We start from the raw sequence: 60,948 nt of genomic DNA, 5'->3' as shown, positions 1-60,948 counted from the left end.
TAGTGGATTGCCTTAAACCACAAGGTTAGTGGATTGCCTTAAACCACACGGTTAGTGGGACTGCCTTAAATCGCACGGTTAGTGGAACTGCCTTAAACCACAAGGTTTGTGGGACTGCCTTAAACCACAAGGTTAGTGGGACTGCCTTAAACCACACGGTTAGTCGGTTAGTGGGATTGCCTTAAACCACACGGTTAGTGGGACTGCCTTAAACCACAAGGTTTGTGGGACTACCTCAAACCACACGGTTAGTGGGATTGCCTTAAACCACAAGGTTCGTGGGTATATCCTTAAACCACACTTTTCAAATTGTTCACAAGTACATCCCTAGATCATGCTCTTTACATTAAGTTCACTTGCATTTTCATTTTGATATTTAAAAAAAAAAAAAAAAAAAAAAAAAAAAAAAAAAAACAAAACAAAACATTAGGTGTCACCTTATCTTTGAAAGAAATCTCTTTCAGCTTCCTTCCAAAGAGGGGCAGCTGTTGACACCTAATTTTTGCCCAAATTATTGCATATAGATTATCTAGGTATTTAAAATGGAAGATGTTTTCCCTAAAAAAAAAAAAAAAAAAAAAAATTAATTAAAAAAAAAAAAGATAAAAGATAAAAAAAAAAAATTAAAATTAAAAAAAGATTAAAAAGAAAAGAAAAGAAAAAAAGTTGGGGTCAATGATCTAAATGTGACTAGCCAAGCCCAGGAGGTCAGATTGGAATTCAAATGGCAAGTTGGGGCCAAAATGCAATTTCCAAAAGTCGAGGGACCAATTCGTAAATTTTGCAAAATTTGCGCCCGAGCCCTTAAATCATCATCTTGGTCATCAATTAAGTTGAAATTGAATTTGGGCCAAGCAGAATCAATCAAATTGAGCCAAAAAGGACCTAATTGCATTGAATTTGGCATTTTCGGGCAAGAAAATGGCCAACTTTGAGGTACTTTCTTGTAAAATTGGGTGGAGATAATTGCGAAAAATGGTCAAGATCTTAAACTACTATACATGAGCTTTCTAATTGATCAAAAACACAGCCAAATTAGTGGATTAAAGCACTCAAATCAGCAGCCAAAACTCAGTCCACGAGTTGGTCTTAATCCGGAGTTGCTGAGTAAGCAATTTGGTGGCCCCACCATATCCTCCTCAGCTGCCCAACCAGCCCGATCTTTGCACGTGATGGAAGACCGTATATATTAGTGCAAGTGGACGAAAATTGGCCAGAGATAAGCTTCTGACAGCACCGGAAAATCGCAGCAAAACCTGCACACTCAACAGCTGCAGAAGTTAAAAAATTGGCTAAGTCAGAAGAGTAGGTGAAGTAGCCCTGTTGACAGGCTTGGTAGGTGGGCAAAAGGCTGACCAAAAATCCCTTAATTCGGGGGATAAGGTCACGGAAGCAAGGTCTTTCGAGAGAGAAGAGAGAGATACGAGGGGGAGAGGAGAGAACTCGGGATCGTTCCCCCAAAACACACCTTCAGAAGCAACTCCAGAAGAGAGACCCAGAAATTCCAGACCGACCTGGAGAGAGAAAAGTGAGATTTTCACACACCTACGGCCAAAATTAGCCAAAACCTTCAACTAGAGAGTGAAAATTCATTCAAAGATCTTTCCAACCATAGGTCGCACGTCCCAAATGGAGATCGGGAAGGCCTCCTAAAGCCCCCCGAAACAGTGCCCTCCTGGCAGGCCCAGAAAATCCGAAAATTTTTCTATGTGTTGAGCCTGATTGGTCACGAGTGAGGAAAAGCGAGTGCTTTTGAGAAACTTGAGAGACAAATGAGGAAAGACATGACTACATGCCAAACTATAATACATATAGTTTGGGTTGATTTTAGCTCGGCCCACAAGGAAGGTCTGGAAGTCTAGTTTTGGAAGTCAACGAAAAGCTTCGTTGTCACTTTTTCTTCTGCAGATCTCACTTTCAGCTTGAAGGAACCAACTTTCACGTGCTTCCAGAAGACAATTTCGTGGTTTCCTTGGCCAAGAGTCACTTGAAAAAGAAACTAGGAAGCAAGGTAAGCATTCTAGATGTATTTTTGTTCAAGTTTGAACATGTTTTGATCACGAAAATCGAGAAGGAAACTAGTATGAAGAGCTGATTTCTGAAGCTAAAATTTTTCTAAGTGTTTAAAACCTCTTCAATGCCCCCTACATGCTCGACTTGTTACTCCCTTTGCATGCTTGTTTTTTTCGTTATGACTTTGATGAATGTTACATGGGAGTACAAATGATGCATAGGACAACCCGGTTGAGTCTTTAAATCTCCTTGTGAACCATGAAACCATCTATAACGTGAGCCAAAAAAAACCACATTGAGACATGGTTGGCCAGCATAGACCATGCATGAATGCTTCTTGGAGAGTTCATTTTGATGCGTTCGGTTGATCATTTTCGGTGATGTTTGTTGCATTTGAAAGTAAGTGTTACCTATTTTCATCTAGATGGAGTAATATTTCATATAGATATGGCATGTGATGGTTGTCGGAGCTTCAATCTGAGCATTTGGCATGGCTGTTTGACTTGGGTTCATCACTAGTTTTGCAAAACAGCCCCAACCCGCATGTTGGAGGCCGTTTTCAGTTCGGTTTTTGCATGTTCTAGGCTGTAATTTCTAGTCAAACACGTTCTTTGCATGTAGTAGTATATCCTTGATACTTTGCATTCACATGAGATTGCTTATGGATCGAGATTGAAGGCCACGAACATGACCCGAAGAAGCCGTTTTGGGGTGATTTGATACAAACCAAGTATTCGATAAAATGTTGAAACCAAGCTCCAATCTCGAAGCGGTCGATTTGAGCTTAATCGTTGTGATATTCATGTGATTTGTTACTCCATGTTAGCATAGATCGGTTTAAGGAATCATTATTAATATTTTTTAAAAATAATAATAAAAAAAGAAAAATCTGAAAATTTCAAAAAATATAAAAATGTTGGATAACATCAAATTAGGATAGAAATGACATATATGGAATTTTCCTAATTTTAAAATGTCATTTTCCTAATTTAATGCTATTTTGTTATTTTATAACAATTTTTGTAAATAATCCATTTTGCATAGATTAAAATTAATTGGAGTAATTTCATGCATCTAGAGTAATTTCATGCATATTTAACTTCTCATTTTGCTCGCGGGGTCCTGTCCCGGGCGTAATAACAAGGCCATGTAATATTATTTGCCCGACTTGTATCGGGTCTTTCTTTTTCCGCATTACTTTCAAGTTATTTCAATTTCTTGGATGTTTATTTACCGCACCGCTTTTCAATAATTTGAGTGTAAATTTCTTTTCTAAATTATGTTAGGATTAGTTTAGACAAAAAAACCTACAAAAACATTTACATGGACACTTAGCGGTTTCATAAATATTATAATTGGTAATCAAGATGGTGTGGCCATTTAGATAAACAACCTTCCAAGTTAGTGGTACCGCAAGGGCGCTAATAGAAACATTGGCGTAAACAAGTCCCCGTTCCTAGAAATCTCTGGTTGCGTAGAAATCGAGGCAACACTCCCGTGTCTCGGTTGGTTTCTAGCCGACCTCAATAGGCTAGTGGCGACTCCTAGAACTACATAGGTTGTTAAGAATTAAAATTCAAAATCCAATGTTGCGCGAGGTATGGGCTTGGGAGAGCCCACGCCTAATTTAGGCCGTTGGTCCGCTTCTTTAGGCAAATACCCTAAACCTTTCTTCTTTTTCCCCGGACGGAAAAAAAGAGGTCGTGACAGGGTTGAGAAGCGGTCTCGTATTTTGAATCATAATTTATATTTAATCATGGGAACTTCGTTTTCATTTATAACCAATAACTTATATTTATGGACGATAGCTTGATTATATAGTCCGCAATCACAATTTGAAAATAGTAACACTCAATAATTAATTAATTAATTAATTAATTATATATGACAAGTTAGTATCATTTATTCAAATATTGTAATTTACCTCCAAAATCTCCTAAGGTTGAACTTGTCTAGGCATGCTCTTTCGCACACATGCATTGGGTTTACTGTCACACCCCAAAACCATCATGAATGGGGGATGACAAGGCCGTCCTTCCATTCGAAGAACGCTACCCCAAGCTCCCAAAATCCAACTCCTAAAAGTCCCCTCGTCGATATTGCTTTCGTACTACTCATCGTTAGCTGAGGGATCTGAAAAAGATTGGCAAATAGAGTGGTGAGCAACCGCAGCTTATTGAATAGTGAATTTTTTCTAAGTGGATCGAGTACCTACTATGCATATTTATAAATCAAACCATAACTCTCTTAACTCAAATCTACGCTATGGCAAACATAAACTAAAAGAATAAGTACATACGCTTAAATATCAGAAATAATCATTTCACAATAATATCAAAATAACCATCAATGGTCTAATCCATTCATTAATCTCATTAATTCATGCGCCAATGGTCCATTCAATTGTTTAATCTCATGCCACATATCAACGGTCTAATGAAATTACATGTCAATGGTCTATTCCAACGACTAATATCAAATTACATATAAATGGTTCATTCCATCGATTAAACTCATATCATGTGTCAATGGTCCATTCCATTGACCAATTCATTGCTCATTATCAAACCATGATTACGATACAATACCTGGTGACGAGGCGACCAAGATTCCCCTCTTGGCAAGGTCTTCACCTATTATTAGTATGTGACTCGGCCTACAAAGATATTCTAAATTAGTATGTGCATACCTACAAACCCTTCACTGGGCTCACAATGATGTTGAACTTTAATACCAATCCAGAACAACACTATCCACAATACACAACCAAATCCATAAATCATTTCTTATTCACCAAAAGATTTCACAATTTAACTTATTTGCCAAAAATACTTTTCATAAAACATTCTAAAATAATTTCAAGACTCGTCTCATAAATCAATTTTACAAATCAAATCAAATACATTTCAAAAAGCTTATCACAAATCGAAATCTATATAACATTCCATAAACCATCTCAAAGTCAAACTTTTCGTAAAAATGTTTCATAAACCCAAAACATGTAATATTTTTCAACTTCATTCATCAAACATAATATATATTTCCACCAAAAAGTTCTCACACTATTCTCAAATACCAAAGCGTAGTAAATGCCCGATCTAAATTTTATACAACAAATATACCTATTCATAACTCATAAAATATCAATCCTTTATCATTTAAAAAATATGAGCTTATAAATTCTTAGAAGAGATAGCACCACTCACCTCGAAATACTTACGATCAAATAACAAGCGTTACTCAAATTGTCAAACTCACGATCCAATCAAATAAACGAGAAACAATGAGAGCGCTTAGAAAACGACTATGACTTGACTAAACTAAGCGTGAGCGCTTAGAAAACGACTCCCACGCACCAATAAATTGCTCAACCAAAGCAATTACTCAAAGCCGTCTATAGCGCAAAGCTTGAACACGGAACTTTATCATGCCATAATTTTTTTCACCGAACTTTGTTTAAACGTACTTATAGTCAATGGAAAGCCCGTCCAACATACTATAAGAATCCTAATTTAGCCAACCTGAAATCAAGCTAAAAATTAACAAAATATGGCCCCGAAGTCCTGGTCGCGCACTACTCATCACTCACGATAAATTTTAAAATTTTGTTTCGGACAAACTGTAAGCTCAAATCAAATCCGTAAAATCCTACGGCTTCAAAACACCATAAAATTTTTATATGTGGCTCAACGACTCAAAATCATACTTCGTTCCTCGATTTTCCCAAAATTCCGAATTTCAAGCCCTAGGTTTGAAATTACTCTAATTGAATGAACGAGCGACACGAGCTCTTACCGGGCATTGTGTTACGTAGTTAAGTTGGCTTGGCGAGGCTCCCATGATGAAAACGCATGAAACCCTCTTTCTTCTTCTTCTTCTTCTCTTCATCTGCCTTTCTTTGAGTGTGAGCTCTTTGGTCTCCCTTTCTCTCTCTCCTCTTTTTTCCTTCTCTCTTTCCCTTTTATCTCCTCCTCCCCCTCCTTTTTTTTTTCCTTTCTTTCTTTTCTTTCCTTCTCTCTCTCTTCTTTTTCTTCTTCTCTCCCGAAGACTCTCGGTCTCTCTCCTTACTCTTTCTTGTTTTTCTTTTTTGACTGGGTCAAAACCCATATTTTACATTTACATTTTCCCTTTTCCCTTTCCACGAAACAACACCCAATTAGAGCAACCTTCTTTGTGTTGCCGCTCAATACATGGAGGCAAAGTTGATTGTAGATATTCTTCTGCTTCGTAAGAGCAACATGTCTACTGATTTCACCATAGGGGCGTGGGGTCCAGGAAACTAATAAATAGTGAGAATTTTGGATCAAATCCCATCTCTGTAACATCTTTGTGATAAAAAGGGATTTGTTTCAAATATTCAATAACTTGATTTATAATAATGAGGTTCTTTTTTAATTTTTTACTTTATGTGCCTTTCTTTAATTTGTAGGTGCAATTGCGAAATTGGGACAATGCCTCCTTCATGTATGGTAGCTTGATGCCATGGAAGGCCCTACTCCTATTTTGACTCTTATACATGCCGCTCCTGTGGTAGCAGTGGGCATTTTTTTTGGAGCTCGACTTCTTCCTCTATTTATAATCATACCTTACATTCAATGTCCATCAGGACCATTCCTTCTCTAGCAAAGCAACTACAGAAGAGACACTCCCCTACACTTTGCTGCTGAAGTAAGATGCTTCGAAACAACTCTCCATTAAGTTTGCAAATCGACTGCATTGGGTTTTTGAATAAGGACAAGTTGATGCATGCAAAGAGATTCTTCGAATGGCAAATTCGGACAAGGACACTGCACTGCGCTATGCAGTGAGAAAAATTGCTGATGGAAGAAGATTGCCACACCCTAAACCCCCGAGCGCATGAGCATCCCTCAACAGTCCATAAACTTGTGATGTTCCAGGATTTATTGCCGACTCATTCTTTCTATCTTCAATTAAACGCAAGCGGAACGTATATAATCACCCCCAGTCATTGTTAGGGTGCAAATTGATGGCAGTGGGCGGTAGCAACACTATTGTTGGTGCCTGACTGAGTAGTGTTAATTGTGTGGTGATATTACCTAAATATGTTCACGATTCTCGTGAAGTTTTCAGTTATCTAACCCCCTTTTGAATGGACATATGCGCATTATTTGAATTTAAATTAAGTAAAAGAAGAATCTAAGAAGCGATTTTGCTTCAATCATTTCGATAGAAAGGAAAGATCAACGATTTATTTACAGTTTCTTTTAACGATTTATTTACAGTTGAAAATACGCTTTTGGTTTTGTTCTTGAGATTATTTGGTGACTATGGTCCTCGGCAAAATATATTTTAGGGCTGCATTTAGTTAGCGGTGATGAACTTTCTTTTTGCATTTCTTATATTTTGTAATTGACTTTTTAAACCCATGCCGTGTGTGTGTGTGGCCATTGGCTTGTATGATGCTAACTATTGGAAGAACCTAGTAAGTGCGATTCGATTGCAAGGAATGAAGAAATTGCGCAAATATAAGTTCGAGTCTTCCATCCATGTAATGATCAACCTTTCGATGTGATCATAGCCCCTAGGTAACTTCATCTTTCTAACCTTCTTTGACTAATGCAATGCGGTTCTTTTCATAGTGAACTTGTTTTCTTCGCCTTCGAGCGAATTCTGCTTCTATATTCAAGAACCGAAACAAATTGCAAGGTTGATCGAACCATAGGTGGACACACCACTGCAAGATGAATTCAAACGGTTTTCAGTCGCAAATTCGAATGATTCTACATAGCTACTACTGGTTCATGCGAACTAGATATTTTCTACAGAGCTGGTATGACTCGAAGTACATTTTACCAATATTGATATGTATTTTATATTACAGGATGCACAATGACCATGAGTCTGCAGTCAAACTACTAGTTAAACTGAACATTTCATTGGAAATTAGGTCTCAGTTCCCATTCTGTACCTTTTGTTTCGATATCAACTATTCCATTGTAATTGTTTCATTTCTTTGACCATTTGAAGCTTAAGGAGAAAAACATCTGCCTGGTTTAGTGTGGGGGCTTCCATTTCTTTCATATCTTTTATTACTGACCCTGTGTGAGGCTCTCTTTCGCTTATTTCCATGCAGAGGGAATAGACTTTCTTGGAAGGCTATCTCACCCTAACCTTGCCACACTCCTGGGATTTTGTCAAGAGGACGAAAATTTAGCGTTCATGCCGATGGGCAGTTTGGGAAAACATATATTCAAAAGTAAGTGGTCTAATCATTTTGTAAATCTAGAAAAGGTCTCCTTAAGAATGCCAATTGTTTAGCATATCTTCTCGATTAGTTCATAGTCATAGTTGATGCATGTGCCTATTTCAAAATTTAAGCTAGTTTTAACATGTATTTGCTTTTAAGAATTACTTACATTTTATATTGTTTATTATTCTGGTTACAGAGGGCTCTACAGATCATCTCTCATGGAATGTATGCCGTAAGATCGCAGTCGGGGCTACCAGAGGCTTGGCCTTCTTGCACAATTTTGAGAGGCAAATAATATTCAAGGATTTCAAATCTTCAAATATTTTGCTAGATGGGGTGAATACTTTATCCTCCTTATGATGATTAAGGTCTTGTATCATAAAATTCACATGAACCATATCATTCTAGTAAAATTCTTGGGAGAAGTATAATGACAATAATGAAATGCCTAGTATCTCACTTTGAACACTTGCAATTGTGTACTCTAACCAGGAGAGTGAAGAGCCTATGTTTCCCTCTGCTTAATTGATGGAAGGGTTGTAATTGTTCACAAATCTATCCTTCTTAGATTTGATGTTTAGTTCAGAACACAAGACCATTAAACTGTCCCTGGTTGCTTTTAAATATTTGCATATTGTCTTTTGCTAGATTCACAAAAAATTTCCAATTGATATTTAGGTTGGAACCCGAGTCTAATCTATTGTTCGGTTCTTCTGCAGTCTTACACGGCCAAACTCACCGACTTTGGATTGGTGAGGTCTGGTCCTTCGAGGGCAAGTCACATGTTACGACACGCTTATGGGTACCTTTCACTATGCTGCCCCTGAATACAGAGCAACCGGTAATTTTTCCATTGTAAAGTGCCTTTTGGCAACTTATATTTCATAATGCCATTTTCTAGAAAATAATGATAATATTTTTTGGTATTCGATTGAAACTTGAAAATAAACTAAATAACATTTTTTGCCGTTCGATATGAAAAATTCGATTCAATTTTACTCCATGGACTCTTTTTAATAAATATTTTATTTTAAAATTGAATTTTTAATTATTATTTTTAAAATTTTCATTTTTCTTTCCACTTTTTCTTTTCCTCCTCCTTCTTCTTCAATTAATAGCCAGCCACGGTGATTGGCCAAAGGCGAACTTGAGCTCGGTGGCCTTAGGCCTTGCCAAATCGGCGAGTGGCCAGCTTGATCTCGTTGATTTGGCGAGCAAGCTCAAGGCTCGCCCAAGGCTGATCCTCTACCGTTCTGTGGCTGGCGGTTGGTCGAGAAAGAAAGAAAAAACTAAGAAAAAGAAAAATAAGAAAAAGAAAAAGAATTAAAAATTCTAATTTTTAAGAGGGCAGTGCTATTTCCACTCCTTATATGACTAAATCCACCTTGTGGCCGGCAGATGGTTGAGAAAGAAAGAAAAAAGAAAAAGAGATGAATTAAAAATTCTAATATTTTAAAGGACGGTGTTATTTCCACCCCAATTTTTTTTTAACAAAAAGACAAAATTGCCCCAAATCATTTATTGTAACTTAAACTGGTGCTGCAAATTAAAAGGAATCGGACCAAAAAAAAAAAAAAAAACTAGTGCTGCAAATTTATTTATTTTTTTGAACACGGTGCCACAAATTTATGGAGTGCGTACACACACACACACACAAGATTGCCCCATTTTTTTTTCTGTGGTACACACACAATTTGTGTGCCACAAATTAATTTACTTTGCTTTTCTTAGTTTTTCTATTTCTATGTAGGATCTAATTGACAAAATTAAGAATTTCACATGTTTTGTTTTGACATATTGTGTGCACTAGGTTTTCTTTTTTATTGATAGATTTTATTTTCATAGAAATTAGTTTTGTTGAAAAGAAAATTTTCAAAAAACCTAACTCTTTTTTGCATTATTGAGCAAACTTAAGGATCGATTATCAAAGAAATTTTCAAAAAAATAAATAAATTAAGATAGATAATTTTTAACACAGTGACTTGTTTATAAATTTTCACTTTTGTTGTGCATATCATCATTAATCCTTTTCTTATCAGTTGTCCTTTATATACAAATACATCAAATGCAATGAAAGGATTAAAAAGAAAAAGAAAAACCTCTTTAAAGGTTTTTGAAAATGAAATCATAGTTATATTTTCCAACATGAAAATTTAAAAGATAAAAATTAATTATTTATAAAATTGCACAATATATATATATATATATATATATATATATATATATATATAAATTCTAATGAAATCTCATTTTGGATTGACAAAAATTAATAGCATACATGAAGTATTCGTGATAAAAAAAAATTAAATACCTCATTATACATAACTTTTTCACATCGATGATTTTAGCATATTCCTAGATGCTCTTACAACGTCTCACATGCTCTTTGTAATAGTATCTGACTAATAGTAAAGAAAAAAAATATAAATTCTTTATGTTGTAATTAAAGAGACTTGATATATATTTTCTTACTAAAATATATAGGATGTCCATAATAGACCAAAAAAATACGTAAAATGCTTAATTATGGCAATTGGATTCTAGATGGAGGTGAAAATAAAAGAAAAAAAGAAAAAAGAAATGGGACCACCACTTTAAATTGCAAGTAAATGATCAAGGGCAATCTTGTTTCCTTGGTGAAAATGGGGTGGATTTAGTCATATATGGAGTGGAAATAGCATTGCCGTTTTTAAAAAAGAAATAAGAGAAAAAAATGAGGGCTAGCAAGAGTGTGAGATAATAGAGAATGAGTGAGAAAAATGTCTTCCCCTACTCGAAAAGAGGAAAACGTTTTTTTTTTCTATTTTAAAAGACTTTTTTTGTTGATGGAAAATGTTCTTTCAATTAGTTAATTTTCTACGAAATTAGTATCAGAAAATCCGAAAACTTTTTCCAGAAAATTGTTTTTAGTGAAAATGGAGCCTTAGTGTTGAAAAACATTTAGTCTTGAATTTTGACAATAATATCAGGAAGTTATTTTCTAATGTTTCGCTGCAACATCACATAAAACTTTTGGATTTTACAGGGCGTCTATGTGTAAAGAGTGATGTTTACAGTTTTGGTATCGTGCTGCTTGAAATACTAACGGGCTTGAGGGCATTTGATTGGAGACGTCCACGAGGCAAAGCTAATTTAGTGGAGTGGGCTGGACCATTCTTATCCAGTAAAGATAAACTGTGGACTATAATGGACTCTAGATTGAAGGGCAAATATAATAGATATTCTGCATTCCAAATAGCAAAGCTTGCCTCAAAATGCGTTGAAGAGACTCTTAGGTTTCGGCCTTCCATGACTAAAGTCGTGAAAGAATTAGAATCAATAGAAGCTGCCAGTGCTAATAGAATATGAAATGCTTGAATTTATTTATTATGTTGTTCGCACTTCATGTGATATGATCAAAGTCTTGAAGGCACCATGCATGATCGATTTGTTCACTAGCAGGGACTTTTTCTGCTTGTATAAACAGAGCAGTCATTGGTCACACTATTCAGTATCCTTCCCAGGTGAAACTCATTTGGCCTATTCGATCAAATAAGCATTGACTACATGTTCAAATTTTCATAGCAAATAGCACCCCGCATTGCTTTGTGGATTGTAATATTAAATTTGAGAAATGGGTTCGGAGTGGACTCCATATATGTGGCTTTGTGCTAAAAAAAGTACCTTCCTGCTTGACTTATCTTACGATGCGCCTTTTCCTTAGGAATAACCATTCTGCTAGGTTATCTGAATGAAGCAAAAACATTTTGCACATAATGACTAAAATCCTTTCGGCTTGGTTTTTCATTCTTGTAAATAGTTTGAGGTAAAAGAGAGAACCTGCCTTATGCCCTTCTCAGAAAAGAACTTCAGACAATTTCTTGATAGCTTCATTTAGATAGAGTGTGCTTGAAGTTTTACTTCTAAACATGATGGAACTTAATTTGGAGGTTTTGGCTATCAGCTATGTTAGTTAAAAGAGATGAACAGAATGACTTCTCCGTAACGTTCTATGCTACAAGAACAACAAAATAAATGACAATATTGTCGAGAGAGAGGCCGCTGAGAAGGAAAATATTGTGTACTTTGTGGAACACTCTTTTTGATATTCTAGCGTGATTTTACTGTTGTCTCGTTTCTCCAATTGTTTCTCGAATGCCAAAAGTATGTATCCAATATGCACCAAAGTGAAGTGATTTTAATGCCAGAAATTCATTCAGGATTAGATGTTGCCTTCTTTTGGCAAGTCTAACTAGGAGGACCGAGCACCAACAGACAAAAGTCCTAACATATTTCCAGGCACATCAAAATAATAATGAACATAGTTTTGCGGCTTACATATATTTTCTTACCTCAGTTCTTCCTCCACGCAAGTGTCCATGTCTCTCACTGCCCATTCCGGTCCAAAGCTGGATATAAAAAACTAAAGTTTCATTCCTTTTACTGCTGGACAACAGACAATGACTCTCAAACGGATGAATATAATTGCTAGTAAAAAGACAGATTGGGAAGGGAAGATTCGTGGAATTTTTGAGTCACTCAAACTTACTTCATCTACAGAAACTTCATAAACCATTCTTCGACTTCACTGATCTTCTGCGGACAAGCACTGACCAATGCTGTCTGTGCGCTTGCCCATATGCCGGACTGGCAAAACGAGGTGAAATGCTCATAGTTGTTATTGATGAGGTTGTACTTGCCGAAACTATCGTGCTCATGAAGCTTGCCAGCCTTGTTCATGACTTCCTGGGTGGTGCAAGTCCCCCATCTTGTCCGCCAATACTCAAGTTGTGACCCACCCATATGCATATAAGCGGAGGAAATAGAGGTTCTTGCCTTCTTGCCACAAGCGATTGAGACTCGTCTTGTCAACTCTTATTCGTGTGAAGTGAATTACGCAGCCTTCTCCAATGTAGATTCCTGTTGTATCAATAATGAGCATGTGCAGTATAAAAGAGAGCACCTTCCTTATGCCCTTCTCAGAAAAGAACTTCAGACAATTTCTTGATAGCTTCATATAGATAGGGTGCGCTCAAAGTTGTACTTCTTAACTTGATGGAACTTAATTTGGAGGCTTTGGCTATCAGCTATGAACAGAATGACTTCTCAGTAATGTTATAGAACTCGTTAGCACTTACGCTATGCTACAGATGGTATTTGTGTGTGTGAAGTGAGGAGATTGTTCATTGATTGAGGCAGTTTCTCCTTTTTAATTTAACTTTATTTTTATTATAAAGCCACCAAGTTGGACCGATTCAAACTTTTCTTTTTGTCCAACTATTTCAGGAAGGATAGGAGAAAATATTGGCTGGGTTTTACACTCCACATCAGTGAGATGTAAGACCACTCAGCGATCGACACGTGGCTCCACGTAAGCAGAGGCGTCAGAGGTTTAAAATTTGCGCGCGCCGCTCCTGAGGCCCACCACTGACGCTCTCTCTCCTCTGCGACCTCTGCTCTCCTGTCCATTCCTCTCTCTCTCTCCCCGTTCTCCCCGTTCTCCGTTCCGTTTTGCGAGAGAACAAAAGTCGCAGGGCTTCTCTCCGAATGCTCTTCCGCTCCTCTACTCTCTCCTCCGTTGGTTGCCCGCGACGCCTCCTCTGCTGGTTGCCTGCGACGCCGACGTCCTTTCCACCTCCGCCGACGCCTCTGCTCTCCTCCGCTGGTTGCTCGGGACGTCGACGCCGATGCCCGATGCCCACCTCCGCCTCCGCCGACGCCTCTGCTCTCTCTCCTCCCCGCGACGCCTCCGCCGACGCCCGCCTCCGCCTCCGTCGGCTCGACCGATCGTTCGGCTGGGGACTCTGCTCATATCTCACAGCGTCCTCGTCAGGTACCGCAGTAGCTTCTCGGTCTTTGATTATCTCTGCTCGTTGTTATTCGGGCGAATCTGTTCCGGCGACTCGAGCGCGAGCTCACGCGCATCTTCGACCTTGTGGACTTCTTCGCAGTGTCATCTGCTGCGTTGCGGGGGTTCTGGCTCTGCTTTTGCTGCCGATTCTCGCCAAGAACACCTACATTTCAGAAAACGCCCTCATGCCAGGTCGATACTCGTTCTTTCTCTGTGAATTTAATTGACTGATACCGTTTAGCGTTTTCGTTACTGTCGTGTTCTTCCTTTTGACCTCCTCCGATGTAAGATGCAGCACTACATTTCTCTCCATCGTGCAATTAGCGAATAGCATACTCTAACTGAGAAGAACGCTCTCTCTCCTCCGCTGGTTGCCCACGACGCCAACGCTGACGCCCACCTCCGCCTCCGCCTCCTCATCCGCCAACGCCGACGCACTCTCTCCTCTGCTGGTTGCCCGCAACGCCGACGCCGACGCCCACACCCACCTCCGCCTCCTCCGACACGTGTCTCCATCATTTGTTCTAATATTGGATAGTTCTTTGTTTGACAAAGGATACTGTTGTTGATGCTGGAATATTCGATGGATCATTAGGTGTTATCTTAGCAATATCTGCACTGAAGGTTCTGAATGCCCGCGGAAAGTTGGGCAATCTATTGTGGCCAGTCGAGGTATATGAAAATTTTGCTGCTTATTGTTCTTGAAGCTTCATTCGTGCCTTTGGCCATGTACTATTTTGCCTATAGAGTAGCATTCTTGCATCATTATTCAAATGTCCAGAATTGACATTTGCTGCATGCATTGGAAGGTGTGGATTTTTCTTTTTAGTCTTATCCTTTAGGAGTTTATCTGGAATAGGATAGCTAGCACCTGAAATCACAGTCATTGCTAGAAAATTATGTTATATATATTTGCAGTTAATTGTGTGGGAGAACCATGTACTTGGAGGTGACAGATTTCAATGATTCAATTCATGTAGGAAATTATGTATGTTTGAGTGAGATTGTCAAAATATTCAGTTCAGAGGTCAAACCAAAATTCTATCTCATGGTGCAAGAGAGATGGATGGTAATCCAGAAGAAGTTCACTCTTCGACTCCATGATTGATTAGACAGACCTTGATTAGATCATTTATTTCCAGTAGTCATGCTCTCCTGTTTATAGTTTTGCATTGAATGCAGCCAACTATTTATCCAAAGGTCATCACTGATTTCCTGTATCTGTTGCTACCTCAACGATGATTGGACTGACCATATCTGAAATCTAATCAAGCATCTGCCTTTGTCTTGGAACCTTTTAGGTAATCACTTTTAGTGATGAAGAGGGAGTTAGATTCCAATCTACCTTCCTAGGTAGTGCTGCTGTTGCTGGAATGTTGCCAGCTTCAGCCTTGCAATTTTCTGATAAAAGGTTTCTTGAGTAACTCCCATCTTCTTCTTTTTACCCTTTGTATTCATTATCAATGTAGTTATTCCAATGTTTATGCAGCGGTGTAATTGTACAAGAGGCTTTTAAAGAGAACTCCATACAAATCAGTGAGGAAAACTTACACAACCTCAAGTATGACCGAGATTCTGTTTGGGGTTATGTTGAGGTATATTCCTTTTCTGCCTTGCTAAACCAGCTGAGTACAGCCATTGTCTAATTTCTCATGTTGTCTATTCCGCTCCTGTAGGTTCACATCGAACAAGGACCTGTACTAGAATGGAGGGGTTTGCCTCTCGGTGCGGTGAAAGGAATAGCTGGACAGACAAGATTGAAGGTATAATGGATGTTTGAAATTAACCATGCACCCTGTTTAATTTGTTAATATTAGAAGATCTTGCTGCGTAAGGGAATTGGTTAACGCCCGTGAGAGTTTTCTATTTTCTGTTAGAGGTAATTTCTTCACATGATTTTGCTATAGCTAATGGTGTGCATTATATTGGGAATAGGATCACACTTAGCCTTCGTATCATCCATCTAAGTTGCTTAATTTGTCAATATGATGAGAGGCAATAGGCCTTCAACAGTTAACCCTAGGAAAATCTCTTCTTGGGCCATATTCCTATGGATTATTCATATGCCAGAGTGCAATGTCTTATGTTTAGTTATTGAATTTTGTAAATGACACTTCCAGAAGAATGCATACATTATAGACTGTGAAGCTCTCTACCTTTTGACAATATTTTGCAGGTAACTGTCAAAGGTTCTCAGGGGCATGCTGGTACGGTTCCAATGTCTATGCGTCAGGACCCTATGTCAGCTGCAGCTAAACTCATTGTGTTACTAGAAAGTCTTTGTAAACGTCCTGAAGATTTTCTTTCTTTCAATGGTCACTACAAGGATACGACAGTGCAGTCACTTTCCACTTCACTTGTTTGCACTGTTGGAGAGATATCATCGTGGCCAAGTGCAAGTAATGTCATTCCAGGCCAAGTAAGAAATTGTTCATCTGCCTTCTGGTTATTATAGCAAGGCTGTCTAAAGATAGCTCAGAATTCTTGATCCATGTGGAGCGATTTAATTTGCCTGGTGGCAGGTGGTATTCACGGTGGATGTACGTGCAATAGATGATATGGGACGTGAAGCGGTGATCTATGAATTATCTAAATATTGTAAGTTTAGTTTTCTTAGAACTTTTTAATAAATTGGATATTCCATCTTGACAATCACATTTGACAATTTCATAGGAGAAAAAAATCTCATATACTTATGTTTGCTAAAGTGCTTTTATAATATAGCTGTCTTCATGTATAATGATGTCTTAAGTCTAACTAAATGCATTATCTAATTGCAGAGCTACGGATATATTAAGTGCTTCACTCTCTCTCTCTCTCTCTCTCGGTCCAAATGTGCACACATGCACGAAAAGTTTGTTTGAAGCTGGAGATGTTTCACATTTTAGTCAGTTTGGTGCTTGAATGGATATTTGTCAATATTGCCTGAATATATTAATACTCACAATTGGTTACTTCACTTGAGAGGTTCACATATTGCATTTTTCTTACCTTTTTGGTGGTGGTGGTGGTGGTTGTGTTCTTTTTTTTTTTCTTGGGGGGTCTGTGGTTTAATAGAGATTTGTACTGATTATTTCATTGTTCTCCAGAAGCTATTTGATATGCGCACCGAGAAAATATTCGTAATGTTCTAGTGAAGATTTATGCATCTGAAGGGATGCTTTGGGAAGTTATTATTAATGAAAGAGATAAAATTGCTACAAGAAAAGATATCAAGAGGGCATTTGGAATGTAGAGACAGTTTAGAATAGGTTGGCATAATGAATCTATTTTATCTAACAACAAAAATGTCAACTTAGTGTATGCAGAATTGGGTTTACAAATTGATGCGTGCCCTTGCTAATTTTATTATGTGGTCACTTATTTCGAGCATCTTGTTCACCCTTTAAATAATCAGGTATTCTGATCTGTATTCTTCATCATGGATGCTTTTACATGGGGTCTCTCTTATCAATTGTAGAGCATCTCTTCCATCGGATTGATTCTTAAGCTGAAAGGATTTGAAATACATTAACTGCAAATATCTGGATTCTGTTTTTGATGCCAATTGTAACTTTGCAGGGAGCTGGAGCATGGATGCTTTTGGTGGAAAAGCTACTTTGTTTATCTAATCATTGTTCGTTGAGACTAATATGCTTGAGCATAATTGCAAGGAATATTGGTACCTTCATCCTCTCTGAGTTTTGCTGCTTTTGTCTCAAGTTGTGGAATAAAAGGAAAATTAATTGCGATTGTACATTATCTGGTTGGAGTCTTTTCTTGCGGTCAGCATTTTGTCTTTCTGGACTTCCATGGAAATAATATTTGGAATACTTGGTTGTCTTGTCTCTCTGCTAAGGTAACAATGGTATCTCATATTTGATTAGTTTTGTGTTGGTTAGTTAAGGAAGGTGAGAATAAACTCCCATCTCCAACAGCTCAGTTTCAGTGAGGCTTTATGTTTTGTCTCCTTGTCTATGAGATTCATTTTGCTCTATTGTATATATTTCAGGGTATCTGAGCTGTAACTGGTCCAATGGGGTGTCTACTTATTGTCAAGGTACTTCCTTTACTTTATCCTACCACCTTATAGAGTATTTTCGCATACATGTAAACTTGTGTATACAAGGGAAAAACTAAAAATTTTGTAAACGGCACTTTCATTGCCACGGAAATTCCGGGAGTTTATGCAGTTCTAGCAGCCGCATAGACCACAAGTACTTATTTCCCTGTGCTATGACATCTGTCCAAAACAGAAGATCTAACAGAAGAAGGATTACAATCTCCCTTTTGCAGAATTATACCGGTGATCGCTTGAACTTTGGATTGGCTGCTGAGCTGGCTAAATCTGAAGGTTACATGGTTGAGGTACTTCCCCTGTAATTACTTCTACATGTGATTGTGATTTTAACATATGCTGGAGACTGGTGTCAAAAGGTTATGCCTTATTGCAGATGGTGATTGTTGGAGATGATTGTGCTTTACCTCCCCCTCGAGGCATAGTCCGGAGGAGAGGATTGGCATGGACTATTCTACTTCACAAGGTTTGTGGTCTCTTTCTCTCTGAAAGGTTGTGCTTTAAATGTCCCTTTTGGCACTAAACAAGAATCTTTTCCTTCCCCACTTTTCATGGTCCACGCTTGTATCCTTAATTTTTGCCACCATCACTTTTATCTATTCGAGTGACTACGTCAACTTTAAAAACTCTCATATTTTCTTGTTGTAATAGATCTTTAACATAGGAAGCTCCTGTTTTTGGCAAATCAATTTGTAGAAAGTTTTTGAATTTTTAATTAAGAAAGTCAGAAGGACATCCCTTTCAAATTATTCTTCTGAAATTTCCATGCATCTGGCAATATCTATGGTCCATTGTTGTTGAGAGACTCCACACTTCTTGCCCTACGTTTATGAGTAGTGAAAGTGAAGAATACTGATATGATTCTTTGCTTTCATTTGTCAATATAAGGTCGCTGGAGCTGCAGCCGCAGCTGCACTCTCACTTAAGGATGTTGTAGCAGAGGCGAAGCGTGCATCAGAAATGGTTGGGACGATGGGTGTTGCCTTGTTCAATATCTTTTGTCTGTTAGGTGTTAGTAATGGCTTGCAGGCTTGAAGATCAGAGAGATTTATGTTTGCTTGAAGTAGTTGTTCAATGCCTGGCGAAGACTTAAGAGTGTCATTTTTAGTTGATTGGATGGCTCTGCCTTAGGCATTGTTGAGAAATAATCGTGATCGGAATGCAATATTGTGATGCTGAAGGTGATATGTTGATTCTGATCTGTTATCGGTTTGTGTGTGCTTTAGGCGTTGGATAAGATTAGATACGAGAGCCTCACGGACAAGAGCAAGCTCGATGCGCAGCTCGAGCTGTTCATTAGGCTGGTGCCGGACAAGGCCAACAAGACCCTTTTGATCATTGACAGCGGCATTGGCATGACTAAAGCAGGTAATGTAATTGGCTGATAGAGATTGGTCAATTTTCTTGCTCGCGTCTTTTGGCTATGGCTATGTTCCTACGTGATAACAGTAACTGTTACGCTGAGTTCATTTAAGTTGTGAGATGAATTGGACAGATCTTGTGAACAACCTGGGTACGATTGCGAGGTTGAGGACGAAAGAATTCATGAGCATGATCGGTCAATTTGGTGTTGGTTTCTACTCTGCTTATTTGGTGGCTGAGAAAGTCATTGTGACTACTAAGCACAATGATGAGCAGTACATCTGGGAGTCCCAGGCCAGTGGTTCCTTCACCGTTACGAGAAATGTGAGTGGGCAGCAACTCGGCAGAGGGACCAATATCACCCTCTTCCTTAAGGAGGAGCAGGTGAGTTCATTTATAGTTGCTTTTATGAATTGGTGGAAAAGATTTACTATGGTTTTGGATGATACATGATGCTAACAGCGTCACGTCTCTGTTTTCCTCAGCTGGAGTACCTGGAAGAAAGAAGGATTAAGGACCGGAGTTCATTAGCTACCCCATCTATCTATGGACTGAGAAGACAACCGAGAAAGAGATCAGTGATGATGAGGACGATGAGCCCGAGAAGGAAGAGGAAGGAGATGTTGAGGATGTCAATGAGGAGAAGGAAGAAAAGAAGTCCAAGAAGAAGAAGATTAAGGACGTTTCTCATGAGTGGCAGCTCATCAACAAAATGAAACCCATCTGGCTGTGAAAGCCAGAGGAGATCACCAAGGAGGAGTATGCTTCCTTCTACAAGAGCTTGACCAATGATTGGGAAGACCATCTTGCCGTGAAGCACTCCTCTATTGAGGGGCAGCTTGAATTCAAGGCTATTTTGTTCGTCCCAAAATGTGCTCTGTTCGATCTCTTCGATACTCGCAAGAAGATGAACAACATCAAGCTCTATGTTAGGAGGGTTTTCATTATGGACAACTGCAAGGAGCTCATTCCAGAGTATCTTGGATTCGTGAAAGGAGTTGTCGATTTTGATGACTTGTCCCTCAACATTTCTCGTGAGATGCTGCAATAGAACAAGATTCTGAAGGTCATCAGGAAAATCTTGTCAAGAAGTGCATTGAGATGTTCAATGAGATTGCAGAGAACAAGGACTTAAAAATTTATTTGATGGTTGAAAGTGTTTACTTATTTAGTCAATTGATGATAATATTTCGTATTTTAATAAATTAATTTTATAAAATGTATCGTGAATATTTATTTGTCAATGATTATGGAGTTTCATATAACAATGGAGTTTCATATAACAACGTCCACCAATACTTATTTTTCGTTAGAAAGTTTTCATACCAATGTTTACTTAAACAATGCTGATGAGTGGCACCAAGATGTGAATTAGTAGTGAAGCTGCAGGGCATGAAAAGATGAGCGGACATTTTTTCCACATTCATATCATATTTGGATCTAATTCTTATCTTTAGTAGTGAACTCAAGTGCAAAGGAATAGGACATCACGGATTTATCGATCATTCTCCGCAATTTAGTCGTTGATTACTTGATAGTATGATGTCATAATGATGGACAAATGTTGCATTGAATCATAATCGGGCTTAGAATTTAAGCTTTGACGTACACTCCTAAGTCAAAATGAAGAAGTTAGATTTGAATGTTCAAAAAAATATATTAGTACACAATTATAACGCACACATAAATGCTTGATGGCAAGAGTATTGGCACTATAGGACAAGACAACGTTCATAACCCATAATGGATCATCAATCAGACTAGCTGCAAAACCTCCATAGACAGTGTTCATATCCATGACGTTTCTTATTTTATCAATCCCAAGTGCAGGTACTACTTTCTTGTAGTGCTTTGCCCGCACCTTCCACTTACTATCATCGTGCTTGAAAGCACTCGCGCTTCCTCCTTGTATTTCTGACATGCGCTTAGGTGCGACGTGCAGTCGCTCAGGCCATTTGGGGATGGATTTGAGACTGATATTCTTGAGCTTTGGATCCGGAACAACCACGCAAGGATGGAGCGGAGTATACCAAGCAGAGTCCAGTTCAAGGCTGTCATCGCATTTCGGTGGGTAGGCATTAGGTTTCGCAAGGCAATTGTAGCAACTGCTGTTTGAGGTTTTCTGCCACATGGCGATGTCATCCTTCTTGTTATACAGCTTGAAGCACATTGAGGTGAGAAGCTTCTGCAGTCTGTCATAATCTGACTTCTGTTCCTGCACGGTGGTGTTCCATCCACGCCAGCGGTTTTGGTAGTTGACTGGTGGTCCTGAGAGGACCTAGAAACCTCCAGGCCGCAGTATCCGGTTGATTTCTAGGAGGTGTAAACCACCTATGACCAATGCACTTTCATAAGTAAGAAAAGAGAGATTTCATACCCGACATCCAATTCTTCCTGGTATTTAGATTCAACGCATCAGGAAAAGGAGTTACCAAATTCAGTCCATGGGATAAGGCATCTTGAGCAGTGGGCCATATCGAATGAGTTCGACGGGAAAGGTAGCCATTGCGTAGAGATGATGCCTAGTATTGCCGGAATCCCCTGTTCCAAGGCAAATTGGACTTGAGCTTCATGATTATCTCGAGGGGCAAGAGAAACGGTTAATATCCCATGATCCAACAAATTGCCTCCCAGCTTGCAACCTGAAACAATTTAAAGATATTGTAGGCATCAGCTAAAACTACCACTAGAACTGTAAGTGCCAAATCTATTAAACCACAGAAGCATCTGCACATCTCAGAAATGCTAATTAAAAAAAGTACCACAATTCTTTTCCCCTTCATGAGTAAGTACAAACTCACCCCACAACCCGTGTCAATGGCTGTTTGAACTGTGCCATCTTTCATACCCGGGATCAGATCTTGCATCAAATCAACATATGCACTCACACCCTTGGGAAACATCGTACCGCCACCAGGAAAAAGAAACTTCTCTCCTTGCTTTCTCGGCCAGTTCTGGTTTGATTTCTCCTCGTTGATCCAATCTATGGCACGTTCCTATGACCCGATCCACATATCCATTTTCACTATCGTGTCATGAATTCAGAAATTTCTGTTTTCTAGTATGATTGAGGAAACACAATTACCTGTACCAACATTCGTCCCTGCTCTTTGGCCATCTGATCGGCGGCTTGTACCCTTCTCGTGGCGGGACCAAGCATTCCTTTCCCTCAAAAACCGCCGGGCAATGGCGCTCCATGAAAGTCAGACGATGCATGCCATACTTCCTCCACCTCTGTGCCCAAAAGAAGAAAACCACATATCTTAGATTCGTTCTGGTAGATCAGATACAACAAACTATTTGGTCTGCTCGTACCTTAGGATCCGTGCAGGGAGTGTAGTCTTGGTAGTCTAAGCTACACTCAGGGAACGAGACAAACTTCATCTGAAGTGGAGCAAAAAGAAACCACAGATAATCAAGGAAAGCAAACTAATTGGACACACTTCATGTGATTTCATAATTCCTTGAGATGAGAGGCATTCCCCAATTCAGCTGTCGATAATACTTTTATTCATCAATGTTCTCTCTTCAGAATAACTGTTGACTTTCAACAAGAAAAACTCACAATTAAAAGAGAACAGGCAACAAAAGGAAAAGTTAGAACGTGAAAGATCTTCATTGAAATGGACGCCCACCAAAGTATATAGCGTCACATCCACCTGAGTTTTGACTAAAGCAGAACCTAATTAGCAAACCAAGATCCGCAGAAGAAACATAAAGAATGCAGAGTGCAATCGAAGTGATAGTACTCTGTTGCCGAGGGGCAACTAAATCTGAGGATACCACCCAAGAATCAGTAAATTTGTGACGACCCATCTAGTCCTTGCTCAAACAAAATCTAACTGTGATAAGCAATGACTGGTCAACTGAATTTGCGGAGCTAGGATCAAGAAGAGAACAAGAAACGAAGTTTACACCCAAGAACAACCAGATCCTCTGCGAATTACTTTGGAAGAGAACAGAGAAGAGCGAAAGGGATGAAGGTGGGGTCAAATGTCAACGGGATCTGCATTACATGCGATAGAGAAGGAAGAAGAAAAGCAAAGTACCAAAGAAGGAAATGAACAGTTGCGAAACAGAGCAAGAACAAGAACAGGAGTCAGGAAAAGGAGGAGCGACCGTGTTTCAAGAAAGTACCTCACTCGACTCTGAAGAGAGAGAGAGAGAGAGAGAGGAGAGCCTTGGACACCTCTCAGATGTTCAAATCTTGGGGAGATCCAGATGCAGAGCAACCCACCACTTGTGGGGTCTCAGGTCTCAACAGATGTAGAGATAGAGAGAGAGAGAGAGAGAGAGAGAGAGAGAGAGAGAGACGAGATGAGGAATTGAGATGAGCTCCTAGGACTCACAGGGATATAGGCATCAACATTAACATCTCTTCCTCCCTATACATGGCTTTATAAACCACTGGCGGCAATAAAGGCATCCCATCATTTAAAGTTAAAAACCCATGTAAACAAGAAGTTTTGGGGGTATTGCAGACTCAATACAGATGCTTACGGACATCAGTCAATTTCACATCCTTGTTCTTTCAAAGGCTTAATTTAAGCCATAGGAAGCCGGTCATCATACACATACACACACAGTGAGCGAGCTATAACTTATATGCTATAATGCTGGCACTTTTCCAGGTATTAGGTTGTCCACAGATTAAAACATTGCACTCTATCCAAGTTCTCTGAGTACAAAAGCTCTGCACATTCAATTTAATGATCTCAACAAATGACTATCCAGATTGCCATTTGAAAATACCATATTTTAATTTAATTTATGCAGACAAATCATCACTATCAGAGAGCCTACTGTATCCACATATTACACCAGACGCTAATGCTAATTATTTCCCTGAAGCACTTCAATTGCAAAGCCAGATCACTTGAGAATGCAAATAATCTTTAGCTAGTTGATTCAGGATATGGGACATTGGAGTTCGACAACTTTAATCCGTAAGCTCGAGTTCATGACTACATCCTCTACTAACCTTTCACGACGGCGAGATACCAAAGCTGAATCAAGAGTAGTTTGCTTCAAATTAGCAGATCCTCTTCCCCTGCCCCTTCCTATTGTAGAAGTTTTCCCTCTTCCTAGATCTGAAGTAGCACGGGAGGATCTAGAAACTCCCAATGATCCTTTCCGGCCTCTGGTGGCAGAGTTTGAGCCGAGTATCTCTGCTGTGTCCTCATCATCGCTAAAAGAAACTGTGCTTCCTATTCCTGCAGCACTCCTATTTCTAGCAGCCTGGGCAGAATTTAACATGAAAAATTTAGCAGTTAATGGCTTCACAGAGAAACTCATAAGAATCCAAGAAGGATAATCAGCACTACAGCTAGATTTACCTCCACAGAAGGTGCACTGGATGTTCCATGTGGGGTGTCACTGGGATGTACAGAACGTTCCTTAACGCGTTCCTGAATATAAAGAAAAAAGTCAATTAAGCATCAATCTTTACTTTAGGCAGCACTTGGCAGGAAGAAGATGAGTTAAAAAGAACTTCAGCCTATCATCAACGGGAATTAAAACCAACAGGCAAAAATAATGCTCGAGACTGTATCCAAGCTCCTAGTTTCTCTCATTGAAATGCCCTTCTGTAACTGCTGGAAAGACCTTACAAAAAGATATACAAGAAATTCTTGCTTTACTCTAATAACAGCCACAATCATAGCAGAAAGTTAAAGCCTAACTACAGATTGAAGCAAATGAGCTAAAGCCCCCAAAAAATTGGAAGAACTCCACACATTAAATGGTTGGATGAGACTAAATTCACCACATTGTAAGGATAACAAGTCTCAATTGATAACTTCTTGCCTCCAAACACTCGCCGACTTTAAGAATTAGATCCTCCTCCTCGCATTTCAAGGTGTCGGAATCCCTAGCAATTTTGTTCTGCACATGTTCATAAACAAAAAAGTATCAACACAGAAGCATAACAGAAACATAACATTTAAAATAAGAATGAACTTTTGATCAGCAGACTTGTGGTTGTCTTTAGCTTGCAGAAATATTACCTTCCCCCACGAAAACATTTAAACTAAGAATGAACTTTTGATCAGCAGACCACTTGTAAACTTGAGAAGTGAACTCTGGCAGAACCAAAAAAAAAAAATGCAAGCGCACTTTATAAACATGTTTAAGTGACCAAGGAAGATCGTTCAGTCCAACCATCACCATACCACAGCACAGCAACCTGCGATCCTATGAAAGATATACACACCAAATAGTAATCTCTAATATGAATACATGCAATTCATTGAAAAGAACAGGGCATCTTACAGTCCCATTTCTTGTATCACATGTGGAAGCATGTATCTATTTGAGAGGACAATTTTTTCAAGCTCTTTCTGATTTTCTCTTAATTGAAAAGAAGCCTGGACAGAAGTTTGATGATGTTGGGGCCACAATAAATCTTAAAACAATATGTCCAGCATTACAACAAATATTTATGATGTGGAGGCCCAATGCTGTACATTATAAACAAACGCCCGATCTGACTTTTTAGGGGAAAATTTGCTCTTACTTCACCATTTAGTTGAGACGAGAACTTAGGCTTTTTGCACCTTTCCACAAACATGACAGACATGTAAAATGGATACTTTGCAAGTCCATAATTTATAAACACAAAAACATGCAGAAAGTTATCAAACCAAGCATTTGGCCACTCATCACATACCACTCCAGCAGGATCATCATGATTTCCATGAATGCTGAAGACTAGCAAGCCAACATTGAAGTGAGGGTCTTCATAATTCACATGGCCAAACCTGGGAAGACAAGAGTGATCTATTATAGACATAAGACCAACACCTAAAATATATGTACAATTCATTCACAGAAAAATGGTGCAGATGGATGCAAGAATTTTGATTTCAGCACAAAAGGGTGATATCGTACATTTTTGTTTTCTTTTTGAGGGAGTTGGTTGCAACTTTTCTCATCTCTCATATAACACAAGGTTGCTACAATTAAATCATGCAGCATGTCCTTCATTATCATCCATTCCTCCAACAAGTAAAAAAACAGAGCCATCATGTGTGAAACAGTAATTGCATATTTTGAAAATTTACGGTCTGGTCGCTAACAACTTCAATTTAATGCAATTAACCTTAAGAAGTCCACAAGGTCGAAGAAGCGCCTGAGCTCGCGCTTGAGTCGCCGGAACAGATTTGCCCGAATAACAACGAGCAGAGATAATCAAAGACCGAGAAGCTACTGCGATACCTGACGAGGACGCTGTGAGATATGAGCAGAGTCCCCAGCCGAACGATCGGTCGAGGCTTCGGCGGAGGCGGAGACGGGCGTCGGCGGAGGCATCACGGGAGGCGGAGGTGGGCGTCGACGTCGGCAGCAAAAGCAGAGCGAACCCCGTAACGTAGCGATGACACTCGCGAAAACTCCACAATGTCGAAGAAGTGCGTGAGCTCGCGCCGAGTAGCCGGGAACAGATTCGCCCGAATAACAACGAGCAGAGATAATCAAAGACCGAGAAGCTACTGCGGTACCTGACGAGGACGCTGTGAGATATGAGCAGAGTCCCCAGCTGAACGATCGGTCGAGGCTTCGGCGGAGGCGGAGGCGGGCGTCGGCAGAGGCGTCGCAGGGAGGAGAGAGAGCAGAGGTGTCGGCGGAGGCGGAGGTGGGCGCGGCGTTGGCGTCGGCGTCACGAGCAACCAGCGGAGGAGAGCAGAGGCGTCGCCGGAGGTGGAAAGGACGTCGGCGTCGCAGGCAACCAGCGGATGAGGCGTCGCGGGCAACCAGCGGAGGAGAGAGTAGAGGATTGGAAGAGCATTCGGAGAGAAGCCTTGCGACTTTTGTTCTCTCGCAAAACGGAACGGAGAACGAGGAGAACGGGGAGAGAGAGAGGAGAGAGAGGACGAGTGGACAGGAGAGCAGAGGTCGCAGAGGAGAGAGAGCGTCAGTGGTGGGCCCCCGGAGCGGCGCGCAAAATTTTAAACCTCGACGCCTCGCCTACGTGGGAGCCACATGTCGATCGCCGAGTGATCTTACATCTCGCTGACGTGGAGTGTACAACCCAGCCAATATTTTCTCGGAAGGATAGAAGTAAATCTGCTAGTGTCTTTGTTAACAGTGCAGACCACGTCAACAGTACACCAATCTAACTTAAACTCTCTGCTGTATGTGGCCCACCCAATTCCTGTTATATAATTGGAACCTTGTTGGGGAGAGAGAGAGAGAGAGAGAGAGAGAGAGAGAGAGAGAGAGAGATCACCGTGAAGAAAAACAAGGTCATTCATTTAATGCTTTAAAGTAAATGGTAATGGTGGCCAAGCAAGAACAACAAAATATATGACAATATTGTCGAGAGAGAGAGAGGTCGCTGAGAAGGAAAAGATTGTGCACTTGTGGAACAAACCCTTTTGATAGTCTAGTGCGATTTCACTGTTGTTTTGTTTCTCCAATTATTTCTCGAATGCCAAAAGAATGTATCCAACATGCACCAAAGTCAATTGATTTGAATGTAAGAAATGCATTCAGGATTAGATGTTACCTTCTTATGGCAAGTCTAACTAGGAGGACCGAGCTCCAACAGACAGAAATCATCACATATTTCTAGGCACATCAAATAACAATGAACATAGCTTTACGGCTTTCATACATTTTCTTATCTCAGTTCTTCCTCCGTGCACATGCGCATGTCTCTCGCTGCCCATTCCAGTTCAAAAGTGGATATACAAAACTGAAGTTTCATTCCTTTCACTGCTGGATGACAGACAATGACTCTCAAACTGATGAAAATAGTTGCTTGTAAAAAGAAAGACAGGGAAGGAAAGATTCGTGGAAATTTTGAGTCACTCGAACTTACCCTGCAGAAGCTTCATGAACCATCCTTTGACTTCACTGATCTTCTGTAGACAAGCACTGACCAATGCTGTCTGTGCACTTGCCCGTATGCCGGTCCGGCAAAACGAGGCGAAATGCTCACAGTTGTTATTGATGAGGCCGTACTTGCCGAAACTATCGTGTTCATGAAGCTCGCGAGCCTTGTTCACGACTTCCAGGGGCAATTTGGTTTGGGGTAAGGTGGCGCAAGTCCCCCATCTCGTCAGCCAATACCCAAGTTGCGGCCGCCCATATGCATATAAGCGGAGGGAATAGAGGTTCCCGCCTTCTTGCTGGAAGCGATGGAGACTCATCTCCTCAACTCCTGTCCTTGTTAAGTGAATCACGTAGCCCTCACCGACGTAGATTCCTGTTGTAATCAACAATGAGTATGTGCAATAGAGAAAAAAAAAACGTACGTCTTTTTCTAAAACAAAACGGTGTGTTTTTCTCTCTCTCTCCTCCCTTTTATACCTCTCTCCTTCCACGGGCCCTATTCCCGTGGGCCGGGCTTTCTGGGCGCAACTTGGGCGGACGGGCCTTAAGCCCAATACTAATAAGGCCTTCATCTCCCACTCGCACATGGTGGACCGAACAAGATTCTCTTTACCTCTTTTCAACATTTATACTGGTGAATAATCCGTGCGACCAGCATACTTTGAGAGCTCGTTGCTATACATTTGTTAGGAATATATAGCAGCTCATAATGGGCGTCACACTCCGAGTAGACTTAGTATGCAGTATCCTAGATCGATTGATCACATTTATATCTCTCTTGATCTCCTTTAAACAATGATATATATATATATATATATATATATATATATATATTGTATTCACAATTATAATTATCACAAAGACAGTCATAATTGGTCGACTAGTGAATACAAAATTATAATGTGATTCTCCAAAATCGATCTTCCTCTTTCCTTCAAACTCTCAATTTCAGTTCAGCTTACTTTTCTAGAAATGTCCCATTAGATCAAATCAACTCATGACCATTGGCAACATCCTAAGATAGCAAACACTAAATAGAAACCTTGAGAATAAGTAAAAGTCATGAGGGCACTAAAATTGAGGAACTCTTTTCCTCAAGAGTCTCACACGTCATAAAAGTTGAGATCAAACTTTTTGCCACTCTTATTGGTCGGCTCATGCATACGTAGTATGAAATACGTATTACGATATTAACTTATTTCCCATGGAGCGTATGTCTACACATTTCAATACCGTACAGATGATAGTTCAGACATACCCAATGTCTAACTTGAGTTCATGTATCTACTCTTTTACAAAATTCATCAGAACTCACATCTGGCATCTTAGACAGATAAAGTAAAATATGTAGGGTATTTACTTTTGGACATGGTAAGTATTATATCCTTATCTTAACACTCAGTTAAGGCGACATACGTATTTTAAGCTTGAGCTCTCGATTATCACCTAGATAATAAGCTTAAAAACAGTCTCATCTCTATTTATCACACAGTAAATAGAGGTGATTACCCGTGTGAGTAGGCTAATCTTTTATCTGTCTGACATACTTCCTCAACATAAAGTAATGCACTGAGCATTAAGATGCATAAAGATCAAACAAATATTCATAGGCATTAATAATGAAACAACACTAGTTCATAAATGTGAACAACTCAGGGAAATTACAATCCAGTACATCAGACTCTACGCAATCCTAGAGATTTTACATGACCACAAAACACATCTCTAGGTATTGGCTTTGTCATAGGATCTGCTACCATTCTATGCGTAGATATGTACTGTAAGTTCACATCCTTTCGTGCAACCATATCCACAAAGTTATACTTAGTATCTATATGTTTGGTCTTGCCATGATATTTTGGATTTTTGGTGTACGCTATAGCTGCTTGGCTATCATAGTTAACCAATAATGGATTCGTAGCTTTCTCAATAACACCTAAATGATCCAAGAATCTCTTAAGCCAAACTCCTTCTTGTACTGCTGCTGATAATGCCACGAACTCAGCTTTCATCGTGGATAGGGCTATGCACGTTTGCTTCTTACTACTCCATGATATGGCACCATTGCTCAGTAAGAAAGCAAATCCTGAGGTAGATTTTCTTTCATCTAAATCTCCTCCCCAATCAGCATCTAAATAGCCTTCAAGTCGCAGATCATTTCCTTGGTAATTCAACTTGTAATCAGCAGTTCCCTCCAGACATCTCAGTACTCTCTTAACGGCCTTCCAATGTGCTGGACTTGGATTGGATTGGTATCTACTCACCATTCCAACCGCAAAACATATGTCGAGTCTTGTACACATCATAGTGTACATCAAGCTCCCAACAGAACTTGCATAAGGAACATGTTTCATTTGTTCATTCTCTTGTGAAGTCTTTGGACACAGTCTATGGCTCAATCCTTCACCTTTTGCAATAGGAGTGTCTATGGGTTTACAATCTTGCATACGAAATCGTTCAAGAACCTTATTTATATAGGTTTCTTGCGAAAGAGACAACGATCTCTTCGAACGATCTCTTGAAATCTTAACTCCAAGAATGTATGCAGCCTCACCCATGTCCTTCATCTCAAAGTTGGAAGACAACCAACTCTTGATAGTCTTAACAAACTCCATATTGCTTCCGGCAATTAGTATATCATCAACATATAATGATATGATCATAAATTGATCCTTGGATCTTTTGATATATACACAATGATCATCATCAATCATTGTAAAATCATATGCCATTATGGCATTATGAAAACGTATATACCATTGTCTTGATGACTGCTTAAGACCATATATTGACCTCAAAAGTCGACATACTTTTTTTTCTTGGCCTTTCACTATGAAACTAGCAGGTTGTTCCATATACATTTTTTCCTCTAATTCTCCATTGAGGAAAGCAGTCTTTACATCCATTTGATGTAACTCAAGATCCAGACTAGCCACTATTACTGAAATAATGCGAATCGAGGTAAATCTCACTACGGAGAAAACGTATCTTCATAATCAGTTCCTTCCTGTTGATTATACCCCCATTCGCCACAAGGCGAGCCTTATGCCTTTCAATCGAGCCATCAGCCTTTCGCTTTATTTTGAGAACCCATTTGTTCCCAATAGCTCTGTGTCCTTTTGCGATTAACTAGTTCCCGCACTTGGTTTGATTTCATTGACTCCATTTCCTCTTCCATTGCATTAATCCATTTTTCCTTACTAGGGCAATTCAGAGCCTCATTAATATTTCTTGGCTCATCCTCATCTTGTGGAGCAACCATAAAAGTTTCCCCTTCAATGTCAAAACGTCATTGGGGAATACTTTGGCGACTTGTTCGCCGTATGGGGGATTGTACACTCTGTACATCATTCCCCATCATGCTCCCACTTGGATTAGGTAATGATGATGTCGTCTCATCATGTGGTTGCAATTGAGAATGAGTTGAATTCAATTCATCACTTCTCATATTACTCCTACTTGGACGAACTCCATTAACATCATTATCCTGATCCAAGGTCTCAAATAGGAAACGATCTTCCCCTATTTCGCCCTTCTTAGGAAATTCATCCTCTAGGAATGTAACATCTCGTGATTCAAACTCAGTTATACTCCCACCTTCCTGCTCACCTATGAACACATATCCTTTCGAATGTTCAGAGTACCTTATGAAAATACTCTTATTTCCTCTGGGACTCAATTTCCCAAATTTGTGAGAGGACTCATGTGTATAGGCAGCACAACCCCATGGCTTAAGAAAACTTAAGTCCGGTTTTCTACCTGTCCATAACTCATATGGAGTGGAAGTAACTGATTTGGAAGGCACACGGTTAAGTATATAGGCAGCAGTTAACAACGTATCACTCCAAAAGGTAATAGGTAAGTTAGAATGCGACATCATGGACCTAACCATTTCCAGTAGGGTTCTGTTTCTTCTCTCCGCAACACCATTTTGTTGAGGAGTATATGGAATAGACAACTGTCTTTCTATTCATTTTTCATCACATAATTTTCTGAACTCATCAGATAAATATTATCGACCTCGATCGGATCTCAATGCTTTTATTTTCTTGTCTAATTGATTCTCTACCAGGTTCATAAACCTTTTAAAACAACTTATTGCTTCAGATTTATGAGAAATCAAATAGACATATCCGAATCGAGTATAATTATCAATAAAAGTGATAAAATAAACAGCCCCATGCTTTCCTTTCACATTCATTGGACCACAGACATCAGAATGGATTAAATGTAGAGGAAATTCAGCTCTTTTTCCTTTTCCAAATGGTTTCCTTATCGTTTTCCCTTCTAGGCAATGCTTACATATGGACAAATCGACTTTTTCAATATTGCCCAATAAGCCCTCTTTGGCTAGTCTATTCATACGATGTTGGCCAATGTGACCAAGTCTAGCATGCCACACATTCACATCATTATCATATTTATTGGGAGACGTGAGAAGGGAATAACAAACATTAGCATTAACATAATCAATATCTAATACAATAAAACCATCCAAAAAATAACCACAACCATAGTAATTTGTATCCAAAAAAAAATTCACACCTCTACTATAGAAGTTCATATTAAAACCTAATTTAACCAGCACTAATACAGACACTAAATTCCGATGAATCTCCGGAGCATACAACACATCATGAAGGAACAAAGTGCGTCCACCACGCATATTCAGTTGGCATGTGCCAATTCCTTTCACTTCAGCTCTGGAGTTGTTTCCCACATAGATCCATTTAGTTCTAGTTGGTACTCGTCCCGAATTCCACGAAGGATCCTCTATCCTTCGCTACATGGTCCGTCGCTCCTGAATTCACAGTCCACAAAGGATTAGACTCGCTTAAGAACACAGAACTCGACACAAAAGCAAAGTTTTGAAAAGTACAAGGGGTGCATACCTTCTTTGGCTCACGATAGTCACGAGCATAGTGACCCTTCTTGTTACAGTTGTAGCATTTCACCCTTGCAAGCTTTTTCATGCGAGGACGCTTCCCTCTTTCATGTTGGTTAAACTTGGGTTTCTTCCCTGAAGGACCTGCTTCTTCCTTGCCTTTCCCCTTATCAAACCAGTTAGGGCGCTTGCGCTTGGAGCTCGAAGCTCCATTTGAGCTAGAATTAGCATGATAGAGTTCAGCATCCGGCTTAGCCACCAACAGGCGGTCCTTTTCCAGCTCAAGATGACGCATTGCATCCTCAAAGGTTTTGATATTTTCATTATGAGTCAGGTGCATCTTCATATGCTTCCAACTCTGAGGCAAGGAATGAATCACTGCTTGCACTTGCTGCTCATCTGTGAGGACATGGCCAGCATCTTTCAACTCAGTTATCATGTTTGACATCTTTCTAAGATGTTGCTTCATGGTCTGACCATGAGGCTTCTTATAAGAGTCAAACCTGATAGTGAGTTGCCTTAGTCTAGTCACCGAAGTATGACCAAATCTAGCTGCCAATGCCTCCCACATTTCCCACATTTCCTTGGTATTGTCAAAACGCCGAAACTCTCGCATGACGTCATTTTCCATGCTGCTCAGCAACGTGATGCGAGCTAGAGAGTTCTTTCTTTTCCACGCAAAAAAAGCTTCTTTGTCTCTTTTGTGCTGTGCAGTGGTTCCCTCTTCAGGTTCTACCATGGTTAGGTTAAGAGCCTCAAGTGCTTCTTGCTCTTCTAGCACATACTGGATTTTCATTTACCAAATTTCATAGTTGTCACCATTGAGCTTTTCACCTTTGTTCAGCTCGGAACTATGCTCTTTGTGGTGAAGCCATTGATCCGAACAAATCAGACAAATATGCACGAATTATTAATGCCTATAATTTATACATCCCTATTTACATAGACCCATCATATTAATGAATAATTTCAAGTAATGGTTCAGAATCAAAAAGTCACTATGTTTCCAATCATCCTCCAAAATTCTAACTTAAAACTATCATCAATATAATATTCTTATGCAAAATCAATTCTATGAAGCTACAAAACTTCTAAAACTACTCACAGCTAATTACCCACAACCAGCAATAATGAGAAAGCAACATATAATAGACATCCAATAAAACAATAATGCTTTCAACTAACACAATTAGGTAGTAATCATTACATAATATGTCCACAAATCACACTTAACATATATCAGCCAATACAACTAGTATCAAGTCAGCACACGAACCGGAAAGATCCTCTTTTGTTCAATTTCTTGATCTTTTCCCTTGAAACAATACAGTAATATTCATTTACAAAATCCATCACAATTTTCTTATAGGAAGCAACTTCGTTGACATCCTATATGCGATTCAACACATCTTGCCATTCGGTGGAAGAGTGTTTATGAAAAATCGCACCATCTCTGACTGTGACATAGAACGACCATTCCATATGACCTGTTAAATTTTCCTGTTGACTTCAAAGACGTGATCAATTAAGTCACCACTCTCCCATCGATGATCAGTCAGCTCAGCTATCAACTTATACAAAATTATCCTTTTGTTCATCGATAATTGCGCGAATAGGTGTGCGTAATCTCGTAGGAGGCATTGTTCCTGCAACAAATGCAGAACAAATAAGGGATCACATTATAATCCACACAGACTTAATTGAAAAAGAAACACATTCTTTTCCTTTTTTTTTTTTTTTTTTTTTTTCCGGTCAACGGTCAAAGTCAACGGTCAACGGTCGTTGGACCGGTTGGACCATTTCGGGAACGGGCGACGGCACGCGCGGCGCGCGTGCCGACGTCCTCGGGTCGGGTCGCCGACCGGTGACCGCTTCGGCGAACGTCGTTGTGCCGACGTCATCGATGACGTCACCCTAGCGGTTCGACCGTTGGGTGACGTCATGCCGACGCGGCACGCGTTGGTCCGCGGACGCCCGTGTCGGTTCGCCAACCGGCGGCGAGCACGTGCCGGTTCGCCGACCGGCGGCGAGCACGTGCCGGTTCACCGACCGGCGGCGAGCATGCGTCGGTTCGCCGCCGACCGGCGCGTGTGTCGCATGCGCCGGGCGAGACACGCGCTTCCGGCGCGTCGTGCCCACATGCGAGGCTTCCGTCCGCGCGTGTGGGTGCGTGCGGCCTCACCCGGCGGTGCACGACCTGTCGCCGGACTCGTCTCGACGTCTCCTATGCCATTAGAATTCGATTTCGACTTACGAAAACACGGAAAAATGGCTGAACAGCGCTCGGGTGTCGGGATTTCTCGCCCTGATCCGTACGGCCGAATTGCTTTTTGCAAAAAATCAATCAAAAATCATCAAACAAGTCAGGAAAACGTGAACTAGGGCTCTGATACCAATATTGGGAATAACGGATCCCTGAAAACTAGATTCGACACTAAATCGAACCCCTAAATCAATGCGGAAGCGAAGCCCGGGAAAAACAACATGTATCACCGATCCTAAAGCACACTACAGATTCGAGCGTACCTTTTAGCCACAGATTAAACACCGACGCCGATAGAGGAAGAGAAATTTGCTCCTGTTTGATTCGGTGAAGCAAATTGGCCTACGTACTTCACTGTTTTCCTTTTTTGCTTTGAAGAAAACGAGAGAGAGAGGGAGTGTATGTTGAGAGAAAAAACGTATGTCTTTTTCTAAAACAAAATGGTGTGTTTTTCTCTCTCTCTCCTCCCTTTTATACCTCTCTCCTTCCACGGGCCCTATTCCCATGGGCCGGGCTTTTTGGGTTCAACTTGGGCGGACGGGCCTTAAGCCCAATACTAATAAGGCCTTCACATCTGATTTTGGTTATAGAGAGATGAGATATTTCTGAGAGTTCATTGATGGCCTCATCGGCTTTGTTGGGTGCATATATGGCAGTAGGCAGCAGACAACACTATTGTTGGTGATATTACCTAAACGTATGTTCACGATCCTCGTGAAGTTTTCAGTTATTAACCCCCCACTTTAGTGTACACAATGTGCATTATTTGAATTTAAATGAAGTAAAAGAAGAATCTAAGAAGCAATTTTGTTCTTAAGATTATTTGGTCACTAAGGTCCTCAGCAAAATAGATTTTAGGGCTTCATTTAGTTAACGGTGATGAACTTTCTTTTTGCATTTATTTTATTTTGTAATTGACTTAGTAAACCCATGTCTTGTAGTGTGTGTGGCCATTGGCTTCTATGATGCTAACTATTGGAAGAACATACTTAGTGTAATTCGATTGCAACGAATGAAGAAATTGCACAAATATAAGTTCAGTCTTCCATCCATGTAATGATTAACCATTTCAATGTGATCATAGCCCTTAGCGACTCGTCTTTCTAACCTTCTTTGACTAATGCAATGCAGTTCTTTTCATAGTGAACTTGGTTTCTTCTTCCTTCGGGCGAGTTCTCCTTCTATATTCAAGAACCGAAACACATTGCAAGGCTTATCAAACCATATAGGGTGGATACACCACTGCAAGATAAAGTTACCAGTTTGATCGCAAATTATAAATGGTTTCAGTCACAAATTCCAATGATACTGCATAGCTAGTGCTGGTTCATGGCGAGCTAGATATTTTCTACAGAGCTATTATGACTTGAAGTACATTTTACCAATATTGATATGTTTTTTATATTACAGGACGCACAATCACAATAAGTCTTCAATCAAACTACTAGTTAAACTTTCAGCCAAAAAAAAAAAAAAAAAACTACTAGTTAAACTGAACAGTTCCCATTCTGTACCTTTTGTTTCGATATCAACTTTTCCATTGTGATTGTTTCATTTCTTTGACCATTTGAAGCTTAAGGAGAAAAACATCTACCTGGTTTAGTGTGGGGGCTTCCATTTCTTTCATATCTTTTACTACTGACCATGTGTGAGACTCTTTTGCTTATTTTCGTGCAGAGGGAGATAGCCTTTATTGGAAAGATATCCTACCCTAACCTTGCCAAGCTCCTGGGATTTTGTCGCGACAATGAAAATCTAGCTCTTGTTTATGAGTTCATGCCAATGGGCAGTTTGGAAAACTGGCTATTCAGAAGTAAGTGGTCTAATCACTCCGTGGATTTCAGAAAAGTCTCCTTAAGGATGCCAATTGTTTAGCATATCTACTTGGTCAGTTGATAGTCATAGTCGATACATGTGCTAATTTCAAAATTCAGGCTGGTTTGAACATGTACTCGCGTTGAAGCATCACTTACTTTTTACACTGTCCATTACTCTGGTACAGGTGGCTCCACTGCAAGTCTTCCATGGGATGAACGCCTCAAGATTATGGTCGGGGCTGCCACAAGCCTGGCCTTCTTGCACAATTCCTGTAACATGATACACATGGATTTCAAAAGTGCAAATATTTTGCTAGATGGGGTTGTTATTTTATCCTCCTTATAATGATTATTGTCTAGTATCACAAAATTTATATGAACTCTATTAGCATTCTAGTCAAATTCTTGGGAGAAGGATAATGATGACGATGACATGCCTAGTATCTCACTTCAAAGACTTGGAATATTGTCCTCTAACCAGGAGAAAGGAGTCATAATATCGAGTGGAGATCCTATGTTTCCCTCTGCTTGCTTAACTGATGAAAGGGTTATTGTTGATTGCAAATCTATCCTTCTTAGATTTGATGTTAAGTCCACAACATGAGACATGACCATTAACCGGTCCCCAGTTGCTTTTAGATACCTCCAAATGGTTTTTTGCTAGATTCATGGAAGTTTTTGATTGATATTTAGGCTGAAACCCGAGTCTAATCCATTGTCTGGTTCTTCTGTAGTCTTACACGGCCAAACTCTCGGACTATGGATTGGTGAAGTCTGGTCCTCGAGGGGGCATGTCACCTATTTCAAAACAAGTTATGGGTACCCATGGCTATGCTGCCCCTGAATAAATGGCAACCGGTAATTTTTCCATTGTAAAGTGGTTTCTGGTGACTTTTAATGCTGAAGGACGTTCAGTCTTGAATTTTCACAATATATCAGGAAGTTATTTTCTGATGCTCCTCTGCAACATCACGTAAAACTCGTGGATTTTACACGGCATCTCTATGTAAAGAGTAATGTTTTCAGTTTCGGTGTCGTGTTGCTTGAGACACTAACAGGCTTGAGGGCAATTGATCCAAGCCGTCCAGCAGGCAAAGTTGATTTAGTGAAGTGGGCCAAACCACTCTTATCCAGTAAAAAAAAAAGTGAGGACTATAATGGACTCTAGATTGAAGGGCAAATATTACGCAGACTCTGCACACCAAATAGCACAGCTAGTTTCATTATGCCTCCAACCGGAACCTGAGCAGCGGCCTTCCATGTCTGAAGTCGTGGAAGAACTGAAATCAATAGAAGCTGCCCGTGCTAATGGAACACTTCGGAAAGCTTGAATTTATTATGTCGTTTGTACCTCATGTCAGGGGATCAAAGTCTGTTGCTTCCCGGGATAAATCGTGGGCTTTGAATGTTCTTTTCTACTGTACCCAGTAGTTACTAGGCATTGCGTTTTCTTGTAAGCTCTTTGGAATATTCATGCGCGTCTATCATTATGTGCATCAACCTAGTTGAGATGTTGTGATTACACTTTCTTTAAGAGGGGACTGGTTTTCGATTGCTAATCCTCAATTTTGTTAGCAATCTAAGGTTTACCAAAAGTAGTCTGTAGCTCTTCAAGAGTCCAAGCTCTTTTGTTTCTTCTCATGCTCAAGCTTTGAACGTCAGCACAAGCACATTGTTATTGCTGTCAGAAATTTGTTCTTGCAGTTGCAGTACTCGGCCCGCCACCAATCTCCAGGAAGTATTATGCTGTTTGGTCCATTCTCGTAGTCATTTTTGAGCTCTGGGACAAGGTTGGGTTGCTGATTGACTCATTTAAAGCAAAGAGCTGCCCAGTTATTTATTATAGATGAACAAGACATGTAATTTGGTGCTATTTTGTTGCGGCTAAGACTTGTCCAATTGTTTCGTTATCATTTCTTGGTGTCCTGGAACAACAGCAAATTGGAGGCAGGACTTCAGCACAATAATCTAGGCTCGATCTGGATACAGATTGTTGAACACGGGAGCAACAATATAGTGTCGAAAACACAAATCATGGTATACAAAGATCTGCAGGGAATTGGAAACCGAAACCTCGACACATGACTAATAATGTCAACTTAATCAATTTCTTACCATTGCAATGTATATTATAATGTGCCTATGTTAAGGGACTGTTGCTTACACATGAAGTATGAACAAGATTTTAGTTTTATAAAAAGTTGCATTTCGTTTTTTTTTGAGAATTAAAGTACCCTCGAATCGTGCAAGGTTACATGCTAGTATTGACTAAAGTTGAATTGAAATTCTCTCAAAATGTTATCTATCCTATTTTTAATTCATGTAGGACTAGAGTGGGGAAATTTCTTTGCGGTCAACAGAAAATACACTTCTAAAACCGGGGATCATTTTTTCCCCCTCTTCCTCACGGGCTTCTTGGTGCGTCCCCCGGCTCCACAGATCTGCTCCTTTCCCCCAGCTTTCTCAGCTAACCAGGGCTTCTCCATCTCACGCCTCATCTCCAGAGCGTGGACGACTCAGGCTAGACTTTGTGAATTTTCTGCAGGCGGAGGGGGGATTTTGGACGGAGGAGAGGTAGATTGTAGTGGGGCATTGATTATCTCAGGGGTGGTTGCGGTAGCGGATGAGGAGGCTAGGTCATGGCTTGGCTGGGGTTGCGGTTGGGGTTCCCCGTGGGTCTGTGTCTGGATTTGTTCTAGTATTGATCCAATTTCTTGGAAACAAAGGTAGATTTATCACAAATGAACTAATTTGGGGTTTTTGATGGTAAAAAATAATAATGTGAATACTAATCTGTGGTATTTCGTAGCATTAAATTTCAATTAGTAAGTGCCGTGCAGCACTCCCATGGCTGAAGGGGAGATTTTCAATAATTGTGCCTCACTGAATGGCTTTCATCTTTCTCTCTCATTTATTGTTTTTTTGGTTGGTAAAAAGTCCCCCGCGAGTGCGAACTATAATTGCACTGGAGTTTTGTGGGATCTGCTATGGTAGAGACAAGAAAATCAACTAATGAGGACAAGGATGTGCGTGCAAGTCAGGCTGCTTGTGGGCGAGAAAAAAAGAAAAAACGATGTACGGTCTTAGGAATTCAGCGTGGGTATATTGACTGTTGTTTCCGTGGCATGATCGAGGAAACAAGACCTGGGAGAGGCAAGGAGACAGATGGGGGTGTGTTATGGTACTCCTGACTTCCCTACTCCTACCTTTACTGGTTCCCTCAGATCAGGTACTCTTTGAAGTTTTTGCAAGAGGTTTCTTTTATCTGTACATCTATCTTTTCTCTTTAAAATGAATCTTTGTGCTTCAGTTTGGAGTGTTTAATCTTCTTCTTGTCATCGTCTGAAGCAATTCTCTCCGTTTTCTCTTTCTCTTTTTGTTTGTGAAACTACAGGGATGAAGTTGACAATCACTGCTGTCTCGTTTCTCCACTTGTTTCTCGAATGCCAAAAGAATGCATCCAATATGCACCAAAGTGAAGTGATTTTAATGCGAGAGGTTCATTCAGGATTAGATGTTGCCTTCTTTTGGCTAGTCCAACTAAGAGGACCGAGCACCAACAGACAGAAGTCCCTACATATTTCCGGGCACATCAAATAATAATGAACATAGTTTTGCGGCTTACTTACATTTTCTTATCTCAGTTCTTCCTCCACGTACGTAAGCATGTCTCTCGCTGCCCATTCCAGTCCAAAACTGGATATACAAAACTAAAATCACACTCCTTTTACTGCTGGATGACAGACAATGACTCTCAAACAGATGAAAATAGTTGCTAGTAATAAGACAGATAGGGAAAAGGATTCGTCGAATTTCGAGTCACTTGAACTTACTTCGCATGCAGAAAATTCAGGAACCATTCTTTGACTTCACTGATCTTCTGCAGAGAAGCACTGGCCAATGCTGTCTGTGTGCTTGCCCATGTGCCGGTCCAGCAAAACAAGGTGAAATGCTCACAGTAGTTATTGATGAGGGCCGTACTTGCCGAAACTACCGTGCTCATGAAGCTCGCGAGCCTTGTTCACGACTTCCTGGGGCGATTTGGTTTCGGGTAAGGTGGTGCAAGTCCCCCATCTAGTCAGCCAATACCCAAGTTGTGGCTGCCCATATGCATATAAGCGGAGGGAATAGAGGTTCATGCCTTCTTGCTGGAAGTGATGGAGACTCATCTCCTCAACTCCTGTTCGTGTTAAGTGAATCACATAACCCTCTCCAACGTAGATTCCTGTTATAATCAATAATGAGCGTGTGCAATATAGAAAAAGAATCAGCTGTCTAAATTATTCCACACGTAGTAATTAGTTACTGTAGAATCACCACAATTTCTCCGCAATACCGTTCACTAAGTAGAATGATGCATTGGGAGCAAGGAAATATCCAACAAGACAATTTTCATAAAGTGTTTTACCCTCGATTAAAGCCTCAGGGGGAGGAACAGCGACGAGCTTGTTTCCCGATGACGACGACTTTGGGACGCTTGCTTTCCCATGCCATGTTCGTACCACCGTTGTCGGATCTATGTCCCGCGAGATGGATCGTTGTCACCAACAAAGTAGCGAAGCAGAGATGAAGAGTCTAAGATAGAGATTCGCTGGAGATGGAGATGGTCGAAGCAGGAACTGCTGAGAAGTATAACAGCGAAGCTGGAAATGGATCGGCGACTAGAAAGAAAGAAATGAAGCACAGCTCAGTCAGGTTCTCTCTCTGGCATTTCGTCGAACACCTGGACAGCTGAGGAGAGGGGCGGCAATGGGGGAGCCGCTGGAACGTGCGACGGTGGCAGAGGACCGTTGGAGGAGAGGCTTTATCTCTGAAGCTATGCAACTTTTATTGTTTGGGCCAACATAAGATAATAAATGGAAAATTTAGTCGAGCCACATTTAAAAATATCCATGCTAAAGAAGAACAATAAGAAGAGGAGGATGAATAACTAAACATGGTGGGTGTATAGGCCATGCAGCCGATAAGTATAGATGTGATCTCCGGGTTTGAGATCTCCCTGTCTTACCACATCCCCAGTGGGTCGCAACAGTATTGCGAAAACAGTGATGATGATGTGAGCCAACATTTTGTCTCTCTTGGACCCTTTTGCACTCTCTTGGACTGGTGTGCTTGGGCTGGTCTTTAAGGGTCCATGAGAACATTTCTTGGCTGGGGAACAATTTTTTCTAAATAGTTCTTTTCATTTCTATTATGAAACAATTTACATGTAAAAACCCGTTTGATAACTACACAAAATTTTTACTCTAGAAATAGAAAAAGAATAGAAATGCGTTTGGTAAAAAACAGTTTATTTTTTATATTTATTTGTGTTTTATTTTTTCCGGTATACCGTGGCCACCGCCGGACGCCGCCGCCGCCGCACGTCGCCGCCGGCCGAGCGCCGCCCGCCGACTCCCGCCGCCGATCGCCGCCGCACGGCCCATCGGCCGCGCCTCCCGCGGCCGCCGGCCGCCGCTGGCCGGCGGCGACGTGGCGGCGGCGTCCGCGGCAATTGGTCGGCCGGCGGCGACGCGGCAGCGGCGGTGTCGGCCTCCGGCGACCGGCGGTGGCGCGGTGGGCTGGCCGGGCGGCGGCGTCCGGCGTCGTTCGGTGGTGACCGGCGTCTTGCGTCCGGCGGTGGCGATGGCGATACGGCCGGTCGGGCTCGGCGGCCGGCAGCGGCCGCAACGTCCAGGCGGCGTCCGGCAGGACCGGCGGTGACCGCGGCGGCGACGGTCGATCGGCCTCCAGCGACCCGGCGGCGGTCGGCGTCGGCGGACGGCGATCGGGTGGTGCTCAACGGCGGTCAATGGCGATTAGCAAGAGAAGAATAAAAGAAAAATAAAATTCACTTATTTCTTAAACTTGTTCGGGAACAAGAAGCAACTTTTTTATTTCTCATTTCTATTCCAAAACCATTCCCGGCATTTGCTTTTTGTTAGAAAACTAACTGCCGTTATCAAACGGGTTTATTTTTTTTTTTTGTTCTGGGAAAGAAGAATAGAAATTTTGGGTTGGGGAAGGTTACCATGCAGACCCTAATTAGCGTCCACCCGCCTAAATGAGCCAAACGGGATCAAGAGAGCCAAAAAAGAGTTAGAATGAAGGTTAACTAAGGAGGAGGAGGAGGAGGAGAAGGAGGAGGCGGAATATGGAGTGATGGGAAGAGAGGAAAGTGCTTTTTGGAGGATACGTTGGATCTTGTCCGGGGGTGACATGAGTGAGCGAGAGAGCTGCAAGTTGGGCTGAAGCTGCCCATCACCACAAGTGGAATCCTAGAGAAGCATGGCGCGGTGCTGTTTCTCAAAGGAATATCCCCAAAACAAGGAGCCAAAAACAGAGAGAAAGAGAAAGAGACGGGGCAGGAGGAGGCTGAATGTGACGGGGTAGGACGAAAAGAAAATCAAGGAGACCCGGTCAAAAAGGGAGAGACAGGGGGGGACCAATTTTTGAACCTTTTAGCGGAGACTAAGCAAAGGAGCTTACGTTTTAAGCTCCGTTTCACATGGTGCGCTGCAATCAATCACCATTTATATGAAAGATATAAAGAAAGATGGCATTACCAATTTTTTGTACCTCAGCCCATCCATAGAGTTATATTTGTTCTTTTTTTTCTTGGCAAGATTCAATTTGTCCGTGGCATGTGAAAAAAGAAAAGGGCGAAGAAGCCCTTCTAAAAAATAAAGAAGTCGATGCGATGGGCTGGTCGTTTTGAGCATGGTATGTCTATATATTGTTCGAGTGTGGCTACTGCAAATGTCGTAAAGTATTCTTATAGAAAGTGGCTAATAAATGTGTTGAAAAATATTAACCTATTTGGACGTTTGGTAATGTCTTGCCAAAACATACTTATTGAGAGTTCAAATATTGGTTCTCCTCTGATTGTGCGGCACTTACATCTATGAAAATACATGGATAAATATCAAAGTGCATTGTTACACATGCTGCGCCCTATCCAACGCGGAATTTGTAGAAATTTCTTTACACTGATAAAGGACATATTTTCTAGAAAAAATACGGATCTAGTAAAAATCTCGAACATAATCCAAGAATTTTTTATAAGGACCATCTAATGCTTGCTAGCGTGTGGTTTTTTTAACTTCATGTGGAAATGGACGAAGTGAAGTCCAGAGGGAGCTAATCACCTGCACTACTCCTGCTAAGGTGCGCGCGTGCCAGAAGCCAACCCCTCGGATGCCTCGGAAGGTTGACGGTGGCATCGATAAATGGCAACGGCGGAGGAGGAGGAGCATTATGGAGTGAAGGGAAGAGAGGAAAATGAGGAAAGATTTGGGGGCGAATGAACCTGGGTAAGAGGATGGGTGCTTTTGAAGGGTACATTGGATCTGGTCTGGGGATGTGAGTGAGTGAGTGAGCGGGAGAGTTGAAAGTTACGTGGAAGCTTTTCCATCATCACAACTGAAAAACCTAGAGAAGCATATAGTGCCATTTCTCAAAAGGAATCTTACAAAGTAAGGAAAAAAGAGAGAGATGGAGATGGGACATGTGGACCCAAGTACATCCTTAAACTGCTTTATTTGAATTTCCAGACTAAAATTTCGGGAGTATTCCATCCTAAGTAGGGAAGACAAAATTTCACTTGGAAACAGAGGGGGCCGTTAGGGGGGTTTAGACGAGTGCTTTTGAATTGGTTTCTCTCCTTCTTTCATTTCGCTCACGTAGGAAAAGTGATTGTGGATTCAAATTTTTGGAGGGGCTGAATTTACAGAGAATTTAACTCTTGTGGAGAGTAATTATGAACGAGAGGGGAGGGAGACGGATTGGTTATTTGTCTTGAGATGGCTTAAGAAAAATAAGTATGTTGAGATGATTCAGAAACTTGAGAAAAAAATTGAAATATATCTTAATGATGATGATCTCGAATTCATCTTCTTCCTTGAATATGAATTATTGGAGAATATCATATGTGCCGTTGAAACTTGTACCAGTGAGGATGAAACGTTAAGTAACACTAATAATTTGTTCTTTTTTAGTACAGAACTTCCTCCAGAGCCAACGGACTTCAGAATAGACCCACTAATTGAGTTGGTTTGTTTCCACCATGAAGGATCAATTTGATTCCCAATCCTTATCATTAGAATATTTTATTATGGTTGAAAAGTGGATTGACCAGGTCGACTCAAATGTTAAATTCATCACTCGTTTACTTTCATATTTTATTCGGCTCGGAAGATTTTTCCCTTCTATGGCTTTGAAACCGTTCTTGAAACTTTTTTTTTATAATAAATTTCTCGAAGTATTCAACTATTCTTTTACCTGACTTATTTTTCAGGGTCTTAGTTCTAACGTCTTTATAGATTTGGAATCAACTTAGGTACGTTAGCCTTGCAATTGCTTTAAATTTTGGATTTGAAAATGCCGAAAAGGCCTCTTAGAGAAAGTGCCTCTACTGCCACGTACATTCTGTCTTTTGGTAGACAGTTCTTATAGAGGTTCAACTGAGGAGAGATGGACGATGTTGCCGCATTTCCTTATGACCATTTGATGTAGGCTTCTGCACTTTAACGCCCAAAAAAAAACCCATTTTGCAGAATTTTATGGCGGAGGCAGCAGCAGCACCATCGCAGGACCAGCAGCAGAGCACATGAACCAAGGTTATAGTTCTTATGGAGCTCGCGGTTCTGTTTATGCATCTAGCTTAAGGCTTGGTCTATGGGGCCAACTATGGTTATTAAGCGGGGTCGTCCAATTGACGCTGTTGCATATCTGAGAGGGATGTCAGCTAAGCTCGATAGGCACATTCTATACTTTGCTAAGGATAGTTTTAAATGATTACCTTGCTTTTCCATCAAGCTTATTGGTCGTCTAACAACTTAGTAGGTATGTGGATGACATCGTACTCCTTTAGTGTGTTCAATTTTGAGTTCATGAATTTAGCAGTCGGTTTATCCTGCAATTTCTTTTTGACCACACCAGTGCACGCCTGATGATGATTCCTAGGCTTAACTCTACATCCCTATTCAATTTAAAACAGGTGGTTTAGGCAATGTTGATCAAGACAGCTTTCTATTAGTATTGTTGGCATGATGAAAGAAAAAGCTCATCTTAAATCACATTATCTTTGCCTGTCAGCTTTCGAGCTTCTAAAAATGCCTTTTGGAATCAATGGCCAATGGTGGCGCTTTCTAAGGGTCCCTGGCTAATTGCTGTGCATCATGTAGGCTTTGAGAAAATTGTGGCTTCAAACTTGCTTTCTTTCAATCTAGCAGCGTGCCTGGAAGTGGCTTGTTTTTGTGGTAGCTGTCCAGGTCTAAAGCTTCGAAAGTCTAGTGTAGTGACCAAAGATTTACAAAGGACGTACGTTTCGAAGGCGTTAGATTCGTACGGCGTTCAGAGAAAAGCCCATCACCTTCACGTCGGCGGTTAAGAAAGCGGCTCAGCCAAGCTGTCCGAATGTTTTGCGGGAACCTAAGATCGGAGCTGGTCTTCCCTTAATATCTCGCCGTCTATAAAATTGGGAAAGGAAATTGATTGTGTCTTGGAAATGAAATAATTTCTTTTGGGCCTAATAATACTTTATCATTTCGTGCTGCTGCTTCGGGAATGTTTGTGAATGGATGAATACACTGCAAGAAAGCAAAAACCTGACTTAACCGCACGAAAGCAGATAATGGAATCAATTGCCTCCCTTGGCTTTATAGGACTATTGCCAGCTAAGCTGACAGCAAACTACTTCCATGAAAAACTCATTACTCGATTTTTGGATTGCAAAGCAAGATGCCTCAGAGAACAGAATGAACACAAAATGCGGTGCAAAACCCTTCCATAGACATTGACATCTCCACCAAATGGAATTGGACATCATCTTTCCAAATTGATTGACTCTGATGAAAAAGGATCGACCTTTTATTCCGACGTTAGCTGGGCAGACGACTTGCTGAAAAGAAGAGGAAGCTTCTTCTCGATCGACTTCATGGATTTCTGCATTCTACTGAATGGAAGTTGGTTTGTTTTAAAACCGAGTGTGCCCTGTTTAAAACCGGGCGTGCCCTCTTTTTGGGTAAAGGTAATGAATATATAGCTTTGGACAAACATACAAAAGCGGCACCTTACACTCTTAACTATAATAATTAGAAAAAGTGGAGAAAAAGTAGAAGGGAGCCGAAGAAAGAGCCAAAGGCAAAGAGAAACAAATACAGGAAAAACAAAAAGCGACCAACAAGGTCACTAAGGGCGCGTTTGGTAACGTTCGTTTAAAAATTGTTACTAGGGAACGAAATAGAAAAAAGTGTTTCTGTTCCCAGGGAACAATTTCTGAACAACAAAAACGCGTTTGGTAAACTTGTTCCTAACAAAAAATAAATAGAAACATGTTTGGTAAATTTGGATAATTTTTTTATTTCTTTTATTTTTTCTATTTTTTTCTTATTTTTCCTTTTTTCTTTTTTCTTTTTCATTTTTTTCTTCTTTTGGCCGGTCGCCGCCAAGGCCTTGGCCGGCCAGCCAGGCGAGGGTCGGCCTCGCCTTGATCCGGCGAGGCCGAGCTCGCCCAGCGGCGGGCGGCGCGGCCTCGCCGGCCACCGCCGAGCGACGCGACTCGCTTAGATCCGGCGGGCCGAGGCTCGCGGCCGTTGGGCGAGCTCGGCCTCGCCGGATCTGGGCGAGATCGAGCTTGCCCGGGCCGGTGCGGGTCGGCCTCGCCTTGATCCGGCGAGGCCGAGCTCGCCCGGCCCAGCCGGCGAGTCTCGGCCTCGCCGAGCCACCGCCAGTCGGCATCGCTGGTGGTGGCTCGGCGGGCCGAGGCTCGCCGGCCGGCCGGGCGAGGTCCTCGCCGGATCCGGGCGAGCTCGAGCTCGCCCGGCCATGGCGAGCCGACCCTCGCCCGGCTACGGCGAGCCTCGGCCTCGCCCGGGGACGGCGAGCCTCGGCCTCGCCGGGGCGGCGAGCCCTCGCCGTGGCCGGCGAGGCCGCCGGCCCTCGTCGGCCGGTCGCCGGCCATGGCCGAGGCCGGCGACCGGCCAAAATAAAAAGAACAAGAAAATAAGAGAAAAAAAGAAAAAAAAAGTATTTCTCAAAAGTGTTTCGAAACAAGAAACTCAAAATTTGTGTTTCTTGTTTTGTTTTTTTGTTCTGGAACAAAAGAACAAAAAGGAACAGAAACGCACCCAAACGCGTTTGCCTTTTTTGTTCCCGTGAACAAAAAACAGAAAAAGTGTTTAAAAACAAAAAAAAAAAGAATACAAACAAACGCAGCCTAAAACAGAAGTCACAACAGCCAACACGAAACCTTCGCAATTTAAAAAAAACTCGGCCATAACAGCACAGAAATTACAGAGAAACCGGGCGAGTAAACCCTAACAAAACTCGGCCATTCGAAGCCCAAAGAGATCATGAACCAAGGCAAGCTTATGGGGGTTTGAAGAGGCCTACCAGGCGCCCCAAGTCGCCAACAACCAACCTCAACGAACGGTCAAAAGATCAGGAATCAACCGAAGAAGAAAACGCACGACAGTGCTTTGATTGCCAGCTTTGAAAGCTTCGGAGAACAGAGCTGGAGAGCGGGAGGAGGAGCCGGCGCCGGAGGACACCGGATTCTCCGGGAGAAATGCAGGACCGGCTCGTAGGCTGGAGCGAGAGAAACATGCTGGACAACGGGGCGGAGAGTCCTCCGTCGAGAGCTTCTTTGTGCGTGCGCTTCGTACTTAACCCTTTTTCCTCGGGTGTGCCCTCTTTCCGCTGCCTAATTCCATAAAAAACGTGTTGTCTTAAATCTAACCCAAATTTTATTTTATCTCAAAAAACAGCATAAAAAATCTGGCTCATTAACTCTCCTTCTACGGTCGCCGTTAGTCATCTGAGGCATTTTCACGTCACCCAGAAAATTTTTTCCCATTATTTTCCATTTTCTCAAAGATTTCCATTCGTTTTTGTTCAGAATCGAGTCGAGAAATCGCCGGATTCTTGTCCTGGTGAGCGTGAGGTCGTGATTGCGACAATGAATTCCAGCGAGGAAGAGGAGATCGAGTTCGAAGAGGATGAGAAAGTTAGGGTTGTGAAGGAGAACGGCGTCCCCGCCGCCGTCGACGAGGAAGAAGAGGAGGAAGACCGTATGCAAAGCTAGGAGGAAGCGAAAGGCGAAGGAGATGGGTGCGGCGGTGTGGACGACAAGGAGGACGACGAGGATGACGGTGGGTTATCGACCCACCCAAGTCTTTTTTTTTTTTTTTCTGTCTCTTCCTCCTACTTCGACCTCGCTTGTCACGGCCATGGATGGGGCTTTGTTTCAAATCTGGAGTTGGCCGTCGAGAAGATGAAGACGAAGACGAATAGAGCGAATCGCAAGCAGATTGTGAATTTCTGAATACTTTAGCATTCAAGTATGGATTTCTCTTCTTTTTTTTCTATTTTCCTATTTCGGCGATGAGCTGCAATGAATAAAAGGAAACCTTTAGCATTCAAGTTTCTGGGTTTACTCTTTTTCTCCCCCAAGATTCCACAGATTTCCCATAACCCAGCTTTTACAGATTCCGCATAGCTCGAGTTGTTTGCGGCTATGTCTTCTATGTTTGGCCAGAAGGACAAGCCAAGAGACCCACTGATTTTTTAACTCATGTTGCTCTGTAAACTCCTCTAAATATCTGATCTTTTGGCTAAAAAGACAAGCCAAGACACCCATTGCCCCTTCCTTGTCTCAAAGATTTTTCCCTAGATTTTTTTTTTTTTCTGGAGACCTCTATTTTTTCCAGATTTTTGGCCATTTGTTCAGGCCAAAAACGGATAAAGATGACCGCAAAGACAATGGAAATGGAGGACTCCTTACGGTGAAGACGAAGCTAACAACAAGGACAACGGAGGGGTGGTCTAGTTTGGATGGGCATTGGATGGGCATCGGTGGTGGACGCGCATATGTCAAGTTTGGCGGTGACTCTAGCCGGAGGATGTGAGAGAGCGAGAGACTTGATGAAGAGCGAGAGACTTGATGAACAGAAGGAAGAAGAGAAAGCCACTAACGGTCAATATAGAAGGATGGTTAATGGAGGCTAGATTTGAGAAGCTACTAAAAGTTTGGACTTTTATTTTTAGACAAAATATAATTCGGGTCAGATTTATGATAATATTTAAAGTTTGTATTTTTTAATGGAATTAGCCCTCGTTCTGCTTTCCTTCTCCCCCTCCAGCCCTCGTTTTGCTTTCCTTCTCCCCCTTTTATTTTTTTTATCTTCTTTTTTTTTTTTTTTTTGTGTGGGTCCACCACCTTTGAAAAGTCAAATATTACCTTGAAAGTCCAGCCCTCGTTCTGCTTTCCTTCTCCCCCTTTTTTTTTTTTTATCTTCTTTTTTTTTGTGTGGGTCCACCACCTTTGAAAAGTCAAATATTACCTTGAAAGTGACATCAAGTCAACGTCCTCTTCCCCAGAGAGAACGTCAGAGCATCGAGCGCGTTTTCAGATGGTTTCACTTGACTGAAGTGACATCAAGTCAACGTCCTCTTCCCAGAGGGAATAAGATTTTGGTAGAGGCAAGGTAACGGAAAGACAGTAGTTATTATTGAGAGAGACGAGAGAGATGGGGGTGTGTTTCGGTACTCCTGACTTCCCTACTCCTACCTTTGCTGGTAATCCCAAGTCAGGTACTCTTTAAATTTTTTCCTAGAGTGATCTTTATCTTTACATCTATGTAGCCTCTATAAAATGGATCTTTGTGACTTCAGATTGGAGTCTTTAATGTTCTTCTTGTTATCGTCCGAAGCAATTTTCTCAGTCCGTTGTTTTTCTTTTTTGAAACTACAGGAGCGAAGTGGAATATCACCACTTCATCATCTTCTGCAGCAAGCAATAGCTGTGACTCGCGGCCTCTCCCTATATCATCTTCTGCAGCCAGCAATAGCCATGCCTTGCTGGCTGCCCACGGCAAAAAGGCCTTCAGAGATGGAAAGACTGTGGCAGACGCCAGCTTGACCATCTTCAGTTTCGCAGAGTTGAAAGCGGCGACCAAAAATTTTCCAGCCGATGCACTGCTTGGAAAGGGAGGATTTGGTTGTGTCTATAAAGGTATGCTTCCTGGGAAGCAACCGTATGGAATTGCAGAGACTATGATGCTTCCTGGGGAGCAACCGTATGGAAGTGCAGAGACTACAATGCTTCCTGGGAAGCAACCGTATGGAAGTGCAGGGACTATAATAGCTGTGAAAATATTAAACCAGAATGGCACTCAAGGGTATAGAGAGTGGCTGGTAAGAACTAAGTTTCGTCTTCAATTCCTTTCTCGGAATACAAATACTTTGCTTTGTCAATTACAAAACCGTATGTAAGGGTATAATTGGTAATTTAACAGAAAAAGCAATAAGAAATCCAATATAGAGTCGAAGCAACCCAAATGCATGATGGTACAGATGGGAGCTCGTAATGCCCAACTCAACTGTGTCAATAAACACCCTCGTTGTGAAAATAGCAGGAGAAATACTGGACAACCTGAATTATGATGGCCATGTAAACGCAAATCCAAATGTATTTGAAGTTGATTATCCCAGGATTTCTATAAGTGGTGGCCTGGCCTTTTAATTTTGTTTCTGAAAGGGCCCTTGTGGAATTGCATCTGATTTTGATTATAGAGAGATCAGATATTTCTGAGAGTTCATTGATGGCCTCATTGGCTTTGTTGGGGTGCAAAGTTATGGCAGTGGGCAGCAGACAACACTATTGTTGGTGCCCAATTGAGTAGTGTTAATTGTTTGGTGATATTATCTAAACATATTTTCATGATCCTCGTGAAGTTTTCAGTTATTTAACCTCTCACTTTAGTGTACACAATGTGCATTATTTGAATTTAAATGAAGTAAAAGAAGAATCTAAGAAGCAATTTTGTTCTTGAGATTATTTGGTCACTAAGGTCCTCAGCAAAATAGATTTTATGGCTCCATTTAGTTAACGGTGATGAACTTTCTTTCTGCATTTCTTTTATTTTGTAATTGACTTAGTAAACCCATGTCATGGAGTGTGTTCTGCCATTGGCTTGTATGATGCTAACTATTGGAACAACCTACTTAGTGTAATTCGATTGCAAGGAATGAAGAAATTGCGCAAATATAAGTTCAGTCTTCCATCCATGTAATGATCAACTTTTTCGATGTGATCATAGCCCTTAGGCAACTCGTCTTTCCAACCTTGTTTGACTAATGCAATGCGGTTCTTTTCATAGTGAACTTGTTTTCTTCTTCCTTCGAGTGAATTCTCCTTCTATATTCAAGAACTGAAACAAATTGCAAGGCCTATCAAACCATATAGGGTGGATACACCACAGCAAGATAAAGTCACCAGTTTGATCGCAAATTATAAATGGTTTCACTCACAAATTCCAGTGATTCTGCATTGCTACTACTGGTTCATGGCGAGCTAGATATTTTCTACAGAGCTAGTATGAATTGAAGTACATTTTGTTAGGGAAATCCCTTATGATGTTTTGAAGATGACAAAATAAATCAAAGGCTACTAACATGTTTGATGGTTGAGTAATAGACCATGCAGATGTTAGAACATGTAAAGGATATTGGCAAAGTCCGAAGACGACCCGGAAAGACCATGTCAAAGTTTGAAGACTTGTCGAGGCTCAAGACTCATATTGTAAAGTCTCAAGACCCAGATTGAAAGTCTCAAGACTCATATCGTAAAGTCTCAAGACTCGGACTTTACATCCAGTTCGATGAATCGTAACTCAAGCCCAATCATACAACGGCTAGTGATCTGGTTTGGATTCCACATCAAGATTGATTTGATTGAAGACAAGATCTTTCTATACGAAGAAGCTTTACTTATGGAAACCAAGATTTCGTTTGTATGGGCGATCGGAATCAATTTGGGATTTTACCTTTGTCACTCAACGGCTACCAAATCTTCTAAGATACGAGCTGTCCAATGGGTATATTGGAAGACGATTCTCCGGGATGCTGTCCAACGGTAGTTTGGAAGTGGAGGAGTATTTAAGGAGATCATGGACCGATGAGCAAGTAAGAGACGGAGCGTAGAATTTATAATTCCAAAGTCTAAGCGACTTTAGATCATATACTTGTCTCTTGAGAGCTTAAACGTTTGTAATCGTGAGAGAAATACCAAGAGAGTGACTTAGTGAGATAGTGTGATCTATTACTAAGTGTTTGCACTCGGAGTTGTAATCTCTTGTTGATTGCATAGTGGAATCCAGCCAAGAAGGCTGTTATCGTGGGAGAGTGGACGTAGGCTTGGATTAAGCCGAACCATTATAATTTCTGTGTTCTTATTCTCTTCCCTAACTCCTTTATTTTGCTCATACTAGCACTCTCACATTTTACCAAAATTGATAAGCATTTTATATTACAAGACGCACAATGACCATGAGTCTTCAGTCAAACTACCAGTTAAACTGAACATTTCATTGGGAGTTAGGTCGCAGTTCCCATTCTGTATCTTTTGTTTCGATATCAACTATTGTATTGTGATTGTTTCATTCCTATTGACCAATTGAAGCTTAAGGAGAAAAACATCCTACCTGGTCTAGTATAGAGGCTTCCATTTCTTTCATATCTTTTAGACTGACCACATGCGAGACTCTCTTTGCTTATTTTCGTGCAGAGGAGATAGCCTTTATTGGAAAGATATCTCACCCTAACCTTGCCAAGCTCGTGGGATTTTGTCCAGATGATAAAAATTTAGCTCTTGTTTATGAGTTCATGCCAATGGGCAGTTTGGAATACCAGCTATTCAGAGGTAAGTGGTCTAATCACTCTGTAAAATATGGAAAAGTTTCCTTAAGGATGCCAGTTGTTTAGCATATCCACTTGATCAGTTGATAGTCATAGTCGATGCACGTGCTATTTTCAAAATTCAGGCTGGTTTGAACACGTATTTGCTTTTAAGAATTACTTACATTTTACATTGTCCATTACTCTGGTACAGAGGTCTCTGCAGATCATCTTTCATGGGATTTACGCCTCAAGATTGCGGTTGGGGCTGCCAGAGGCTTGGCCTTCTTGCACAATTCCTGTAATATGATACACAGGGATTTCAAAAGTGCAAATATTTTGCTAGATGAGGTTATTATTTTATCCTCCCTATAATGATTATGTTCCTGTACCGCAAAATTCATATGAACTCTATTATCATTCTAGTCAAATTTTTGGTAGAAGGATGATGATGATGATGACATGCGTAGTATCTCAATTTGAAGACTTGATATTTTGTCCTCTAACCAGGAGAAAAGAGTCATAATAGCGAGAGGAGATCCTATGTTTCCCTCTGCTCAACTGATGGACGGGTTATAGTCTATTGGAAATCTATCCTTCTTAGATTTGATGTGAAGTTCTAAACTCGACAAGACCCTAGTAGCTTTTAGACATCTCCATTTTGTTTTTGCTAGATTCACTAAAGTTTGCAATTTATATTTAGGCTGGAAACCGAGTCTAATCCACTGTCCGGTTCTTCTGCAGTCTTACATGGCCAAACTCTCGGACTTTGGATTGGTGAGGTCTGGTCCTCTAGAGGACAAGTCACATGTTTCAACGCAGTTTATGGGTACCACTGGCTATTGTGACCCTGAATACAGAGCAACTGGTAATTTTTCCATTGTAAAATGCTTTTTTGTGACTTAGTGCTGACTGATGCTCGGTTTTGAATTTTGACAATACTATTGGGAAGTTATTTTCTGATACTTTGCTGCAACATCACATAAGACTCTTGGATTTTACAGGGCGTCTCACTGTAGAGAGTGATGTTTATAGTTTCGGCGTCGTGTTGCTTGAGATACTAACAGGTTGCAGGGCATTTGATCCGAGCAGTCCAGCAGATAGAGTTGATTTAGTGGAGTGGACCAGACCATACTTATCCGGTAAAAGAAAACCGCGGGCTCCAGTTGACACGAGATTGCAGGGCGAATATTGTGTGGACTCTGTACGCCAGATAGCACAGCTAGCTAATAAATGCGTCGGACTTAATCCTAAGTCCCGGCCTTCCATGTCTGAAGTCGTGGAAAAACTGGAATCAATAGAAGCTGTCAGTGCTAAAGGAATACTACGGAATGTGTAAATTTATTTGTTATGTTGTTTGTACTTCATGTGATGGGATCAAAGTCTGTTGCTTCCCAGGATTACTCTTGGGCTTTGAATATTCTTTTCGATTGTACCCAGTAGTTACCAGGTGTTGTGTCTTCTTGTACGCTCTTTGGAATATTCATACGTGTCTATCATTATGTGCATCAACTTCTGAATTGAGACGTTGTGATTACACTTTCTTTAAGAGGGGAACTGTTTTTGATGGCTATTCCTTAATTTTGTTAGCAATCTAAGGTTTACCAAAAGAAGTCCGCAGCTCTTCGAGAGTCCGAGCTCTTTTGTTTCTTTCATGCTGAGGCTTTAAACATCAGTAGAAGCTCATTCCTATTGCTGTCATGAATTTGTTCATACGGAACTCGGCCTGCCACCAATCTCCAGGAAGAATTATGCTGGTCGGTCCATTCTTGTTATTTTTGAGCTCTGAGACAAGGTTTGGTTACTGATCGAGTCATTTAAAGTAAAGAGCTGCCCAGTTGTCCATTCCAATTGAACAAGACATGTAATTTGGTGTTATGTTGTTGCGGCCAAGACATGTCCAATTGTTTTGTTATCTTTTCTTTGGTTTCCTGGAACATAGATAACAAATTGGAGGCAGGACTTGAGCACAATGATATATGCTCAATCTGGATTCAGATTGTCGAACATGGAAACAACGATACAGTATCAAAAACAGAAATCATGGTACACAAAGATCTATAGGGATTTGGAAACTGAAATCTTGACACATGACTAATGTTAACTTAATCAATTTCTGATTATCGTAATGCATATCATCATGTGCCTATGCTAAGGGACTGTTGCTTACGTATGAAGTATGAACGAGTTTCTAGTTCTATGAAAAATTGCATTTCTTTTTTCTTTTTTTTCGAGAATGAAAGTATCCTTGAATCTTGCAAGATTACATGCTAGTATTAGATAAAGTTGAATTGAAATTCTCTCAAAATGTTATCTATCATATTTCTATCTTATATAGGACTAGACATGAAAAGGGTGCATTTTGGGTCCAAAACAGGTGCCGTAATTTAACTTATAGTATATATTTAATCGCAGGAACTTGTTTTCACTTGTAACCAATAACTTACCTTTATAGACCATAGTTTGACTATATGGTCCGCAATCATAATTTGAAAATACTAACACTCAATAATTAATCAATTATAGAAGACAAGTTAGTACTCTTTATTCGAATATTCTGATTTATCTCCAAAGTCTTCTAAGGTTGAACTTGTGCAGGCATGCTCTTTCACGCACGTGCATTGGGTTTACATTCTTCCTTTTTCCCTTTCCACGAAACAACGCCCAAGTAGAACAATGCTCTTTGTGTTGCTGCTTAATACAAGAGGTAAAGTTGATTGTAGATGCTCTTTTGCGTCGCAAGAGCAACGTGTCTACCAATTTCGCCATAGGGGCGTGGGGTCCATGAATCTAAGAAGTAGTGAGAATTCTTGATCAAATCCCATCTGCGCAACATCTTTGCGGTAAAAAGGGATTTGTTACAAATATTCAATAACTTGATTTATAATAATGTGGTCCCCTTATTATTTCTTACTTTATATGCCCTTCTTTAATTTGGAGGTGCAGTTGGGAAATTGGGACAATGCCTCCTTCGTGTTTGGTAACCTGGTGCCATGGAAGGCCCTACTCCCATTTTGGCTCTCATATGTGCCGCTTCTACGGTAGCAGCGGGCGTTTTTCCTGGAGCTCGACTTCTTCCTCTTTTTATAATCATATCTCATGTTCAATGTCCATCAGGACTATTCCTTCCCTGGCAAAGTAACCACAGAAGAGACACTCCGCTACACGTTGCTGCTGAAGTAAGATTCTTTGAAACAACTCTGCATTAAGTTTGCAAATCGACTGCATTGGGTTTTTGAATAAGGACAAGTTGATGCATGCAAAGAGATTCTTTGAATGGCAAAGTCGGACAAGGACATTGCACTGCACTATGCAGCAAGAGAAATTGCTGGTTGAAGAAGATCATGAACTGTGTAACATTTTTAATGCTGCCGATGAATCCCCACTTTCTGTGGCAACTGCACAATGGGCTCATCACAGTACTAGGCTGATGTTAGATGCATCCCTGTCGTTGTCCTCTTGTAAGGGCCTAGAGGAATGAGTGCTTTGCATGCAGCAGACTATGGTTGGTCACGCTGAAAGTATCCCAAGACTCTTACTTATGGGAACCTGTGTCTATTTCTGATTAGAACTAAGGATAGAAGTAAATCTGCTAGCGCATCTTTGTCAACCGTGCGGACGATTTCAACACCAATCTTACTTACCTTCTGGGTGTGTGGTTACTTTCAAGAAAGCAAACAACTAGATTAACTATGCACAAGCATTAAAAAATTGAATAACCTCTTGGCTCGAGGATGCTTCCGGGCTGAACTGCATCAGCAATCTCATTGAAATGGAAAGGAGAAAACTCGAGAGGTGAGAAGTAACAGAGGTGCAATGCAAAGACCTTCATTGAGTGATCTTTCCATCAAATTTTTTTTGACCTGATACTTTGTGACATCCCATTAGAGCTTCAGCCTCCAATTTCAGGAATGAAAGAGCGTATGATTCCCTCAATGAATACTAGAGGAATCCTCTGCCAAAAACTTCTGGCGTTTAGTTTTACACATCTATTAATTGCACCAGTTTATCTAAGAGAGGCGAAGATGGATGATGGAAAAAAAATTGTTGAGATAACCACGCCATATATGCTGTTGCATTGCCCTCAAGATTGCAGTAAAAAGAATTGAGGAAACAACACATCCTAAGAGTCAATCTCGAGTCTGAAACAGTCTTAATATACCTTGCAACCATCATTTAATCGAGATTTGGGCAGGTTGCTACGAAGAAATCATTACTATGGCAATGCTGAAGCAGTTCAACTATTCCGGCATGCTTACGTTTCTGCAGCAAATTTCTCAGACAAAGATGGGGAGTCACTCTTCATACTGCTGCATTTTGAGACCACATCAGTGTCGTTGCCGAGATGGTTAGATTGTGGCTCGATGCTAATCAATGACAAAGGACAAATGGTACTTCATGCTGCAGTTATATAGGTGGCAGAGAAAATTGTAGTCAAGTACATATTGCAGACACCCAACCTTAGGATGTTATAAATGAGCCAGAGAAGGATGGAAACATGGCTCTGCATTTGGCTACCCTTTACAGACTATATAACATCATATAGGCCCTTGTCCGTGACAAAAGGGGGAAAATTTTAGCCCCTATTAATGATGGTTTGAACCCCTCGGCATTTTCTGTGGTCATGTAGATGTACGTCCACTTAAACACTGTTAGAGGCTCTATTTGTTTCTGACTTACCATGCGCACACACCATTCAACATATAAGATGTCTATTGTGCTGCAAAAATAACTTAGGTTCAGTTGGCCGGGGCATAGAGGCAACTGCTCGGACAATTACTAGTCACTACTGTATTCATGTTAGCAGCTCCAAGGTACCCCTTATTCCTAGGTGAAACGGATCCTTTTGAGGCAGGACCCTTTCCTCATGTCTTATCCGAGACAACAACGAGCACCATTCCACCTCTAGATGATCAGATGGCTTGTAAACAGAACAGCAATTATTAGTGAACTTTGAATGCATTTGTGTTCTCTATAAATGGACTGCGAGATTGCTGATGTATCCCACTATGAAAGGGGATAGCTTATCGACTGATACATTCTGTCCATTTAGATTGGTTTGAAAACAGCGAAAGTAGAACACACGTTGAGTGGATCCATTGAGTTATTGATTATATCAGGCAACAAAAAGATTGGTCAAGCGTCGATCAGCCATGAGCAGGACCGCAGGAAGCAATATGACCCGACTAGATGAAATTTATTCTTCATAAAGAAGCCTGCTCGAGCTTGAGATGCTTGCCATTGTGCTCATAACTACCGTCACCTTCACGACTTCATCCAATGCCTGGGCACTATACCAACAATGGGCCTAACCTAGGAATGGCTACTCTAGCAGGGTGGCCGGCTTCAAACTGCCTTCGTGATATGTAACATGCAAATGCTTTTGGGTGAAATTTCAAGGAGGTGAGATTTGTCAAACATTGTTGGATTATAATGTCTAAGTTCTGCTGTTTTCTGTTTTTTTTACTCTGTTTTCCTCCGTTTTTTTAAAAAACAGCCAAGTTCATTTAGTTCTGTATTTAGTGTTTTTGCTATTTTCTAGGAAGTTAATAGCACGTTTGTGTGTAGTTATGAGTTGCATGTACATGAGCAGTTTTTGCTTTGTATTTAGTTGTGGTACTCGATAATTTTTTTTTTCTTTATAACAGACGTATGCAAGTTTGTGTTCTGTTTCTCTGTGCTTCTCTTCCTCATCTGAAAAATATAGCTTATGGTTTTCTGTTTCTTGTTTACTATTTTTTATAAGTAACAACAGTGGTATCGAGCATGAATGATCTTGAGGGACTGTGAAGTGAAGCAAGTATCGAAGTGTAAAGAAGTTAAAGGGTGATGGAGACAGGGTTGAGTGGTTTCTCTGCGATGTCTTCTCTAGTATTTACTTGGAGAGAATTATCAAGCATGGGCTGTTAAGATGACAGCATTTTTGGAGGGTCATGATCTGTGGAAGCTGTGGAGGATGATTATGAGGTTGCTCCACTTCCGACAATCCGACCTTGAATCAGATAAAGTACCATAAAGAGAGAATCACAAGGAAGGCCAAGGCAAAGTCATGCACGTACGCTGCTGTTTCACCCACTATCTTCACAAGGATCATGAGATGTGATTCTGCAAAGGCAATATGGGATTTCTTGAAGGATGAATACGAGGGAAATGAGAAGATAAGAGGCATGAAGGTGCTGAATCTCTTGAGGGAGTTTGAGAGACAGCAGATGAAAGATTCAGAGTCAGTGAAGGAGTACTCTGATAGGTTGGTTGGGATAGCTGAAAAAATCAGAGTTTTAGGGACTGACTTGAAGGATGAAAGGCTTGTTCAGAAGGTCCGGGTGTCTCTTCCAGAGAAGTTCGAAGCCACTATAGCATCTCTGGAAAATACAAGAGACTTAGCTGATATAAAGCTTGCGGGGTATTGTTAAATGCTCTGCAGCACACGAACACGTAAGACCGATGAGAAGAGAAGAGTTTGTAGAGGGTGCGCTGCAAGCTAGAGTGAAGTCAAATGATGGAGGCAAAGGGAAGAAATGGATTCAGTCTAGAGAAAATGCCGGTGACTCCAAGTTTGTAGCAAAAGAAGGAAACTACGGTGGGTCTAGCAAATGGAAGATGAATAAAAAGCCTTGTCAATACGTGGTGAAACTAATCATCGGTTTTTAGATGTTGGAGAAAACCCGATGCTAGATGCGAAGATGTCACAAGTTGGGTCACATGGAAGCCATTTGCAAAGAAAAAAATTACCAGCAAGTAGGAAAAGCACGAGGTAGCAGTGAATGAAACGAGGAAGAGCACTTGTTTGTAGCTTCTTTTCTAAATCTTTTGTTGGGAATGATGCATGGCTGGTGGATAGTGGCTGTACCAATCATATGACCGGCAATTGAAGCTGTTTAGGAGTCTAGACAATTCGGTCGGTCGGAGTCCAGTCGGGGTGGCAAATGAGACGGTATATCGAAGTGCAAGGGAAGGGTACGGTGGCTATTGAAGGAAATCAGGAGGTGAAGGCGATCGGTGATGTTCTCCTTGTGCCAAAT

General features: G+C 40.9%; 5 protein-coding genes, 3 long non-coding RNA genes and 2 pseudogenes across 12 annotated transcripts; 6 read left to right on the top strand and 4 right to left on the bottom strand.

Annotated features, from left to right (window-relative positions):
* Positions 1-3,879: 3,879 nt before the first annotated feature.
* On the bottom strand, positions 3,880-5,949 carry LOC120287769. The gene is made up of 2 exons (XR_005546046.1): positions 5,809-5,949; positions 3,880-4,146 (listed from the first exon to the last, which is right to left on the bottom strand). It is a non-coding gene; the product is annotated as an uncharacterized LOC120287769 (long non-coding RNA).
* A 1,857-nt stretch (positions 5,950-7,806) lies between these two features.
* Positions 7,807-11,573, top strand: LOC104429579 (probable serine/threonine-protein kinase PIX13). The gene is given in 7 exon segments (XM_039300208.1): positions 7,807-7,816; positions 8,108-8,230; positions 8,421-8,560; positions 8,944-8,992; positions 8,995-9,018; positions 9,021-9,065; positions 11,250-11,573. Coding segments are annotated over 7 exon segments (714 nt in total). The 3' UTR covers position 11,573.
* A 2,408-nt stretch (positions 11,574-13,981) lies between these two features.
* On the top strand, positions 13,982-15,749 carry LOC104450945. The gene is made up of 5 exons (XR_005546040.1): positions 13,982-14,036; positions 14,155-14,726; positions 15,356-15,407; positions 15,544-15,649; positions 15,731-15,749. It is a non-coding gene; the product is annotated as an uncharacterized LOC104450945 (long non-coding RNA).
* Positions 15,750-15,759: 10 nt separating this feature from the next.
* On the top strand, positions 15,760-17,665 carry LOC120286041 (allantoate deiminase 2-like). The gene is made up of 4 exons (XM_039300207.1): positions 15,760-15,828; positions 16,231-16,473; positions 16,577-16,652; positions 17,616-17,665. Exons 1-4 carry the CDS (start codon positions 15,760-15,762, stop codon positions 17,663-17,665), a joined length of 438 nt encoding a protein of 145 aa, XP_039156141.1.
* Positions 16,613-20,738, top strand: LOC104450938 (annotated as a pseudogene).
* A 318-nt stretch (positions 20,739-21,056) lies between these two features.
* LOC120287765 lies at positions 21,057-22,902 on the bottom strand (annotated as a pseudogene).
* LOC104426009 (double-strand break repair protein MRE11-like) lies at positions 22,874-26,354 on the bottom strand. Of its 3 annotated transcripts, none has more exons than XM_039301120.1 (5): positions 26,141-26,354; positions 25,279-25,356; positions 24,810-24,881; positions 24,455-24,711; positions 22,874-23,010 (listed from the first exon to the last, which is right to left on the bottom strand). In XM_039301120.1, the coding sequence occupies exons 1-5, from the start codon at positions 26,294-26,296 to the stop codon at positions 22,962-22,964; spliced, it is 612 nt and encodes a 203-aa protein (XP_039157054.1). In that variant the 5' UTR covers positions 26,297-26,354; the 3' UTR covers positions 22,874-22,961. The 3 variants fall into 3 exon arrangements, with proteins under 3 accessions (XP_039157054.1, XP_039157055.1, XP_039157056.1); XM_039301121.1 differs by having other exon boundaries at positions 22,874-23,017; positions 26,141-26,353; XM_039301122.1 differs by lacking the exon at positions 26,141-26,354 and adding an exon at positions 25,479-25,560 and having other exon boundaries at positions 22,876-23,010.
* Positions 26,355-36,956: 10,602 nt separating this feature from the next.
* Positions 36,957-38,615, top strand: LOC104429577 (probable serine/threonine-protein kinase PIX13). The gene is given in 5 exon segments (XM_039301118.1): positions 36,957-37,266; positions 37,456-37,592; positions 38,005-38,128; positions 38,266-38,405; positions 38,407-38,615. Coding segments are annotated over 5 exon segments (765 nt in total). The 5' UTR covers positions 36,957-37,097; the 3' UTR covers positions 38,602-38,615.
* Positions 38,616-40,754: 2,139 nt separating this feature from the next.
* Positions 40,755-42,392, bottom strand: LOC120287767. 2 transcript variants are annotated; one of them, XR_005546044.1, is made up of 3 exons: positions 41,679-42,392; positions 41,104-41,495; positions 40,755-40,966 (listed from the first exon to the last, which is right to left on the bottom strand). It is a non-coding gene; the product is annotated as an uncharacterized LOC120287767 (long non-coding RNA). The 2 variants fall into 2 exon arrangements; XR_005546043.1 differs by having other exon boundaries at positions 40,755-41,495.
* An 8,083-nt stretch (positions 42,393-50,475) lies between these two features.
* On the top strand, positions 50,476-55,491 carry LOC104415409 (probable serine/threonine-protein kinase PIX13). Of its 2 annotated transcripts, XM_039299045.1 has the most exons (6): positions 50,615-50,842; positions 51,003-51,445; positions 53,817-53,951; positions 54,141-54,277; positions 54,671-54,794; positions 54,931-55,491. In XM_039299045.1, the coding sequence occupies exons 3-6, from the start codon at positions 53,915-53,917 to the stop codon at positions 55,263-55,265; spliced, it is 633 nt and encodes a 210-aa protein (XP_039154979.1). In that variant the 5' UTR covers positions 50,615-50,842; positions 51,003-51,445; positions 53,817-53,914; the 3' UTR covers positions 55,266-55,491. The 2 variants fall into 2 exon arrangements, with proteins under 2 accessions (XP_039154980.1, XP_039154979.1); XM_039299046.1 differs by lacking the exons at positions 53,817-53,951; positions 54,141-54,277; positions 54,671-54,794; positions 54,931-55,491 and having other exon boundaries at positions 50,476-50,842; positions 51,003-51,278; positions 51,321-52,640.
* The last annotated feature ends 5,457 nt before the right edge of the window (positions 55,492-60,948 follow it).

This window comes from Eucalyptus grandis, chromosome 8, assembly GCF_016545825.1.
Source record: "Eucalyptus grandis isolate ANBG69807.140 chromosome 8, ASM1654582v1, whole genome shotgun sequence".
NCBI classification, from domain to species: domain Eukaryota; kingdom Viridiplantae; phylum Streptophyta; class Magnoliopsida; order Myrtales; family Myrtaceae; genus Eucalyptus; species Eucalyptus grandis.
Note: the sequence above shows the minus strand (reverse complement) of the source record. Positions and strands in the feature narration are given on the sequence as shown.

What these genes read in the sequence shown, in the direction of transcription:
- LOC104415409 (XM_039299045.1), top strand. Translation starts at nt 53,915, where the DNA reads ATGCCAATGGGCAGTTTGGAATACCAGCTATTCAGAG. An exon ending in CAAATATTTTGCTAGATGAG is followed by an intron (nt 54,278 to 54,670) that starts GTTATTATTTTA and finishes GTTCTTCTGCAG; the next exon opens with TCTTACATGGCCAAACTCTC. An exon ending in CCCTGAATACAGAGCAACTG is followed by an intron (nt 54,795 to 54,930) that starts GTAATTTTTCCA and finishes TGGATTTTACAG; the next exon opens with GGCGTCTCACTGTAGAGAGT.
- LOC120286041 (XM_039300207.1), top strand. Translation starts at nt 15,760, where the DNA reads ATGGAGGGGTTTGCCTCTCGGTGCGGTGAAAGGAATAGCTGGACAGAC. An exon ending in GTAATGTCATTCCAGGCCAA is followed by an intron (nt 16,474 to 16,576) that starts GTAAGAAATTGT and finishes GCCTGGTGGCAG; the next exon opens with GTGGTATTCACGGTGGATGT. An exon ending in CTATGAATTATCTAAATATT is followed by an intron (nt 16,653 to 17,615) that starts GTAAGTTTAGTT and finishes GTAACTTTGCAG; the next exon opens with GGAGCTGGAGCATGGATGCT.
- LOC104426009 (XM_039301120.1), bottom strand. Translation starts at nt 26,296, where the DNA reads ATGAATTGTACATATATTTTAGGTGTTGGTCTTATGTCTATAATAGAT. An exon ending in AAGTCGGCGAGTGTTTGGAG is followed by an intron (nt 24,882 to 25,278) that starts GCAAGAAGTTAT and finishes CTTTATATTCAG; the next exon opens with GAACGCGTTAAGGAACGTTC. An exon ending in GTATCTCGCCGTCGTGAAAG is followed by an intron (nt 23,011 to 24,454) that starts GTTAGTAGAGGA and finishes GAAAGTCAACAG; the next exon opens with TTATTCTGAAGAGAGAACAT.